Here is a 59,512-nt window from a genome sequence, read left to right as displayed (position 1 = left end):
AAGTCCTGGGACTCTCACCCTAATAACACACCTTGGTGTGTAATTTTTGTATATCTATACCTCCAGTCCAGTGATTCTTCCACAACCTCACACCACCTTCCCCTAGGGTGTTTAGAGTTAATAGGGATAAAGGCTACTTAATCTGTTTTCAGGCTGATGCTATCCTGTGGGGTTAATAAGTCTTGTTGCACAAGTTGCATATATTTATGTTAAAGGAACATTTATCTGTGGAACATTTATGACAATTAAAAGAGTAAGATAATTCAACTGTAGATACCAACAGTTGACACCAATTTCTACAAATCTGTAAAGATCAGAGGTTTATTTTGGGACAGCTGAGAAACAAGGTGGACTTTGCCATCTTCTTCCCATGCAGAGCAGGAACATCAAACAATGGCATTTGCTGTCCGGGCAGTAGAGGAAATCTGCTATCTGTTTGTTTTGCCCCAGGAGCACCAGACTTTGCCCAGCTTCACCAGCCACTGCTCATGGCTCATTTGAAGGTCTTGGGACTTGGCTTCTCTTGGTGAATGAGAATGGGAAGTGAAATCCCTAAATGACTTAGAAAACAGTATGAATAACAACTTTCAAGAAAGCATGTCACAGGCTGGTGGGGATAGCTCAGGATATTGAGTCTAAAGTTCTGGTTTCCGGCTTTGTCTGCCTTGCTGGGTACCCTACCACTTATGTCCTCTGGCTGGGCCTCAGTTTTTCTCTCTATAAAACAAGATCATTGTACTGGATGGTCTTATAGAATATGTTTTGCTGAAGAGTCCATTAACAATGAAAGGTGCCATAAAGAAATTATGTGAAGTCACTTCTTTAATTCACTGAATGTACTGTTAATACCTAGTCTATGTTACAAAGAAGGCAATGGCACCCCACTCCAGTACTCTTGCCTGGAAAATCCCATGGATGGAGGAGCCTGCTAGGCTGCAGTCCATGGGGTCGCAAAGAGTCGGACACAACTGAGCGACTTCACTTTGACTTTTCACTTTCATGCATTGGAGAAGGAAATGGCAACCCACTCCAATGTTCTTGCCTGGAGAATCCCAGGGACGGCAGAGCCTGGTGGGCTGCCGTCTATGGGGCCGCACAGAGTCGGACACGACTGAAGCGACTTACCAGCAGCAGTCTATGCTGAGTGTTCTGTAATAATGATAGCATTGCCATTTATTGGTGACTGCTACATGTCAGGCAGGACTTGTACCTTAAGAGCACTGTAAGTAATCTTCAAAATGACCCAAGAATGTAAGTGATCATATTTTTATTATTAAGGAGAAAACAGATGCTAGGAATAGATAAGTAACCTGTGCAGCATCATGTATTTTCTAAGGGGCCTGTGATTCAAAACCAGGAGTCCCTGACTCCAATTTCATATCCATTTTGTTCCATGGATTGCACATAACACCCAACATCTGTCCTCAATAATGGACAAGTGAATAAAAAGTGTGCATACATAACTAGCATAAGGAGAAAAAGGTTTGCAGCATCTGTTTGCTATATTCTTTATGATACATTGTCTAGGATTTAGTGGTCAGTATTCTTTCAGGGCTCCCTGATGTGGTATGACTTGAGGAGCTGGGGTCACAGCACTGTGCAAACAGAAATTGAAGGGGAAGATATTGGTCATGACAAAAATAAAAATGAGGAAAATAATGTGATGGGTACTGTAGTAGATGATTTACCTCAATTGCTAATTTAGTTCTCATAATAACCCTACAAAAGTGGATATTATTATTCTCATTTTCTAGGTAAGGAACTGAGGCAATGAGAGTTAGATTAACTTGCCCAACTCACTAAACAACTGAAAGTCTGTTCGGTAGAATAGAAGTGAAAGTGCAGAAGCAAATGATCAAACCACACTAGTTAGGGAGAACCAGGGTCTCATTCCCTTCTTGTCCCAATCTTTGCAGTTGTGATCATTTCTCGTGTTGACTTAATCCTACTGCTATCACCATGACATTCTTATTTAGCACTGGGCAGATGATTTCCAAATTCAAATCTGGGAATTAACTCCACTTCTGGGAGCAGATTCTTCTATCTGAAATTCTTCCTTGATTTAAAAATCCAGACTCCTTGATACCCTGGTGTTCTGTCCCACTGTATACTGAACTCTCAGAATTTCCCAGGCTTCCTTTCCCCTCCATATTATCCCACTGAGTGGTCTAGGAGAAGTCAATTGTCGGAGTCACCTCTGGACAGATGTTCCACCCTGGGACAGATCCTGCCTGTTTTACAGTTTTGCCTGAAATCAGCCCTATCATGGAGCTCTAAACTGCATCCTGCCCCTAACGTCTAACTGCTTTCCCATCTTGGCCAAATCTGTCCGAGTTCTCTGCAAAGAGTACACCAGAGAAGACCAACTTTTCCTGCATGCCTGCCTTTGATCAGGGACTTTTGTCCCTTTGCCTATGACCAGAGTCCACTCAGTTCCAGGGTCAGTGGCCTGTGCATCTATTGGCCTAGAGGTCAGATTGGCCAGGTTAGGTTGAACATTATACTGATAAGGAAAAGGTTTTCTTAGGAGATTTTTTGCTTGCAGAATGGATATCTTTGACTTTTGAAGCAAGGAGAAACATCTGCTAAACTCTCCCAATACTCTATAGAAGAATGATTGGGTTGAGGAGAAAGAGTCCAGAGCTTTGTTTAATGGTGAAAAGTGCTGACTATTTCTGTTCAATTATTCCTCATTCCACACATGATCCTTCATTCTGCCCTTCACAGAATACTGTTTAACTATGGAGACAGGTAAAAAGGGTAAAAAGGCTCCTCTTCCTTTTACTTTTCTCTACTTTTCTCTTTCTCTTCTCTTTTTGTTCTTTGTTTTTTTTCAGTTATAAATATTTGTTCTCATTTATTTCATTTCCTTGAGTGTGTCGGGGGGAGTGAAGCCTGAGAGACTGGGTCAAAGAGGCAGTTGGAGGATCAGGAGATTGATAATATATAGGGGAAGGGAACAAGGGCTAGAAATATTGAGAACATTTAGGTCAAGGAGAAGGGAGTTACAAATACGCAGAGGGAGAAAACTAAGACTTGCGGTAGCATCAACTTGAATTGCAGGAATCAGTGTGAACTCATGGTTGGAGAGAGAGAGAGAGAAATGGATGTAGATGTGTGTTCGTATGGAGATCCATATCTATACCTAAGATATATCTATATATGTCTGTTGAAAGGCCCTATTATCAGTTTCTCTCCCGAGCAGTTCCCCTACCTAGCACCCACATTTTGCTTCCTAAATACCATTCTATACTACAATGATAAAGTTTCTTAGAGAAATGAGATGAAACAGAGAGTCTAGAACTGGTATAGGGAAAGTGTGAGATAGGGCTGAATGTCATATTCTGCCAAAAAGTGAAGCGCTTGAAAAATTATAAGGCTTGTAAAAAATACACAGGAGCAAGCTTGAAGGTCCACAACCGTCTGATCATCCAAATAAATGAGGAGTAGAGTTCTGGGAAGATGGCAGAGTATGAAACACCAAAAATCAGTCTTCCTACGCAAACAATGATTGCACTAGTAGAATTGTTTGATTTAAGTATTTTTGGAGGCTTCCAACTTCTAGGGGAAGGTTTAAAGGGTAAATTGTTACTAATTTTGGTCAGTTTCAGTTCTTAGCAATGGCTACCTATCTCCGTCCCCACTGCCCCGCATCAGACAGCTGTGCATGTATTCCAGGAGCAGCTTGCACATAGCTTGTGGAATCAAGGTAGGCAATAAGGATTCTGTTATGAAATATTTAGAATCTAATGTTAGGGTCATTGATAGTTGCTTACGAACATGGAGGGGCAGGTACAGAGGAGGGATGTCATTGTTATTGTATTTTACCTCTTTGTTGCAAGACCCTCCTCCACTGAGTGACTTCCAGAGAATTTCAAGGGCCAATATACATGGCAATCCACTCCAGTACTATTGCCTGGAAAATCCCATGGACAGAGGAGCCTGGTAGGCTACAGTCCATGGGGTCGCAAAAAGTCGGACACGACTGAACGACTTCACGTTCACATTCATAATTTTACCTGGGCTTTCCAGGTGGTTTAGTGGTAAAGAATCCACTAGCAATGCAGGAGACTTGGATTCAATCTCTGGGTTAGGAAAATCCCCTGGAGAAGGAAATGGCAACCCACTCCAGTATTCTTGCCTGGGAAATGCCATGGACAGAGGAGCCTAGTGGGTTATAATCCATGAGGTCACAAAAATGTTGGACATCACTTAGAGACTAAACAACAACAACAATCTTTTTATCACACTTTTTCACTTTTGTCCCTTTCTCCCTTTTGAGAGCGAGGCGTTTAAGACTTAAAAAGCAACTTTATAGTCAGAGGAAATTAAGAAGTCATTGTGCATACACAGGGAAAGATGTGGGATCAAAAATACCTGAAAAGACCTTAACTTTGTACTGCTGATTGATTCTTGGCACAGAGATAGTACACAGCCATTTAAAACCAAAACAAAACAAAACAAAACTGCAAACCCCAATGAAGAAGGAGAATCTGATTTCCAGAGTTAATATATTGTTAAATTCAAACGTCCCATTTTCAACAACAACAAAAACACAAGATGTACAAAGAAACATTCAAAGGGGGAAAAAATTCAACAAAAAAGGTCCCTGAAAAAGACCTGACGGTGGATGTACCAGACAAAAACTTTAAAATGGCTGCTTTAAAAATGCTCAAAGAACTAAAAGGAGATGTTGAGGAAGTTTGTTTGTTTGTTTTTTTAAGATGTATAAACAAAGTGGAAATATCAGGAAAGAGATAGAAAACCTAAAAAGAAACTTAGAATTTCTGAAGTTAAAAGTATAATAACTGAAACAAAATGCACTAGAAGAATTCAAAGCATATTTGAAAAGGGAGAAGAATCAGTGAACTGAAATTGAGTCTGAGGAACAAAGGAAAAAATATAGAGGAAAAGTGAACGAACAATAAGGAAACTGTGGGTCATCATAATGCGGAATAACATATACCTTGTGGGAGTCCCAGAGGAGAAGAGAAAGAAGCAGAGAGAATATTTGAAAACATGGTCAAAAATCTCCCAGATCTGATGAAAGATATGAATATAAACCCAAGAATCTCAAGGAACACCAAGTAGGGTGACCTCAGGACTCACAGTGAGACAACACCAAAGTATCAAAAGCCAGAGACAGTAAGATAATCCTGAATGCAGCAAGAGGGAAGAAGTTCTTGACATACAAGCAATCTTTGACAAGATTATTAACAAATTCCTCCTCAAGAGCTTTGGAGGTCAGAAGGCAGTGGGCTGAAATATTTAAGGTGCTAAAGGGAAAAGTATGATCAACCAAGAATCCTGTATCCAGCAAAATTGTCTTTCAAAAGTGAGGGAGAAATTAAGATAGTCCCAGAGAAACAAAAGCTAGGGACGATTGTTACCACTAGACCTGTTCTATGAAATATAGTAAAGGTGATCCTGCAGGTTGAAATCAAAGGACACCAGACAATAACTTGAAGCCTTATGCAGAAATAAAGGTCACATTTAAAGAAGATACAGAGTGATTATAGAAGCTAGTATTATTGTAACAATGGTGTGCAATCCCCTATTTTGTTTTCTGTATGTATGAGGCCAGGTGGCTTTAGTGGTAAAGAACCTGCCTGCCAGTGTAGGAGACTGAGGAGATGCAAGTTTGATCCCTAAGTCAGCAAGATCCCCTGTAGGAGGGCATGACCACCTACTCCAGTATTCTTGCCTGGAGAATCCCACGGACAGAGGAGCCTGACAGACCTCAGGCCATCACACAGAGCCGGACATAGCTGAAGTGACTTAGCACACATGCAAGGCAAAATCAATTATTAGTCTATGTTTTCAAACACAGTGTATAAAGATGCGATTTTATGAAATAAACTATTGAAAGAGTAGGGAATGGAGCTGTAAAGGAGCAGTGTTTCCATGTTACTTCAGTTCAGTTCAGTTCAGTTCCTCAGTTGTGTCTGACTCTTTGTGACCCCATGAACTGCAGCATGCCAGGCCTCCCTGTCCATCACCAACTCCCAGAGTTCACCCAAACCCATGTCCCTTGGGTCGGTGATGCCATCCAACCATCTCATCCTCTGTTGTCCCCTTTTCCTCCTGCCCTCAATCTTTCCCAGCATCAGGGTCTTTGCAAATGAGTCAGCTCTTCACATCAGGTGGCCAAAGTATTGGAGTTTCAGCTTCAGCATCAGTCCCTCCAATGAACACCCAGGACTGATCTCCTTTAGGATGGACTGATTGGATCTTCTTAAGACAGTATAAATTCAAATTAGAGTGGTATAAGTTTAAATTATATAATCTATAGTAACCACAAGGTAAATAGCTATAGGAAACACACAAAAGGAAATGAGAAGGAAATGAAAATATTTCACTACTAAAAAAAATCAACTAAACACAGGAGAAGACAGTAATGCTGAAAATGAGGAACAAAAAAGCTATATGGTTTACAGCAAACAAGTAGTAATATGACAGAAGTCCCTCCTTATCAGTAATTACTTTCAATAAAAACAGATTAAACTTTCCAACAAAAAGACAGAAATTAGCAGAATGGGGAAAAAAGATCTAATAATACATTGTCTAGAATGGATTTACTTTGATCCAAAGACACAGATAGATTGAATATAAAGTGATGGACATGAGTCTGAGTAAGCTCTGGGAATTGGTGATGGATAGGGAAGCTTGGCGTGCTGCAGTCCATGGGGTTACAAAGAGTCAGAAATGACTGAGCGACTGAACTGAAACTGAACTGAACACATTGGAAAACTACTATCAACAAACCAGAATATTTTAAGTGGTGAGAATGTGGATAAATCAAAACCCTGTTGGTTGGAATGTAAAGTAGTGCAGCCATTGTGGAAAATAGTAAGGAAATTTCTCAAAAATTTCACTTCAGAGTATATACCCATAAGAATTGAAAGCAAGGTCTCATAGAGATATTTATACACTCATGGCTTATACAAGTATTATTTGCAATAGCTAAAGTGTGGAAGAAACCCAACTGTCCATTGCTTGATGAATGGAGAAGCAAATATGATATATACACACAATGGAATATTTTTCAGCCTTAAAAGAAGGAGAGTATTGACATATACTACAGCATGGATGAAGCAAAAAGCAAATATTATATGATTCTGCTTAAATGAAGTATTTAGTGTAGTCAAAATCATGGAGATAGAAAGTAAAGAGGTGGTTGCCAGGGGCTGGAAGTAGGGAAAAATGAGGAATTATTTGGTTACTTGGTATAGTTTTAATTTTGCCAGATGAAGAGTTCTAGAGATGAATGGTGCTGACAGTTTGCACAGCAGTATGGATGTACTTAATACCACTGAATTGTACATTTTAAAATGGCCAAGATGATAAATGTTATGGTACGTGTTTCTTAACCACAATAAAAAATGGGAGAAGGAATGATAGAAATGTATTATAACCCACTGAATATAAAAGAAACCCCTAAGCCCATGCTGATAAAAACAAGCAAATAGAGAAAGAGAAGTACTTGTTTACTTCAGAATGTCAGTCGATAAATGTATAAGGAATGATATATTCAGAAAATCACTATTTGACAATGAATATAGTAATAATTGATTCAGGCAAGAATCATCAATGGATACTAAAACTGGAGGATGAAAGTTTGATGAGGAAGAAAAGTAGTCTCAAAGTATCTCCTCACAAACTGCTCATTAATTACAAAGGAAAATTTACAGTGTAGAAACCAGTGTAGACACCACCTTAACCAAGCAAATACAGTTAACAGAAATGATAATGGGACATATTACCATTGTCTTCCTTCCAGTGCAATACTCTGAGAAGCCAGCATCACTTCTGTGATGTTGCTGCAAAAAATGCACACCCTGAATGAAATCATGAAGCAGTTTCAGACAGACCCAAATTGAGGGACTTTCTGTAAAATGCTGTTAAATGCAAAATAACATGTTAAATCACATAAGCCAAATTCAGAATATTGGAGATACCAAAGAACAAAAGATGCCATTTCTTCAAGTAACTAGCATAAAAGGTAAAAGAAAAGAGTAGAAGAGTTTTAAGATATATAACCAATTCAAACCCTGGGTCTTATTTTAAGTTCTAATTTGAACAAGGTAACTTAAAAATTTTTTGACAACCAGGGAAATTGGCATATTCCCTGGGAATTAGATGATAATATGGAATAATTAATCTTTTGACAGATGTGATAAACATTTTGGTTATATGTTAAAAGTTCTTTAGTTGTTAGAGACACACATTTTGTGGGTGAAATAATGCAATGTCTGCTGTTCTAGTAAAAAGGTGGGACGTGGGAGGATAGATGAAATAATATTGGCAAAATGTTGACAATTGTTGAAGTTGGATAAGGGGTTGTTGTTGTTTAATCGCTCAGACATGTCCAACTCTTGGCGACCCTATAGACTGTAACCCACCAGGCTCCTTTGTCTATGGGATTTCCCAGGCAAGAATACTGGAGTGGGCTACCATTTCCTTCTCCAGGGGATCTTTCCGACCCAGGGATTGAACCTGCATCTCCTGCATTGCCAGAGAATTCTTTACTGCTGAACCACCAAGGAAGCCCCAAGTAGGGTGTGCATGGGAGTTTATTACATCATTTTCTATGTATATTTGAAAATTTCCTATGTCTATGTAAAAGAAGGAGGAGAAAGAGGAGAAGAATCTGAAATACATCCTAAACCATAACTAGTAAAGAGTTTAATTTGCTTCTCTTTTGCCACTTCATTTATTTTTTAATTGAAAGATAATTGCTTAACAGAACTTTGTTGATTTCTGTCAAACATCAACAAGAATCAGTCATAGGTACACCCATGTCCCCTCCCTCCTAAACCTCTCTCCCATCTCTCTCTCCATCGCACCCCTCTAGATTGTCACAGAGTCCCTGTTTGAGTTCCCTGAGTCATACAGCAAATTCCCATTGGCTATCTATTTTACATATGGTATTGAAAGTTTCCATGTTACTCTCTCCATACATCTCATCCTCTCCTCCCTCTCCTTCCCCCACGTCCATAGGTCTGTTCTCCATGTCTGTTTCTCCATTGCTGCCCTGCAAATAAATTTATCAGTACCATCTTTCTAGATTCCAATATATGCATTAGTATATGATATTTATATTTCTCTTTCTGACTTACTTCACTCTGTATAGTAGGCTCTAGGTTCGTCCACCTCATTAGAACTGACTCAAATGCATTCCTTTTTATGACTGAGCAATATTCCATTGTATATATGTACCACAGCTTCTTTACCCAGTCATCTGTCAATGGACATCTAGGTTGCTTCCATCTTCTAGCTATTGTAAGCAGTGCTGAAATGAACACTGGGGTTCAGTTCATTTCATTTGCTCAGTCGTGTCTGACTCTTTGTGACCCCATGTACTGCAGCAGGCCAGGCTTCCCTGTGTTTCACCAACTCCTGGAGCTTGCTCAAACTCATGCCCATTGAGTAGGTGATGCCATCCAACCATCTCATCCTCTGTCATCCCCTTCTCTTCCTGCCTTCAGTCTTTCCCAGAATCAGGGTCTTTTCCATTGAGTCACTTCTTCTCATCAGGCGGCCAAAGTATTGGAGTTTTAACTTCACTGTCAGTCCTTCCAGTGAATATTCAGGGTTGATTTCCTTTAGGATTGACTGGTTTGATCTCCTTGCAGCCCAAGGGAATCTCAAAAATCTTCTCCAACATCACAGTTCAAAAGCATCAATTCTTTGGTGCTCGGCTTTCTTTATAGTCCAACTCTCTCATCCATACGTGACCACTGGAAAAACCATAACTTCAACTAGATGGACCTTTGTCAGCAAAGTAATCTGTCTGCTTTTTAATATGTTGTCTAGGTTGGTCATAGCTTTTCTTCCAAAGAGTAAGCGTCTTTTAATTTCATGGCTGCAGTCACCATCTGCAGTGATTTTGGAGCCTTAAAAAATAGTCTCTCACTGTTTTCATTGTTTCCCCATCTATTTGCCATGAAGTGATGGGACCAGATGCGATGATCTTAGTTTTCTGAATGTTGAGTTTTAAGCTAACTTTTCCACTCTCCTCTTTCACTTTCATCAAGAAAGTTCTTTGCTTTCTGCCATTAGGGTGGTGTCATCTGCATATCTGAGGTTATTGATATTTCTCCTGGCAATCTTGATTTCAGCTTGTGCATCATCCAGTCTGGCATTTCGCATCATGTACTCTGCATATAAGTTAATGTGTCTTTTTTCAATTTTGGTTTCCTCAGGGTATATGCCTAGGAGTGGGATTGCTAGGTCATATGGTGGTTTTATTCATAGTTTTTTTATTCCTAATGTTTTAAGGAATCTCCATACTATCTTCCATAGTGACTGTATCAATTTACATTCCCACCAGCAATGCAAGAGGGTTTCCTTTTCTCCACATCCTCTGCAACACTGATTGTAGACTTTTTGATGATGGCCATTCTGACTGGTGTGAGGTGGTATCTCATTGTAGTTTTGATTTGCATTTTTTAAATAATGAGTGAAGTTGAGCATCTTTTCATTGTTTGTTAGCTGTCTGTATGACTTCTTTGGAGAAATGTCTGTTTAAGTCTTTTTCCCACTCTTTGGTTGGGTTGTTTGTTTTTCTGTTATTGAGTTGTATGACCTGCTTGTATGTTTTGGAAATTAATTCTTTGTCAGTTGTTTCCTTTGCTATTATTTTCTCCCATTCTAATGGTGTCTTTGTAGACAAACTACAAACTACTTGTTTGTAGTTTCTTTGCTGTGCTAAAGCTTTTAAGTTTAATCAGGTCACATTTGTTTAATTTTTGTTTTTATTTCCATTACTATAGGAGGTGGGAAGGAGGTGGGTCACAAACTTTCTTACTTTGATTTATGTCATAGAATGTTCTGCCTGTGTTTTCCTCTAAGAGTTTTATATTTTCTTACATTTAGGTCTTTAATCCATTTTAAGTTTATGTTTGTGTATAGCATTAGGAAGTATTCTACTTTCATTCTTTTGTATGTAGCTGTCCAGTTTTCCCAGCACCACTTATTGAAGAGGCTATTTTTGCCCCATTGTGTATTCTTGCCTCCTTTGTCAAAAATAAAGTGCAAGGGTTTATCTCTGGGCTCTCTGTCTTGTTCCTTTGGTCTATATTTCTTTTTTGTGTGTGGTACTGACCATACTGTCTCGATGGCTGTAGCTTTGTAGTATTGTCTGAAGTCAGTAAGGTTGATTCCACCAGCTCCAGTGTTCTTTCTCGACTCCTTTAACTGTTCAGGGTCTTTGGGGTTTCCATATGAATTGTGATTTTTTTTTGTTCTAGTTCTGTTGAAAATCCATTAGTAATTTGGTAGGGATCACATTGAATCTGTAGATTGCATTTGGTAGTAGAATCATTTTCAAAATATTGATTCTTCCTACCCAGGAACATGGAATATTTCTCCATCTGTTTATGTCATCTTTGATTTCTTTCATCAGTGTCTTATAGTCTTCTGTGTACAGTTCTTTTGCCTCCTTAGATAAGTTTATTCCTAGATATTTTATACTTTTTGTTGCAATGGTAAATGGGATTGATTTCTTAATTTTTCTTTCTTATTTTTCATTGTTAGTATATAGGAATGTAAGTGATTTCTGTGTGTTGACCTTGTATCCCATGACTTTACTGAACTCACTGATTAGCTCTAGTAATTTTTTGATAGCTTCTTTTGCATTTTCTATGGATAGTATCATATGACCTGCAAACAGTGAGAGTTTTACTTCTTGTCCAATTTGGATTCCTTTTATTTGTTTTTCTTCTCTAAATGTCATAGCTAGGACTTTCAAAACTATGCTGAATAACAGTGTGAGAGTGGTCACTCTTGTCTCATTCCTGATCTTAGAGGAAATGCTTTTAATTTTTTACCATTGAGAATAATGTTTGCTGTGGGCTTGTCATATATGGCCTTTACTATGTTGAGGTAGGTTCCTTCTATGTCCTCTTTTTGAAGCATTTATATCATAAATGGGTGCTGAAGGTTTTTGCATCTATTGAGATGATCATATGATTTTTATCTTTCAGTTTAATATGGTCTATCATATTGGTTGATTTGCATATATTGAAAAATCCTTGCATCCCTGGAATAAATCCCACTTGATCATGGTGTGTGACCTTTTTAATGTGTTGTTGAATTCTGTTTCCTAAAATTTTGTTGAGGATTTTTGCATCTATGTTCATCAGTGATATTGACTTGTGATTTTCTTTTTTTGTGTTGTCTTTGCCTGTTTGGTATCACGGTGATTGTGACCTTGTAGAATATGAACTAGTATAGATGTATGTTTACAAATACTTATTTAGTGGACTGTATATATTTTTCACTCATACTACTAGTCCAGTATCATTATAGAAAGCACATAGGCAATTTTATTGATAATGAACACCTGAATTATATAGACATGACAATTATATTTCAGATGTCCGTATTTATAATTGGCAGAAAAATTTAGAAAAATCAAATGCATTCTGTTCTAATTTTGGAATGCTACAACTTGCACAATCAACCAAATGTCTCTTTAAGGTCTTTTGTGTTTCTTTATAAACTTTAGAATTATGTTGTCAATTTCCACCAAAAAGTATAAAAAAACTTCTTGGGAGTTGGGTTGGGAGTGCATTGAACCTAAATATTGTAATTTGAGAAGAACTGAAATCTTTGTAATATTGAGTCACCACTACATTTTCTGGGTATAGCCCTTCATTAACTCAGAGTTTCTTTAATTTTTCTCATCAATATTTTATAGTTTGGTGTATAAAAATTTTAAACATCTTTTGATAGATTTATTCTTGGACATTTGTAGTTCTTATACTTTTTTTTCATATGAATTAAATACTTTATTACCCCTGTTTCACAGAGGTTTAAACTGGGACCCAGAGAGAGTAACTTGTCAGAAATGCACATTTAGTAAATGGTAGTCAGGCCTTCCAGAGAGCAATCTGCGTTTTCGGCCATTACTTTGCACTGCCTCAGAGGTCTCACGTGTAAACATGATGCAGATAAAGTCTCAAAAAATGTATTTTAAAGTTGTCCATTTCTGTGAAGCTCAAGAAAATCCAATGTTTCTCTAAATGCCTAAATTGCTGCTTAAATCATAAGTTCCTTTTGGGGAATAAAGAGCATGCAATTTTTTTAAAAACTAGGCTCCTCTGTCCATGGGATTCTCCAGGCAAGAATACTGGAGTGGGTTGCCATTTCCTTCTCCAGGGGATCTTCCCAACCCAGGGATTGAACCCAGGTCTCCCACATTGGAGGCAGACGCTTTAACCTCTGAGCCACCAGGGAAGCCCAAGAAGAAACCATATTGCAAATTAATTCTCAGATTGGAAGCAGACTCTGCTGGAAACAGAAGTGAGTGGAAGTTGTGTTTCCTTAGTGACCCAGTCACATCCAACTCAGCAGTGATCACGTGACATGTAGCCACAGTGATGTGGCTACATCACTAAAATGAGGCTCAGCAAATGCTTGGTTTGGCTCGAACATCTTTGTAGCCCTGTGAGGTTGATGCCATTAGCAGTTCTTCATCATCATTCCCTGTCTCTACAAGAAGAAACTCAGGTTTACAGAGAGAGTTAATAGATGGTAGAGTAGGCTTCATTATACTATTTTAAATAGCATTTCTTAAATAAATAAATAAATAGCATTTCTTTAAAATTTTTGAATATAGAAATATAGTTGATTTTGCATATTTATCTTGTATCCAGAAACACTGCCTAACTCAATTACATTTCTAATATTTGATCTAGTTTTTTTTAGACTTTTATGTATTTTCAATCATTTCATTTGTGAAAATAACAGTTTTATTTTTTCCTTTTCAATCCTTTTACATACTGTATCTTTTTCATACCTGAGCAGACTGCCAGGTAGGAGTGGAGTAAAAATGTTGAATAGAATGATAATAGTAGACCTTCTGATCTTTTTCTTGACCTCAAAGGGAAAGTTTTTATGCACCATTTCACCACTGAATATGATAATTTCATATATAAGTTTCTTATATATTTTTTATATATTTCTTTTATTCATATTTCACACACACATACATACTCTATCAGATTAAGCATATGTCTTAGAAAAAGTTGCTAAGAGGGTTTTAAAATGAGTGGTTGTTGGATTTTACCAAATGCTGTTCCTCTATCTACTGATGATCATACAATTTTTCTTCTTTATGCTGTTATTGTGATCAGTTACACTGATTGATTTTTTTTTTTTTAAGACAACTGCATTCCTGGAATAAACTCAACTTGGTAATGATTTAGTATCCCTTTTCCCCTGGTGGCTCAGACAGTAAAGCATCTGCCTACAATGCGGGAGACCCGGGTTCAATCCCTTGGTTGGGAAGATCTCCTGGAGAAGGAAATGACAACCCATTCCAGTATTCTTGCCTGGAAAATCCCAAGGACAGAGGAACCTTGTAGGCTATAGTCCATGGGGTTGCAAAGAATTGGACACAACTGAGCAACCTCACTTTTTTAGATGTTGCTGGATTCAATCTGCTAATATTTTCCTTAAGATTTTTGCATCTATGTTCATAAAAAGAACTTTTTAATCTTTCTTATGACATCTTTGATGGTTTTTGCTTTTTGCCATACTTGCCTCAAAGGGGACTTCACTGGTGGAAGGGGACTTCCTTCAGTGATAAAGAATTTGCCTGCAATGCAGGAGACACAGGAGACATGAGATTGATCCCTGGGTCAGGAAGATCCCCTGGAGGAGAAAATGGCAACACACTCCAGTCCTCTTGCCTGGAAAATCCCATGGACAGAGGAGCCTGGAGAGTAAACAGTTGGACACAACTGAGCAACTTAACACATACACACACATTGGCTTCAAAAACTTAGTCAAGGAGTGTTCCTTCTTTTTCTATTACATGGAAAAGTGTGGTAAGAATTCTTCTCCAATATTTGGTAGAATTCATCCATGAAGCTATCTGGCCCTGGACTATTCTTCTTGAAAAGGATATTTTTATAGGTTTCCCCAGGGAAAGAATAGAAAACCTAAGAATCATTCATTGTTCAGGGACTTCTGTGGGGGTAGAAATGAGAGAGAGATGGAAGTAATGGTGTATGGCATTTCAAATTATCTGACATTTTCCTAAAGACACTCTGCTCTTGTTTACCGACTGTCATGACACACATCTCTGAGCTGGCAGACCTGTGGGATAATGAGTCTCTGAGCATAGTTCTCAAGCTGCCTGATCCCATCTTCCCAATGACCAGAGGCAAGTCTCTCAATGGTGTTGGGCAGAGAGCTGTGAGGGGCGGGGGAGGAGTAACGGGTTTAAGCAGACAGAGGCTCTTTGTTTGCTCTGCTTATGTAAATACTTATGTTGGAAATGAGGCAACATTTGGAAACAAATATTGGCTCAGAGGACTAATGCCTTCACGCCATCTCCTTTAGGTCAGCTACCTAACCTCACTGCACGTACACACAAGTTCAGCTCTTTCAACAAGAAGGCTTGTTGAAATTTAAGACTTTTATTCAGCTTATGGTGGAAGATCCGGGTCAAGACTTAGATTCATTCGTAACTGGAAGCTCTCTCTCTCTTCTTCCTCCCTTCCCCCTTTCCTTCCTCCCTTCCTTTCTCTCTTTCTCCTCGCCTTTTCTGGACAAATGAAGAGAAGATCAACAGAGGAAAAAAGGAAAGAAGATCACTATAAAAAGGAGAGGATCAATATTTTTTAAAAAAGGAGAGGGATCAACATCAAGAAGGCAGCTGTGATCTAGAGAAGCCTGGGACTTAGGAGATTTGAGTTCAGGTCCCAGAGCTCTGTGAATGAGGAATTTCATTTTACTATGATGTCCACAGCCAAATGACAACCCACTCCAGTATTCTCGCCTGGAAAATCCCATGGACAGAGGATCCTGGCAGGCTATAGTCCATGGGGTTGCAAAGAGTCGGACACGACTAAGTGACTTCAGTTTCAATTTCAAATCTTATCTCCTTAGGCAGTTGGTCAAGATCATAATGTCTTGCCTCAGGACAGTGCCTGGAATGTGGAACAGTTGAAAATATGATTCTTTCCTTTCATCTGAACATGATAAGCCAACGTGTGCCTGAGATGCTGCAGCTGGGGCACTCAGATTTCTCCCAGAGACAAGCTCTTCTGCAGTAGAAAATGGGTCCGTGTGTCTGTGGAGAAATGGCAGGGCTGGAGGTTCTAGATCTGTCTCTCTCTGAGAGTCACCCCAAACAAACCTCTTGGCCTCTATGTTTGTCCCTGTTAGGTGGCAGAGGCAGTGTCCCTGGTGGATGGGTTCACACACTCTGGAACCAGACAGCCTGATTTTGCACCTGGCTCACCAGCTGACCTTGAACAAGTTATTAACCCCTCAGGACCTCAGTGTCTTCATCTCATCTCTAAAATGGCGAATCTAATGCACCTATCTTACAGAGTTAGGGTGAGGGCCCAGTGAATCTCTCAGCAAGTGTTAGTCATCATCAAACTGTAAGAGGGATGATGAGTTTCATGAGGCCAGAGTGTCTCTAGTAAAGAATTAAACACCAGAAGGGAAAGCAAGTGTCATGGGACAGGGACAATTGTCATGAGACAGGGACAAGTGTCATGGACCACCAAGGACGCAAAACACTGACTCTTTCACCTCTCACCTCCACACACCCCCTTACACATTATAGATGTGGGCATGGCCATACCACCAGGGTCACACACACACGGACCACCACAGGCAGCTTCACCCCTTGCCTCCCAGAAGTGACAGACACAGGCCTCTATCCTGTTCTCTTGAGCAAGAACCCGAGGCCCACGTGAGAAAAGGACATGTGATCCTGTTCTCTGTGTCTTATCTGGCCCTTCTTCAGATTCCATGGGACTGAATGTCTGAGGCTCAGATTCTGAGGGCTCCACTGAGGCAAGGCATGGGCTTGGCTGGCCTGAAGAGAACTCTGCCTGGCCAGAGTGCTCCCTCTGAGGGGCTCAGGCTAGGCGGTGGGGCTGTTCCTGGAGGAACTGAATCAGGAAAGGCTCACTTGTAAGTGTAGAAGGGGCCCGAGGGGAGGATCATGGTCCGTCTATCCTCCACCGAGCTCTCCTGAGTTTGTGAAGCAGCTCAACATTTGACAGCTCTCCTTTCTGCTTCTGGGCAGACTCTGCAAGCTCACTGCAGGACCTGTAGAAGGCGTGAGCTGAGAGGGGCACCCTGACTTGCAGAGTCTCACCCAGCCACCCCTGCCCTTGACTCTCTCCCTGCATCTTTCTCTCTGTACCTCAAGGTGTCCGCATGAAGCCAGACCACCCCCTAATGCCTGATGCAGGGGGCAGCAGGAACACACCTCTCCTGGTAAGATGCTGGCTTTCCCAAGGCTGGAGCAGAGGCCCTGCCACCCTGAGGGCAGGGGCAGAAGAAGAGCAGCAGGGATTTGGAGAGCTGGGCTTGTCTTCGGTCCCCGCTATAAACAGAAAGTTCCTGTTAACACAATGCTCTCTGTACTGGGGTGTGTGTAACCCCTTGCACATCAGACAATCTACTGGGGTGTGGGGAATTCATCTTAGCTTCAGGTAATATTTACACCTCCTGCAAAAGATAAGTTAATATTCACTCCTGCTTCACATGAGGATTAGCACTAGCTCCCATCTGGAGTGCAGGCCAGACAGATGCACAGCATTGAGCGCCTTTGAAGTGTCCTGAGGAAAGAAGTGAAAAGTCTCACAAAGAGTGAGGTGGGGACGGGAATGCTGGAAGCTTGTGATTCCCTGACCTGTTCTTTACTTTTGATTTTTGTGACTCCACATTTTGTGGTTTGCATATGCCCAGTAAAATGGACGTACAGATGAAGTAATATGATTTAACTCATCAGATCTCACAAGATGCACAAGTGCCTTAGAAAGATTTCCACAAAGAAACTAGAAGTAGAAGATGATTCTGAAACCAAAAACATAAGTGGGTTAAAATGGCACTACTGACATATCTTCTAGGCCTGGTGTAAGTTAGCGTAAATAAAATCAATAACAACGACCATCTGATCAAGTTGGATAAGTAGCTTTCTTAAGTAACTTAAGAAAACCCTGAAATTATCTTAATGACCCCATGGAATATGGATTTACAACTAATATCAGGAACCTTGCTCTCCCCCTAACTGTATATTTTGCTTTGAGATATTTTTCATTGTATATAAGGCAAATAGACATTTTTAAATGAATGTTTCATCTTTCCCATAGTTTAAATTTTTTCTATTCCTTTCATGATTGAAATAAACATGATGTTAGTTTTAAGTATATATATGGAATGTACAGCTTCACTATTTTTCCCGATAAGGATGGGTGATCAAAATGGTTTGGAGACCACTTTTTCGGAGGGAGCTAGGGATGAAACAGGACATTGAGATCAGGCCACATCCTCTCCTGGGTCCCTTTCTTTGTGTTCATGAGTCTCTTGTCCTGAGTGTCACCGAGTCTCAACCACATGCCTGGACAGCTTCTTGCGGGAGAGACGTTGTCTTCCCTGTGACTCTGTCCCTAGTCAAGGTGCTCAGCAGTCTGCATGAAGGGAAGGAAGGTTACCTGTCTAGGATCCTGTGCTCAGGAGGGTACACAGGGATGAAAACTCGTCCTTGGGGTTTTAAGGGCCCAGACAGGAGCAGGGTTTCTGGATACACCTGGAAACAAGTGAAAAGGAATGAGCCTGTTGTCTTTGACTTGTGATCAGCTTATTCTTCTCTCACACACTCTCCCAGGAAGGTCTCTGCCTGTCTTCCTCCTATTCTACTCTGCCTTTGGGGCAGTCGGCTTCCCTCTTTTATGGAATGAGCACAGAGGTTGATTCAGGACCAGCTCTGGCTCCCCCGGATTCAGAAGCAGAGCCACCCCCCACACCAGCCGGCTGCGGCTCTGCTCCTGGTACAGAGCAAGCACAGATTAACAACGGGTTGATTTTTCTTTCATTCCCTTCCAATCAGCACTTTTTTGTTGGATTCCACCCACGGGTCTGTTCCAGAGGTCAGGAAATGATGTGATCAGCCTCGGCGAGGAATGAAGGGGGAGGGCTGAGGGGAGATTGGGCAAGCGGGCTGTGCAAACACAAGGGGTCAAGGATTGTGCTCGGCCAGCCCCGCGGGAGATATAGGGGCGCGGGGAGCAGGGAGGCGACGCAGAAGCCGTTCGGTCTGTGCTCTGCACTCCACGTTACAGACCGGGGAGGATGAGGCCCGCTGTCCGCGCTCTGTTAACCTGCGCGGTTCTGGGTGAGTGTGGCCGCTGGGAAGGTCCTCAACGTCGCCTGCCCTGGCCGCCACCACCCCCCCCCCCACCCCTGCATTTCGGAGCCCTCTGCACCCTCCCTGGGCTCCGCGCTGGAGCTGGAAGCCTGGGACCTTTCCTTCGCTTCTCCCCGCCGCACCCTTGCACCTGCTTCCGCACTGCCTCAGGGACAGCTCTGCGCCTGCGCGCACCTTCTGGTCCTGCTGGTGGCTCTGCCACATTTTCACTCTCTCCTTGGTTTCCCCTCGTATCCAGTAAATCTTGTAGCGGAATACAGGAAATTAGAGCGCTCCCGTCCCGGTTTATCAAATCCCTTTGTTGCGGCCTCAAATAAGTCCAAACTGCTTGGGATGGCCAGCAAGGCCTTCCCACAGCTGGTCCCACCTCCACTGACAGTCCGATGTCCCATGAGTGCCCTTGGTACTGACCGTGCCACACTAATGAGACAGGTCTGTTGGAGGGTTCTGAGCATGGGATTTGAAGCCAGACCTTGAAGGGTGGTGCAACTTGGCCGGGGAAGGTCCCATGGAAGTAAGTAAGGCCACAGATCCAGGCACTGGTGGAGGGCACCTTGCTGCACAGATCTGCCTGTCGCTGTTGGGCCCCCTTTGTCCTCTAACTTCTGCTAGCCACTCGTGGTGCGTTTATCTTACCTTTGGAGCCTTCTGTGTTACTTGATTCTCTTGAAAAAGTTAGCCCTTGAGACTCCACCCACCTCACTTACCGTTACCCTCCCCCCTCCCAACCTCAGAGGATCTCACAAGGCTGTGGAAGGGAAATGCATGACTGAGGACAAACGTCTGTCTTTGGGGCCTCGGGAGGGGTGGTTTGGTGAGGGTCTGGAGGAGTGGTTTTGGGGAAGTCTGCCACTGACCCCTCGTTGCCTGGTTTGATATCCCACAGGTGGAGATGGGGTTAAGGGTGATTGGAGGAGTAAATTTCCTGTGGTCCACTCTTTTTCTATCCTGGAGAACCATTCCCTCCCCATCTCCTGCTTTGTGCATCATAGATATTTATCAGCTTTGAGTCAGCCCTGTGTTGTTGGTCCACAGAGTGGAGGTGACAGAGGGCTTTGGGGAGAGTGCCAAATGCTCATATCATGGGGACAACACATCTGCAACCATGGGGATTGATTTTCACAGACAAGGCTGGCTTTAGCTTCTCCTAATGACAGTCCAAAGGCTTAATTGTGCAAATTGAAGGAGTGGTCATTGGAAACAGAGAAACATTGACTATGTGGAGTTTCTAGTTTTTCCTAGAACGGAGGATGATAGATGAGCATCTCATCAATCATTTACCCCTTTCTTCTGGCCAAGCAGATGGAAAACAACTCAGAATGTTATCTTTTTTTGTCACCTGGCAGAGACCAAAGTCTGGAGACCTGATTTCTAGACCACTCAGCTATTGAGAGGCTAGGTAACCTTGGGTAAAGCATCACTCTCTGAAAGATACTAATTAGGAGAAAATGTAATTCCTACCCTGCTGGCTTCCCAGAGTTATAGCATTGAACCAACAGCTTGATGTAACTAAAAATCCCCCATGGATGTGGAAGTTCGTATTCCGTGGCAGGCCACACGTCATGAGGTGAACGAAAGAGGCTCAGAGAACACAGAGAACAGGTTGTTGTCGCCAATTGAGAGCTAACAATCAAGCCAGCATCCCTCTGATCAGCACATGCTGGTCAGTGGGAAACTAAGAGGCCATTCGAATACCTGTCACTTGTCCCCAGACTCAGAAAGCAGTGGAACCTCTGCCCTTGTTGTTCATGGACAGGAGTGGGGTGAAGAGCAGAGAACGGAGAGGAAGTGGCCTCCATGACCCTCCAGAGGCTGCTGCTGTCCTTCCCACTGACACAGGGACCTGTGGCCTCTCTCCCCTAGGGCTGTGTCTGGCAGACCCCGAGAAAACTGTGAGATGGTGCACCATTTCAACTCATGAGGCCAATAAGTGTGCCAGTTTTCGTGAAAATATGCTTCGTATCTTTGAGAATGGGCCTTTTGTCTCCTGTGTGAAGAAAACCTCACACATGGATTGCATCAAGGCTATTTCGGTAAGTCACTGCCACCTAAAAGAGAGTGGAAGAAAATCCATACTTTCTCTTCCCTGTCATTTGAAATGATTCTGTACTCACAGGTAGGAGACTGATGGGTGGAACAGTCAGCCCCTAGTGCTAGTAAAATCATTTTAGACCTGAAAATAGAAGCAGTCATCTTTAATGGCTTAATGCAACATATAACATACTCTAAAAGAGGACTGTTTTTGACCCACTAAGTTCTCTGAACTCAGAGAAGAAATGCATGCTGTCAAAATGACCATGTAACACTATTTTGGGGGTTCTTGATGCATCACAAAAAGTAGACGAATGATACACACAAGGAAGAGGAATACATTGTCATGGTTGGAGATGATAGCTGATCCTTTTGTTCTAGGTTTTCCAAAATACTTGTTCAGCATTGTTCCTGCTCATCTGAACTTGGGTCAGACCCTGTGCTGGGCAATGGGGCTGCAGTGGTGACTTTAAGCACACATGGTCCTGATTCTTGAGTAGCTTACAGTCCAGTCAGGAGAGAAGAAAAACATGCAAACTAGTAGACATGAAATTTCAAATTGTGTGATGTACAGTGAAGGAAAAGAAACAGAACTTCCAGAGGAAACTTGCTCTGGTCTGGGTGTCAATGATAATCTCCCTGAAAGGGAGCAGTGAATCTGAGACCCCAGGGATAAGTATGGGTAAGCCTGCCAAAAGCTACAGGTTGAGTATGTCGGGCAGTGAACCATAGCATCTGCAAAGGGCCTGAGACAGGGGAGAGCAGGGCTTGTTTGATTTTCTGTAGGGAAGCTAGGGTGACTGGAGCAGAGCAAGCAGGAGACTGGAAGGAGTGAGGGGCAGACGTAGACTCGGTCAGATGGAGCGTGATTAACTGAAGAAATCAGTGCTTTGGTATGAATAACTGGTCTGTTGTGTGTGTGTGTACTGAACCTCAGTTACCATCCAGTTACCATCCAGAGTTAATTATAACTCTTGATTTATGACTCACTTTCAGATTTGGTATATACATACCCCTCTTTGTGTTAAAATTCATTAATAATATGAAACAATACTATCCACAAACCTACCAGAGTTTCTTAAAACTTCACCACTGCCAGTAGCTGAGTTCTAGGGCTACTGTGTGGCAGCAGGGATTCTACAGGAACTTCATCACTTGGGGCACCCTCTGACCCTGCTTAGAACTATCCATGTGTTTCCCTATCCAGAGCAAACAGAATCCCAAAACTTTCTTGCTTTTTATTTAAAGACTTGTATAGGTATATATTGGGCTTCCCTGGTAGCTCTGAGGTTAAAGCGCCTTTCTCCAATGTGGGAGACCCTGGTTCAATCCCTGGGTTGGGAAGATCCCCTGGAGAATGAAATGGCAACCCACTTCAGTATTCTTGCCTGGAGAATCCCATGGACGGAGGAGCCTGGTAGGCTACAGTCCACGGGGTCGCAAAGAGTTGGACACGACTGAGTGACTTCACTTTCACTTTCATAGGTATATATGGATGATTGCATAGTATTTCTTCTTAAAATATTTTATAAACATGTCATTACTATGTGTTGTCTTCTCATACTTGCTTTTTCCTCCTCAACGTTATACTAGGATTTCACCCATGTTGTTGAATACAGCTATTGTTCATTCATTTTCAGAGCTCTGCAAAAGTCCATTGTGTTAGTATACCACAATTTATTTTTTCTTTTCTGCTCATTACGCATTTGAATTGTTTCCAGTTTTCTGTTATTCTAATCAGGGTTAGAGGAATATTTTTATACAGATCTCCTGGTACACAAGTATTACTAGTTTCTCTGTAATATATATGTACAAACATATTTTCTGTGCCATGGGATGTGTGAGTATTTGACTTCAAAAACAGTGCCAAATGTATTTGGGTTTTTAAGCAAATGCAATGTGGTTATTCAAATTTCCACTGTCACCAGCCGAATATGAAAGAATAATTCATATAATTCCTGGTGATTTTGATATTTTATCATTACAAATTAATCACTGTCTCTGGCAGTGCTTTTTAACTAAAGTTTATTTCTCTGATATTAACATATTACATTAACTTTCTTTCAACTAGGATTGTCCTTCTATGTCTCTTTCCATTCCTTTATTTTCAAATTCCTGCGTGATTATCCTTCAGGTGTGTCTTATGAAAATGGTATGTTGCTGGGGATTTTGTTTATTAATTAAATCTGGTAATCTCATTTATTTTCTGTGGTAAATTTAAACCATTAATAAATTATTGCTTTCATTAATGATAAATTTGTACTTATTTCTGCCATATTACTTTTTGATTTCTCATACTCCTCCTTTCCCTCAGATTTCTTATTTTTAAAAATTGAGTTTGCACATGTGTGTGTTCATTTGGATTGTGTTCCCTTTATTCCATCTTTCCCCCGTTGGAAGTAAATTTAAACAATTTGTTGATATTCTTTAATGACTTCCCTTAAATTTTCACTGTATAATTTTAGCTTAACAAAGTGTTAACGGTAAAATAATCTTAACCGCCCCCCCCCACCTCTTTCTGAAACAGAAGGAGAACTCTGGATTATATTGATATTTTATGTCTGTCTTTTCTTAACTAGCCCTGAAATGTAGATACTTCATGTATTTCTTGATAGTATACATACATATTATATAACCAAGTATGTGTGTGTATCCATGTATAAGTTTGTTCAGTTCAGTTCAGTCACTCAGTCGTGTCTGACTCCGACCCCATGGAGTGCAGTATGCCAGGCCTCCCTGTCCATCATCAACTCCCGGAGTTTACCCAAATGCATGTCCATTGAGTCGGTGATGCCATCCAGCCTCTGTCATCCCCTTCTCTTCTCGCCTTCAATCTTTCCCAGCATCAGGGTCTTTTCCAAGGAGTCAGTTCTTCACATCAGGTGGCCAAAGTATTGGAGTTTCAGCTTCAACATCAGTCCTCCCAGTGAACACTCAGGACTGATCTTTAGGATGGACTGGTTGGATCTCCTTGCAGTCCAAGGGACTCTCAAGAGTCTTCTCCAACACCACAGTTCAAAAGCATCAATTCTTCAGTGCTCGGTTTTCTTTATAGTCCAACTCTCACATCCATACATGACCACAGGAAAAACCATAGCCTTGACTAGACGGACCTTTGTTAGCAAAGTAATGTCTCTCCTTTTTAACATGCTGTCTATGTTGGTCATAACTTTCCTTCCAAAGAGTAAGCGTCTTTTAATTTCATGGCTGCACTCACCATCTGCAGTGATTTGGAAGCCCAAAAATATAAAGTCTGCCACTATTTCCACTGTTTCCCCATCTATTTGCCATGGAGTGATGGGACCGGATGCCATGATCTTCGTTTTCTGAATGTTGAGCTTTAAGCCAACTTTTTCACCCTCCTCTTTCACTTTCATCAAGAGGCTTTTTAGTTCCTCTTCACTTTCTGCCATAAGGGTGGTGTCATCTGCATATCTGAGGTTATTGATATTTCTGCTGGCAATCTTGATTCTAGCTTGTGCTTCTTCCAGCCCAGCGTTTCTCATGATGTACTCTGCATAGAAGTTAAATTAGCAGGATGACAATATACAGCCTTGACATACTCCTTTCCTTATTTGGAACCAGTCTGTTGTTCCATGTCCAGTTCTAACTGTTGCTTCCTGACCTGCATACAGGTTTCTCAACAGGCAGATCAGGTGGTCAGGTATTCCCATCTCTTTCAGAATTTTCCACAGTTTATTGTGATCCACACACAAAGGCTTTGGCATGGTCAATAAACCAGAAATAGAAGTTTTTCTGGAACTCTCTTGCTTTTTTGATGATCCAACAGATGTTGACAATTTGATCTCTGGTTCCTCTGCCTTCTCTAAATCCAGCTTGAACATCTGGAAGTTCATGGTTCACGTACTGTTGAGCATTAGTTTACTAGCGTGTGAGATGAGTGCAATTGTGCAGTAGTTTGAACATTCTTTGGCATTGTCTTTCTTTGGGACTGGAGTGAAAGCTGAGCTTTTCCAGTCCTGTGGCCACTGCTGAATTTTCCAAATTTGCTGGCATATTGAGTGCAACACTTTCACAGCATCATCAGTGGAGATTTGTGTATGTGCCCAAAAGTTCAGATAGAGGGAGAAAGACACACAGAGAGAGAAATTTGGATTTATCTGCATTTTTGCCATTTAATCCATTTACCATTTCTTCTTCTTTTTTTTTAAGCTTTAAAAAAAATTTTGGCCATGGTGTGTGACTTGTGGTATCTCAGTTCCCCAACCAGGGACTGGGGCTTCCCTAGTGGCTCAGTGGTAAAGAATCTGCCTGCCAATTTAGGAGATGCGAGTTTGTTCTCTGAGTGGGGAAGATCCCCTGGAAAAGGAAATAGCAATCCATTCCAGTATTCTTTCCTGGAAAATTCCATGTACAGAGGAGCCTGGCAGGCTACAGTTCATGGGGTTGAAAAGAGTCGAACATGATTCAGCAATGAAAACAACTACAAAACCAGAGATGGAGCTCAGGCCATGGCGGTGAAAGGGCCAAATCCTAACCACCAGACCACCAGGGAGCTTGCTAGTATTCCTTCTTATATTTCCAACCATCCTTCTGGGATGTTTGCTTTTGAAATGTGTTCTTTTGGGGATACTTTAGAGTCAATTTCTTGGTATTAAACTCTGTCCGTTGCTTGCTTGTTTTCTCTGCAAATGCTGGTCTCCCCTTTATTCTTGAATGGTAATTTTGCTGAATGTGTAGTTTTAGTTTGATGCTTTTACACTATTTAAAAATATTTCCGCTGTTTCCTGACTTCCACTGTAGTCACTGAGAAGTCTGGTATCATCCTGTTGGTCCTTTAGTCATCTCACTGGATAACCTCGTGCCCTCGGTTGATGATGCTCCCTAGATTCGCCATGATGTTTCCAGTTGTGGGAATCTTGGTGCTTATCTTGCTTAGAGTATGTTGGATCTGTGGAATCATGCTTTTCAGGAGGTCTGGAAAAAGTGCTGCCTTCCTTCTGTTTCTTTCTTTTTTTAATTCTAAGATTCCAAGAAGACACATGTCAGGCTTTCTTTAATCTAGCTTCCATATCTTTTGATCCCTCTTTCATAGCTTCTGTCTCTGCACCTCTTTTTGGTACAGATGGGCATCAAATTCATCCAGGATGAATTATTCAGATATAACTTTCAGTTCCCTAATTCTCAATTTTAATCTGTCTTATCAACTTGTTGCCTATTCATTCACTTTTCACATTTCAATGATTACACTTTTTGCTTCTAGAAGCATGAGTTAATTTTTCTTTTTATTCCTGGTAATCTCCTTTTCTATGCTTATCTCTGTGATTATGGCCTTCACTTTGTACATAAAGCCCATATATAGCTCTTCTCCATTGCTTCTGGCCATTCCAAACTCCGCAGTCCTTGAGGGCCTAAGTCTGCTGCCCCTGTGGATGCCCATGCATCGTGGCTTCCCTTCTTCTGCATTTGGTTATCTGCACTTGGGAAGTCATGCTTGATTTTAATCCTCCACCTTCCTGGGGGTTCAGGTTCCCTTCAGAATCCCTGTGGCCCTCGTGGAGTTAGGGCCACATGAGTTAGACCTTGGCTTCTTGATTTCTGAGCGCCTGAGGTCCCAGTGATTCCTGCCCAAGATACTGGTGTCTGACCCAAGAAAGCCCCAACCTCACTGCTTTAAGAAAAGCTCTGTTTTTTTACTCATTTATTTTTATTCTGTGGTGGGTGGGGTGGGTGAGGAAAGTCTCTGGAGGTTTCACCTACCTTTGGGATACCAAGAAAGCCATAAAGATTGCTTCATATAAGGAGTCTAGTTGTGGAATAAAAGAGTCTTTCACCAACATGCATGTTGCCATACGGGCATGTTCAGTTGCCATACACGGCACTGAAATGTACATGTAAAAATGCTTAAATGATAAACTTTATGTTACATTATCTTATTACAATAAAACAACAAAAAGAACTCCAACCATTGAAAAAAAGTTTCAGCTAGACAAATATATATTTGGCTTACATTATTATTATATTTCATTTGTAAATACTATTTTCTTGTTATTTACCTATAACATGATGCAGATTGTGGAGTTATAGTTTCTCCTTTGTAATTTAATTCATAAGAACTGTTTATTTAGGGAGTACTAGCAAGGGATTCAAGAAAAGTCATTTTGATTAAAGATGTTTGAAGCAAGAAGAAAAGCAATCAAAATATGTTACGAAGTGTCTATATAAAGGTGGTGCATCTCATTTCGAGAGAAAATAAATTCTAGACCTAGTGGGAAGGTATTTATAATACTTCAAATGAAATGTTGGTTTAAAGAAGAGAATTAGTAAAAGCAAAAACTAAAAACAAAACAAAGCGAAACAAAACCCAGAAAGTAACAGTGTAATGGAAGAAATAAACCCACACTGCGTGGATTCAAATCCCAGCGATATGACTTACTATTTATGTGGGCTGGGGAGGTGATTTAAACTTTCTCTGTCTCTATTTTTTAATGTGTAAGATGGAGCTGAGTTGAACAATGATGTCTGAGTAGTTGATTAAATGAACAGTCAGCCATAATGAAACTAAACACTCATTAATGCTCAGTTGGTTTAGAGTATAAGCATGAAGTTAAAGCCAGAGAAAGCTCCAGTCCCTAAACAAATGACTCCTGTGGTTATATGGACCCAGGACAGGAAGGAAATGCACTGAGTACTGAATTGCAGTGGAGAAGGATGTCTTCAAGTCTCCTCCTCCCCATTGAGAGTTCTCCACAGAGACATCTGAGGACGATCTCAGCCGAAGGCCCAAGATAAAGAGGTTGGACCTGAACTTGAAATATAAATATGTGTAAAAGCATGGCTAGGCAGAGAGACTGCAGTCCTTGACTGCAGCTCCTTCAGAGCCTGTAGTGAATGGACTGTGCACCCAGTCTGGTGTTGGAACTTCCCCCAGGAGGCCAGTTGGAAAAGCCTCTGTAAGTTAGGTCAACTTTGCAAATCACAATAGTTTTCTGGGCCAGTAGCTAGACTCCTCCCCAGGGAAAAGAGAAAAATGATTCATTCCATCTCTGCAGGAATAAGGGAAATGGTGGCCAAAACCCGTCACCAGGGAAGCTGAGTTAACTAAAGCCCATGGTGTTACGTGAGGTCTGGGCAAGCTGAGGGTTTGTCTGGCCTCAGATCTGAGAAGCACTACCAGTCACTTCCACACACCCAAGTGTAGGTGGGCCTTTCTTGGAAGTAAGGGCTTCACTGAACTCTGGTTTGTTCTCTTTCAGAGTAACGAAGCAGATGCTGTGACATTGGATGGAGGTTTGGTGTATGAGGCAGGCCTGAAGCCCAACAACCTGAAGCCTGTAGTGGCAGAGTTCCACGGGACAAAAGACAGTAAGCTCTCCCTCGGACCCAAAAAGTAATCTGTAGCCCTTGTTCTCTCCTGGTAGATACTGGGTCTTGTCTCATTCAGGCAGGTAATAGAGATTAGCTACTTATGAGCTTTCCCCATTGGGGAGTGAGTGGGGAATGAGGGGCCCTGTCAGCCACCATAGATACAACTCAAGGTCTCTGGGAGCTTTGGGCTGGTTGAGGACTGGTGGCTCATGACACTGACCTCCTAGGCAGGCTGTGTGCAATGAACTGAACCACTGGGGTTTAGAATAAAGAGGAGTTCTCCAAGAACCACATGCAGGGGAGAGACCACACAGGAGCATGTACCTGGAGCCCCCACAGCCTTGGATCTCATCTGAGAGCAACTCAACTGTTCCTGGGTCTGTGTGAGGAGCAAAAATACTTAGAGAAAGTTAGGAATGTGGCCTCTGTTGCCACAGTTCCAGTTTCCAGGGTACAGGCAGACACTCCCTGCAAGGCCAGGGTAGGCAAGGGCATTGGGGCACGCGTGCACATAGCTTCCTTGCTCCTGGGTGTGCCTGGAGGATTATTACAAACGTCTCTCTGTGGTCCGTCCTTTCCCCTGTAAGCCTAGGAAGGCTTTTTCCGGTCCTCTTTAGGACCCAATCCATCATTAATGTTACCTCTGGGTACCCCTTCCCTGCTCAGGAGCCCAGTAGTAATGAACAATGCTTCTCTGGTGGGTGGCTTGAGAGTCTTTCATCCACACTGTCCCTTCGCAGACCCGCAGACTCACTATTACGCTGTGGCGGTGGCGAAGAAGGGCACTGACTTCAAGCTGAATGAGCTCAAAGGCAAGAAGTCCTGCCACACAGGCCTCGGCAGGTCCGCTGGGTGGAACATCCCCATGGGAAGACTTTATAAGGAATTGCCTGATCCACAGGAATCCATTCAGAGAGGTAAGTGGCCAGGAGGGTGAGCGCCCTCAGCAGGAATCTCTTCAGAAGCCCACACGGGCCACACTGGCACCACTCAGACATGGTCAGGTGATGACGTGTGATGGCTCTGGGATTGGAGGTGGGAGATCAACCTGCTTTAAACGGGCAAATCTGCTGCATTAGCAGCTAATGGGGGCTGTCAAGAGTCCTTTTTACCTCGAAGCCCCTGATACCCCACCAGAGGCTGTCCTGTGGAACTGGCGGAAGGGAACAGAGGGCTTCATTCAGGGCCAAGGCTCCTGGGCCCTTTTGTCCACTTCCCTGGGGTGCTTTCATGTCATGGCTGATGATTTCCCCATTCTTCTGGAGCTTTCCTAATGGCCATCTGCTGGCTATGAACTTGGCCTACACCTCTCTGAGTGGGTCCTCCATCTGGTCTTGGAGGCCAAATTCAACGGGACACATAGGCCTATGCCAGTCTGGTTCTTGGGGAGGAGTTAGAGGGAAGGGGTTAAATGTGTCCCTTTTTGAAACCCTTTAGTCTTGAAGAGAGGCTTCTCAGGTGGCCCTATTGGTAAAGAACCTGCCTGATAATGCAGGAGACTCAAGAGACATGGGTTGAATCCCTGGGTCGGGAAGATCCCCTGGAGGACATGGCAACCCATTCCACTACTCTTGCCTGGGAAATCCCATGAAGAGAGGAGCCTGGTGGGTTACAGTCCATGGGATTGTAAAGAGTTGGACACGGCTGAGTGCAAACACACATTCATAAAGGCAAGCTGTAACTGTGGGGGTGCTGGTTTTGTTTGGATCTCTTTTGTGAGCCTGGACTGGGAGCTGTAGTTGCCTCTGGCCAGGCTGGCTCATGCCCTGTTTTTCTGTGTCTCTGTGTTGAGCAGCTGCGGCCAACTTCTTCTCTGCCAGCTGTGTCCCCTGTGCAGATCAGTCATCATTTCCCAAACTGTGTCAACTGTGTGCGGGGAAAGGGACAGACAAGTGTGCCTGCTCCAACCACGAACCATACTTCGGCTACGCAGGGGCCTTTAAGTGAGTGAGACTGGCTGCTTCTCCATCCCGGCTCCTAAGTGTCCAGTGTCTTCAGGTTGGGGGGCTTCCCTGACCTGTAGCAGAGCCCAGCCTGCAAAGGGGCATCCAGGGTACCTAATCCCCTCCCAGGAACTCAGTGACACAGCTGGGACTCTCCAGGCCAGGCCAGTGCATACGCTCTTCATGTGATGTTGACAAGGAAGTCCCCTCCTGGGACCCTTTCTGTCTCCCCAGAGTTTCTCACTGGGCTACGCAGAACCGGAAGTGACAGGCACTGCCCTGGCACCCAGGGTGCTCTGTGATGACGGCCCTCTGCTCTCCGTGGCATCTGTGTCAGCTGCTCAGTGCCCTGACCTCTCTCCTGCCTCCTCTCTCTGTTCCTGTACAGGCAGCTCATGGCTGATTTCTTGCTCCCTCTTCTCGCTTGGTTATACCCTAAAGTTTTAGAGCCAGCAAAGAGTCCCTCAAGAAACACTATGCCTTTATCCTTCACCAGAAGTTTGAAAGCACTTTTCACTATTGAAGTATCTTCAATACCTTTTTGATGCTTTGGGGCACATGGTGATAGCCCTCCAGCTTCTGTGAACTCACCCCACATCTCCATGGTGCCCTGGGGATCAGCTCCCCCATGGTGCTTGCTCAGCTGTGGGTCTCCACGGAGGCCTCCCCCAGGCCCTATCCTTGTCCCAAGGCTGGACGGTGTGGTCAGACACTGGAGCCTGAGGAGAAGGGCCTGCCCTGCAAGAACTCCCTAATGTGTCTCCTCTCCACAGGTGTCTGGCGGAGGGCAGTGGGGACGTGGCCTTTGTCAAGCACTCAACAGTATTCGGTAGGTGATCGGAGAAGAATCTGTGGACCCTTCAAGCAGAGGGCCTTCCTTTTCTTTGTCGTCATGCTCAGGTGTCAGACGTGAGCATAATGTGTTCTCCTTTCTCACTGCTGGGATGTTCAACTGTGAGGTGTGTGCCCATAGGGTCCCCACCTGGACTCCTGGGCCTCATCCTACCATTCAGCTTACTGAATACCAGGCCAGTGTTGCAGTAGCAAAGGATCAGGAACAGGTCTGGCTGACCTTGGCCTGTAGTCGGCCTGCTGAGATGAAATTTCCTATGGGATGTGGGCAGTCACCCCTGCACTGGGCATCAGAAGCTTCTCGACCTGTAACTGGCTATGGGATCATGAGCAAGTCAGTTTCCTTCTGGCCTTCACTGTTTGCTCTTGGCTTCTCAGCTCACACAGTTCTTGATTCAGTGAGGTTGCAAGGGAGAGGAGGGGACACCTGCCATCGACTCATATGGGCTTCCCTCCCCAGACAACCTGCCTAACCCAGATGACAGGAAAGACTATGAGCTGCTCTGCGGGGACAACACCCGGAAGTCTGTAGATGATTACCATGAGTGCCACTTGGCAAAAGTCCCTTCCCATGCGGTTGTGGCTCGAACTGTAGGCGGCAAGGAGGATGTGATCTGGGAACTTCTCAACCACGCCCAGGTATCAAATCCCCTATCCTCTCTCCTGCTTAGCAGTCCCTGCTTGGATCTGGGCATTTCCTTCACTCCCTCTCAGCCACTGTGGAAGTCATTCTGTGTTCAGGACATAGCAGGCACCACGCTACACACCACCCACTTGCATGAAGACACCCCCCCCCCCCCCAGTAAAGCCCTCTTGGAGTCGCACATAGCCTAGTCCTGCGTTGTCTTCTGCCAGACCCGTACATTCTGGGTCAGTGATATGAAGCTGCTCCTTCTTGCTCTCTTTCCTTTCTCTCCCATTGGAAAGGAAATGGTCTCTTTTCCAAGGTCCCTCAGCCTGACAGAAAGGGAGTTGCACGCACAGCCAGCCTTCCTTTCCCAGAGTAGCAGAATGCCAGACCCGAGCCAGTTTCTCTTGTCCAGCCCTCCCATCTGTCCATCAAGGCAACCCCACAGCCTCTGAAGTTGAGTTTCTTACACCCAGTGAGCTATCATCCAACCAGGGAGACAGGCATAGAAAAAAGTTCAGGGTATCAGGTATTTGTTACACGGCCCGAAAGGGCTGTGAATGGAGAAGGTGCTGGGTGGGAAAGAGCAGGTCTGACTGCCCTCTCTCCTGGCATCTTGAAAATTTCACAGATTTAATCTTTCTTTGGGCCCATTTTGCAGCATCCCTTGTTGCTGTAGCCATTCAGACCTGTGTTTTACTACAAACAGGAACATTTTGGCAAAGATAAACCAGACAATTTCCAGCTCTTCCAGTCCCCTCATGGGAAGGACCTGCTGTTTAAGGACTCTGCTGATGGGTTTTTAAAGATTCCTTCTAAGATGGATTTCGAGCTGTACTTGGGATATGAATATGTCACTGCTCTTCAGAATCTAAGAGAAAGTAAACGTAAGTATTTGGAAAGGACCATGTGGCTCTAGGAGTCTGGAAATCTGGTGAGGGTGGGGATTGGAGAGTAGAGTCTTTCTAGGTACTGAACACCTGTCCCAACAATCCTTCCTCTGCCCTGCCTGTCCAGCCCAGTGTTAGATGGATACTAAATAACTTTGGCCATCATGAGATGGACCTGAGCATCACCAAAGGACATTAAAGGAAATTCACACTTAAAATGATTCGTATTGGAAACTCTCTGGAGACCAAGTAGTTAAGACTCTCTGCTTTCACTACAGAGAGCCCAAGCTCGATTCCTGGTCGGGGAACTAAGATCCCACAAGCCACAAGGCAGGCCCCCCACCCAAAAAGAAGAAAATTTGTATTGATGCCAGTATTGCTTCCCTTGTATAAGCCAGGACTCCCCTACCCACTTCATGAAGCCAATTAGCCTGGTACAAAGTAAGTCAAATAGGATGAAACTGCTACAAATAAGCACATCTCCAGCCAGTGCTGTGATAACCATGTGCCATAGTGAAGCTGGAGCTTTAGACGGGTCAGTCCTTCTCCTGAATCTCCTTGGGTCATTAGAGATGTGTTTGAACACTCATTTATTCAACAGACATGTATTGACCATCTACTATTAATAGCTATAAACTGTGTAACATGCTGGGCATATAATGGTGAGGCAAAGATGTATTAGATTCTGTTGTCATAGAACTTTCAGACCAGTGGGGAAGACAAATGTTGAAGGAATAGTCACGCCACTGAATGTTCAATTGAAATGAGAGATTTCCTCAGCAGAAAGAAAACAAAACTCCAGAAAAAAATATCACGGCTCTACAAGAGTGCAAAAACAAAGACAAACAGGTCCAAGGATTGAGGTAAAGCTTCCCTGAGGAAACGCCTCTTGAGCCGCTCTGAAAGCTGCGTAGGTGTTTGTTTATTCAGCAAACATTTATGGTACTGACCGTGAACCTGGCATTAAGGGTGCCATGGAGAACAAGACAGGCATGACCCTCGCCCTGGCCAAGCTTATGTTCTCCTGCAGGGAACAGACAGTAAGCAATGAATAAATATACATCTGCTCGGATGGTTAAGTGCTATTTCTAAATGAGGGAAAAATAGCCCCAGCCTGAAGTGATAGAGTGCCTTGGAGTTGGGAGGAGAGTGGACTTCTCAGAAGAAGTAATTTTAAGTTAAATATAAATGATAAGAAGCCAGCCAAGGGACTGTTATTGCCTTTAATTTCTAAGAGATTAATTCCTTGAATGGAATCTGTTTGTGTATTGCTAAAAAAATAATATCCCAGAGTCTTCCTGAAGACAGCAGCAAAATCAGCAAGCCACATCTGAGCCTCTTCTCATCGCTGGTTTTCTTGCTTATGTCCTAGCCCCAGACACCTCAAAGGATGAGTGCAAGGTGAAGTGGTGTGCAATCGGTCACCAGGAGAGAACAAAGTGTGATCGGTGGAGTGGGTTCAGTGACGGGGCGATAGAGTGTGAGACGGCAGAGAACACCGAAGAATGCATCGCCAAGATCATGGTGCGTCCCTCCTGCCTCCGCAGGGCAGCGCGCCTGCCGCTGCCGCCGCCCTGTCCTCAAGGCTGAGCGAGCGCTCCTGGGAAGTACACGAAAGCAGGGCTCCCGGGAACCTCGCCCACACCGTGGGAGCCCAGCCCCACAGGAGCCTCGGAACCTTTGAGCTTGTGAACCTGAAGGGCTCCTGCGGGCTTGTTTCTTCCTAGTGTCAGAACTCTGTGGAGGGCAATCTGAGCTGTGTCTACTTAGGGAGGCCGGACCTCAGCGTGAGTGTGCCTGAGACCCACGGTGTGCCATGCCAAGTGTGACAAGGTCATGTTACTGTGCAAGCTTTGTTGCTCACGAGGGCATTCTACATTTGCTTTTAGAAGTGCTGAAAAACCGCAGGATATAAATAGGAAAATACATAAAAAGTAACTGTAACCTTATAAATCAGAGAAAATCCTGTTAACTGGGCTCATATCATACATGAAATTTATTACCCTTTTCTCCCCTAAGGTTATCTAGGGAGCCTTTTTCTTGTTTTCAGAGAATGACTTGCTCCCATGTTCCCAAAGAAAAAAATCACTTTTTGAAAACATGACTTTTTAAAATGTATTTTATTTTTTAAAGAATATACACTATCCTGTTTACAGTGGTTTGTCTGGGGACCAAGTTTATGAGGAACTATCTCATTTCTTTTTTTCTCTTTTTTTAATTCAAATTTTATTTTTCTTTTCCATTATGGTTTATTATAGGATACTGAATACAGTTCTCTGTGCTATACAATGGGACTTGCTGCTTCTCTAGTCTATGTATAAATATAATAGTTTGCATCCGCTAATCCCAAACTGCCAGCCCATCCCTCCTCCATCCCTCTCTACCTTGGCAACCACAAGTCTGCCCTCTCTGTCTGTGAGTCTGTCTCTGTTTTGTAGATAAATCCATTTGTGTCATATTTTAGATTCCACATATAAGTGATATCATACGGTATTTGTCTTTCTCTGAGTGACTTCACATAGTATGATAATGTCTCGATCCGTCCATGTTGCTGCAAATGGCATTATTTCATTCTGTTTTTATAGCTGAGTAGTATCCCACTGTATATATGCACCACATCTTCTTCATCCATTCGTCTGTCGATGGACGTTTAGGTTGTTTCCATGAAAACATGATGTTCTAATGTTGATAGTTATTCCAGAGTGTGGGTGTGCTGCAATTTATTGAGCCATTTCCTTGCTATTGAGTATTAAGTCTGGTCCTGTCTCATTGCTATTATGAATCATACATGCATGTTTTTGCCTACTTACACATTTTGCCCAAATAGTTTCCCACATATCTGATTGTTCCTTTAGGGTATATTCCTCAAAAGTATATTTCTAGGCCTAATGGGAAGCTTGGCAGTCTTATTGAATTAAGCATCTCTGAAATTTGGGGCTTATTAGCTCTATTCAGTTCAGCTCAGTTCAGTCGCTCAGTTGTGTCCAATTCTTTGAGACCCCATGGACTGCAGCATGCCAGGCAGAATTCCTAGTCTATCACCAACCCTCGGAGCTTGTTCAAACTCATGTCCATCAAGTCCAACCATCTCATCCTCTGTCATCCTCTCCTCCTCCTGCCTTCAATCTTTCCCAGCATCAGGGTCTTTTCAAATGAGTCAGTTATTCGCATCAGATGGCCAAAGGATCAGAATTTCAGCTTCAGCCTCAGTTCTTCTAATGAATATTCAGAACTGATTTCCTGTAGGATGGACTGGTTGGATCTCCTTGCAGTCCAAGGGACTCTCAAGAGTCTTCTTCAACATTGCAGTTCAGTTTATTTGACTCCTTTGAGATTATTTTACTCATTCATTAAAGATCTTTTATTGAAGATCTTTAGGTCTGAAATAAAATCAGAAATAAAATAAGATCTTTAGCACTGAAATAGCACTCAGCTAACGATGTCAAGATTCAGGGCGAGGCACTCCATGCTGCAGACACAGCCCTATGTCTCTGACTCCATTTGTTTGTCTTACAAATGAGAATTCTTGGTGTCAGAAAGGTATTGTGAGTGTATCTGGAACAGTGTGTCCTATGAGAGGCCAAGGGGACTGAATGTGGGTCTTTGCTCCTGAAGAAACAAAGCAAATCATCCAGAGCTGATCATCAGTCCACCATGGTTTGGGTGACAATGGGAGTACCTTTTATTTTCTATGTCAGGTCTGCCTGACTGATCCTTTGAGGGTCCATTACCAGCACCTTCTGTCTCTTCGCAAACCTGTGCTGGCAAGGTTGCTTCAAGGAAACAACCAGATGGGCACGTGGGACTGGAGAGGATCTCTTTTTACCTGCTGTGATGTGTTGTGTCTTTGCAGAAAGGAGAAGCTGATGCCATGAGCTTGGATGGAGGCTATCTCTACATAGCAGGCAAATGTGGCCTGGTGCCTGTCCTGGCAGAGAACTACAGTAAGTGGGAGGGGCAGAGGTTCATTTCCTCTGTTAAAAAAAAACAACCTGAGACAGGAGACAAAATTACAGGCTGATTCAGCCACAGGGAGCATAAAGCTCTTGCTTATTGAGCACCTCCTACTTCCTAGGCTCTGGGCTCCCTCATTATCTTGAAGGATGAGAATCTTCTACCATACCTTGTACTGTACTCCAACAAGGGAGTTGGAGACTGCACTGGGAAGTTCTAGCTGAAAGGGACCCCTCTGCAGAGGACAGCTAGGTTCTCAGCTGGGATTCCTGGCAGATCTTGCTTCCAAAGTCCGCACTTTGCCTGTTGCCCTGGTGCAGGGATTCAAGTATAGTTAGCTTGGTCACAGGATAGATAGAGTGGGAAACTTGAAATTTAAATTTTGGGGCTAAATTCCAGAGGCCAGGGAGCTAAAATGAGTTTGCATAATCCAGAGCCTGAACTTTTTGGGAATTGGTAATATGTAGATAGTTTTCCTGGCTCTTATAATTCTGAGCTGCATATGGGGAAGACAATTTTCAATCTATACATGAGTGTTTAATGACTTTGTTTTTTCCTCTGCAGAAAATGAGGGTGAAGATTGTAGGAACACAGCAGAAAAAGGTGAGTTGGTATTGGTAACCTCATGAGTTTATGACAAATTCCCATTGCTTTTGGGAAAGCATAGGCAAGTTTAAATTCACATCAAAAGTAGATAAGAGACCAATTTTCAGAATCAAAAGAACCATGGGAGGAAAATAGTTGGCAAGATAATTACACTTGCCACGACACACACATGGGAATTCTCATTTAATCCTATAAGATGTGTCTTGTCATCTTCTAAGGACGCATAGAGGAACAACAGCTTAGAGAGATTACAAGTTGTCTAGACTCTGACATCCAACAAGAAAATACAGACCCTCCCACTACTGCTTTGCATTTCGTGAGGCCTGCAAAGTTATAAACAAGAGTTAGCACCAGCCCAGAAACCTTGCTGACATGTGCCTCGTAGGCCTGAGGGGAGAGGCTCACAAAGGAAGGTGTCTAGAGACATGAAATTGCCCAGCCTCCCAGCCAGGGCTAAGCCTAGAAACCCAGGCCAACCTGGCTCTCACCCAGGACTCTGGCTTGGGACGGATCTGGAAAGATGTGGCAAGAGCAAGACAGGAAATCTTACCAAGGATTTGGGCTCTGAGTCCCATGCTTAAGTCCCTGCAAGTCATTTCCAGCCATTAGTGTACAAGTCTGTTCTCATCACTTTTTCTAGTTACAGCATCCCAGCCTCTCCCCATCATACTAGGAAGCAAGCTCTTTAGCCAAAAATAGAACCATTCTTAGTCCATGAGCAAAAAGATTTGTATCTTTTCTATTGGTAACAATTTCATGAATTAATTAAATTGGAGAACTGAAATCATGAGTTTCTATTCTATTCTCAGTTTTAAAGATCAGCATGTTTTTACTGCCAATGATTGCAGCTAACTTGATTATGATAGTTTCACTTTGCATATTTATTTTGGTGCAAACCTTTGTTCTCCTTATCGTAAAACATCTGACCAGAATAATAAACCGACAGTTTATTGCACATTTACTACTCTTTTCTAATAAAATTGTTAATGTTTAGAATGTTGGAGTTACATGTACCCTTCAGTATCCATTCCTCTGCTATTCCACAGTGGAGGGTGAGTTGCTAGTTTATGTCAGTAGCTTCAGGCATTTGGGGAAGTGTTGTCCATCATCATCCATTGCTCCAGTGATTAAGTATTCTTGCTGTCTTGTTTTTTTAAGTTCAGATTAATCTCCACCTCAGTTATTAGGAAGACCCTTTCAAAGAGAGAAGGAATGATTTGGGATACTTTGATTCCATAGGATGATGGCTGGGTTTGACTGTAGACAGACATTCCGGAGGGTCCAGAGGTGTTAATACTCCCTTTTGGGCTGTCTTTCTTGTAGGGTATCTTGCTGTGGCTGTGGTTAAAGCATCAGATGCTGATCTCAACTGGAACAATCTGAAAGGCAAGAAGTCCTGCCACACTGCAGTAGACAGAACCGCTGGCTGGAACATCCCCATGGGTTTGCTCTACAACAGGATTAATAACTGTAAATTTGGTGAGTGAGCTCTGGGAGGGTACTGTTGTCAGGGTTGAGTGGAAAGAGGTGCACTGGCAAGAGGAGTATGGTACAAGAGGCCCTTGTTCTATGATAATACAATCTGGTTCAGTGAATTTCAAGGAAATAAAAGGAACGGTAGGGCTGGGAGGTGGATCAGAATGACTCTTCTCAGTTGCACATAATGGCTTAAGTGAACATATGCTTACTATTATCTCTCATGAAAAAGACCAGAGACAGGAGTCCATGTTGGTATTGTCATTAGAAACCCAGGCTTCTCTGTCTTCCTGCTTCCCCATTCTTAGCATGAGGCCTCCATCTTCAAGGTTACCCGTGGTTGCCATTACATCCATGATCCAGGCAACCTTAAGGAACAAGGAGCCTTGTTAGGAGGTAAAGGAGCCAATTAGGAGGTCTAACTCAATTACTGCAGCTAACTTCTCATTGCCCCTAACTTAGGTACATAGTCACAATTACCTGTAAAAGGGGCTGGAAAATGTCATCTTTTATTTAGATTTTTATTCAAAAATTAAAAATAGAATTACTGTATGATCCAACAATTTCACTTCTGGGTATTTACTAGAAAAAAAAACAAAAATGCTAGCTCAAAAAGATACATGCACCCACATGCTCATGGCAGCATTATTTACATAACAACACATAATATGGGAAGAACCTGTGTCCATCACGAATGAATGAACAAAGAAACTGTGGTTTATATGTATAGATAGAATATCACTCAGCCATAAGAGGGAAAGAAATCTTGCCACTTCCAACAACATGGATGGACCTTGAGAATACTATGTGAAATAAGTGAAATAAAACAGGTAGAGAAAGACAAATGCCATTTGCTCTCATTTATACATGAAATCTAAACAAAACAACCTGAGCTCACAGACACAGAGGGAACATTGGTGGTTGCCAGAGGCAGGGGTTGGGGATGGGCAAATTGAATGAAGGTAGTCAAAAGGTATGAACTTTGGTTGCAAAATAAGTTATAGGGATGTAACGTATATCCTGGTGACTATAGTTAATGCCATACTGCGTGTTTGAAAGTTGCCAGGAGAGTAGCTGTTAAAAGTTCTCATCACAAGAAAAAAATTTTTTAATGTGATATACCATATTAAAAAATTAAATAATAAAAATCATATGAGCATCTCAATAGATGCAAAAAAAGCTTTTGATAAAATTCATCATCTGTGCATAAATGCAGAAAGGCAAAATGGTTGTCTGAGGAGGCCTTACAAATAACTGAGAAAAGAAGAGAAGCAAAAGGCAAAGAAGAAAAGGAAAGATATACCCAACTTAATGCAAATTCCAAAGAATAACAAGGAAAGATATAAGAAAGCCTTCCTAAGTGAGCAATGCAAAGAAATAGAGGAAAACAACAGAATGGGAAAGACTAAAGATCTCTTCAAGAAAACTAGAGACACTAAGGGAACATTTCATGCAAAGATGGGCACAATAAAGGACAGAAACAGTATGGACCTAACAGAAGCAGAAGATATTAAGAAGAAGTGGCAAGAACACACAGAAGAACTGTACAAAAAAGATCTACATGACCCAAATAACCACAATGGTGTGATCTGTCACCAAAAGCCAAACATCTTGGAGTGTGAAGTCAAATGGGCCTTAGGAAGGATCACTATGAACAAAGTCAGTGAAGGTAAAGGAATTCCATCTGAGCTATTTCAAATCCTAAAAGGTGATGCTGTTAAAGTACTGCACTCAATATGCCAGCAAATATGGAAAGCTCAGCAGTGGCCACAGGAATGGAAAAGGTCAGTTTTCATTCCAATCCCAAAGAAAGGCAATGCCAAAGAATGTTCAAACGACTGCACAATTGCACTCATTTCACATGCTAACAAGATAATGGTCAAAATTCTCCAAGCGAGGCTTCAACAGTACATGAACCAAGAACTTCCAGATGTTCATGCTGGATTTAGAAAAGGCAGAGGAGCCAGAGATCAAATGGCCAACATCTGTTGTACCATAGAAAAAGCAAGAGAAGTCCAGAAAAACATCTACTTCTGCTTTATAGACTATGCTAAGGCCTTTAACTGTGTGGATCATGACAAACTGTTGAAAATTCTTAAAGAGACAGGAATACCAGACCACCTGACCTGCCTCCTAGAAAACCTGTATGCAGGTCAAGAAGCAACAGTTAGAACTGGACATGGAACAATGGACTGGTTCCAAATTGGGAAAGGAGTATGTCAAGGCTGTATATAGTCACCTTGCTTATTTAACTTATATGCAGAGTACAACATGGGAAATGCCAGGCTGGATGAAGCACCAGCTGGAATCCAGATTGCCAGGAGAAATATCAATAACCTCAGATATACAGATGACACCACCCTTATGGCAGAAAGTGAAGGGGAACTAAAGAACTTCTTGATGAAGGTGAAAGGGGACCGTGAAAACGTTGGTGTAAAGCTCAACATACAAGAAACAAAGATCATGGCATCCAGTCCCATCACTTCATGGCAAATAAATGGGGAAACAATGGAAACATTGAAAGACTTTATTTGCAGGGGCTGTAAAATCACTGCATATGGTGACTGCAGCCACAAAATCAAAAGATGCTTGCTCCTTGGAAGAAAAGTTATAACAAACCTAAACAGTGTATTAAAAATCAGAGACATACTTTGCCAATAAGGGTTCATATAGTCAAAGATATGGTTTATCCAGTAGTCATGTATGGATATGAGAATTGAACCATAAAGAAGGCTGAACAACTGAAGAATCGATGCTTTTGAGATGTGGTGTTGGAAAACACTCTTGAGAGTCCCTTGGACTGCAAGGAGAATCAAAACAGTCAATCCTAGAGGAAATCAGTCCTGAATATTCCTTAGAAGGACCGATGTTGAAGCTGAAGCTGAATCGCCAATACTTCGGGCAACTGATGTGAAGAGTCAATTCTTTAAAAAAGACCCTGATGCTGGGAAAGACTGAAGGCAAAAGGAAAAGGAGATGACAGAGAATGGGATGGTTGGATGACATCACTGATTCAATGGACATGAGTTTGAGTACGCTCCAGGAGATGGTGAAAGACAGGGAAGCCTGGAGTGCTGTAGTCCATGGGGTTGCAAAAATCTGGACACAAATGAGCGACCAAACACTGAACAACAACAACAATCATCTATTTAAGATAAAGACTCTTCAGAAAGTGGGCATGAAGGGAACGTACCTCAACATAACAAAGACCATATATGACAAGCGTACAGCTAAAATCATACTCGACAATGAAAAGCTAAAAGCATTCCCCAAGACAAGGATGTCTACTCTTCCCACTTTTATTCAACATAGCTTTGAGAGTCCTAGCCAAAAGGAAAAGAAATGTAACCCTGTATGCTGATAGATATTAACTAGACCTATCGTGGTGATCATTTCACAATATAGCCACAATAGTGAATCACGTTGTACATCTGAAATTAATATAATGTGCTTGGCACACTGCAGTCCAGGGGTCGCAAAGAGTTGGACACGACTGAGCAGCTAACACACATACATCAATTATATCTCAATATAAAATTAATGGAGAAAAAAATTAAGAGAAAAAAACCCAACTTGATCTTTATTACAGAGAAACAAGAGGAAATGGCCATTTGGTGGATGGCTACAAGCCGTGCCATGGAGCTTTCTAGGCAATATGGTGTAAGGGATTCTCAGGTCTCTTTAAGATCTTGGCAGATTTAGCTCTTAGGCCCGTTTGAAGGGGTGGAAATCAGTTTGTTCTCTGTGTCCTCTGAATATCTTCAGGTGGGGCCTTAGTTCTACCTCCTAAAATCTGTGCATAAGTTTACCATGGATATGTTTCCTTGTGGTTCTTATTTACTTTAACTTCCTGAGTACTTTCCCCCTCTCACCTCCAAATATGTGTAGCAACTTTAAAAGGAGAGGCCTCTAAAGACAGTTAGAGCCAGGCAAGTCCTGTGTGTATTGGAGAGGAGGTTCAGATTCAGAGATGCAATCACATCTTTGCACTAACATGTTCTGTGACATCAGTTTGCCAGGAAGGTAGCTGGGGCGACTTTCAGGAGTTCTGTTCCCCACCAGCAAGGGCACCACATCTGCTCTCCTGAGCCTCCTGGCAGTTATACAGCCATGGGAGAGCTGCTGAGCTGTGAGTGAGATTTCCCCAGAATTTTCTTGGGTTTGGAGTCCTAAGTTCTTCTCTTAAATATAAATAAATATATAAATATTTATAAATAAATGTAAATAAAAGCTCTTCTAATAAATATCAGAGAAAAAAAAAAAAACACCTGAAAACAAATGGCACAACTCAGGGAATGAGACCTTCAATTTTACACCTGCTTCAGTCACCTTTCACATAATCTCCATCTCATCTCTCTTTAGGTGAGTAATGACACTATTGGGAGGCTGATGGAGTCCCCTCCACCTGAATTGTAATGGTTACTTACCATTTCCAGCCTCAGTGAAGTTTTCTTTCAGAGCCTGCTGCTGCTGCTGCTGCTGCTAAGTCGCTTCAGTCGTGTCTGACTCTGTGCGACCCCATAGATGGCAGCCCACTAGGCTCCGCTGTCCCTGGGATTCCCCAGGAAAGAACACTGGAATGGGTTGCCATTGCCTTCTCCACTTTCAGAGCCTACCACCTGGCAACTCTTGAGTTGATGGCAGGTTACATAATAAGCATTCTACCTAACCTGGGCCACACACACCTGTGATGTGTTAGATAAAGTCCACTCATACTGACTCAGGAAGAGCTGACTTTCTCTTGTCCTTCTGCACAGATGAATATTTCAGCGCAGGCTGTGCACCTGGATCTCAGCGAAATTCCAGTCTCTGTGCTCTGTGCATCGGCTCAGAGAAGGGTTCAGGAAAGGAGTGTGTTCCCAACAGCAATGAAAGATACTATGGCTATACAGGGGCTTTCAGGTGAGTCTTATGATCCTCATACAAAAATAATAATAATCCCAGCCCTGACAAGAGTTCCTTTTAGGAGCTCAGGTGAGATTCTTATATTCCTAGCCCATTAGTCCTGCATGTTAGGGTGGCATGTTTACAAACATATGTAGAAACCTGTGTGAAGAGGCATCCAGGCCCCTCCAGGACACCATCTCTGGAACTGGCTGTCATAGACAGCAAAGACTGGCGGTATAGTGCAGGTCAGGAGTTCTCCATGGCAGTTCTCAATGGCAGGGAGTAGCAGGGGAGGGATTTGCCCCTCAGGGGACATTTGGCGGTGTCTGGAGATGTTTTTGATTATCAGCAGGGTTGAGGGGGTGCAACTGGCAGCTGGTCGGGAGAGGCTGATGAACATCCTCCATGCGCAGGGCAGCAACTTACAACAAAGAATTATCTGGCCCCTAATGTCACTAGTGCCAGGTGAGGAAACCCTGCCGTAATTGAATAAACACAGGAGTTAAGCATCTGGCGCACACTCTTCCAATCACCCCTGGGGGGACCTGGGACCACGGAAATACACAAAAGCAAAGCCCATGATTTCTGCATCTTTGCTTACATCTCTGTTTCATGGAATTTCAACCATTTTTAAAGAGACACCTATGCACTTTACGACCTTATTAGTTTTTAACTATCCTGTCTGACTTGGGCCTTTGCTACCCTGGTAGTTCATGAATCCATCAACTTCACAGTGATGGTGGTATTCATAACTAAACTGCTCACTAGCAAAGGAAAAACAAAGATTATCTCAATTTTCTAGTTAGAACCACCTTGTGAGTTAGAATAAGAACAATTCACAGTCCGCAAGTTTCCAGTTTCACAAGCAGACTGTCCATAAGGAATCAGCTTGGTGGAAAACTGCTCCTCTAATGTCTGTATTGACGCTTGGCAAAGGATGTAGACCTGTTGGAGAAAATGTGCCAGAGTTTAGAATTTAATATAGAGAACTGCAATTGTATAACTACAAAGCGTATCAGAGGTTTTGTTTTCTTTTTATTACTTATATTAGTAATATATAAGATTAGTGATCAAATGGGGGTCACAGTTGCTGATATCAGATGGCCAGCCCTGGCTCTCTAAAGTGGCATAATACTCAGCCATAAAAAGGAATGAATTGGGTCATCTGTAGTGATGTGGATGAACCTAGTCTGTTATAGAGAGTGAAGTAAGTCAGAATGACAGAAACATGTTGTTTTTTAACAATATTGTAAAAATTGTATATTGTATATTAATGCATATATATGGAATCCAGAAAAACAGTACCGATGAACCTATTTGCAGGAGAAGAATAGAGATGCAGACATAGAGAACAGACTTGTGGGCACAGGGAGGTAAGGAGAGGGTGAAACAAATTGGGATAATCTTATTGACATATATATGTATATACTACCATATATGAAAATAGATAACTAGTGGGAAGTTGCTGTATAACCCAGGAGCTCAGCTTGGTGCTTGGTGATGACCTAGAGGAGTGAGATGGGGGGTGAGAAGGAGGCTCAAGAGGGAGGAGATATATGTATATGTATAGCTGACTCATCATTGTATGGCAGAAACAAGTGCAACATTGTAAAGCAATTATCATCTAATTAAAAATTAAAAAAAAACTTCGGATTATACGATGGCCCTTCTGAATGACAGATGTAACTCTGACCTCTTTTCTTCTCTCTCCCTGTCTGGGACTCCACAGGTGTCTGGTGGAGAGGGGAGATGTGGCCTTTGTGAAGGACCAGACTGTCATGCAGAACACTAATGGTATGTGCACAACCCTTTGTCCCCGTAAATCAGGGTCGCTGGTTCCCTCGTGTTCAGGATGTCTTTGTAGAAGTGTTAGGGGCTCTTGTCAGGGTCCAGAGCTGTGATTTTCAACTTGTTTGTTCACCGATGAGAGACGCATCCACTTGCGTAGGCAGAATGGTGAGGACCGTGAGCTTCCCAGTGACTCTGAAATCTCTCCTAGAAGCCTTCTCACAGGTGTAGGCACTGTGCCTTCTTTCCCCTAAATACTCCTAAGAACAAGGACTTTTACATACTTACATTATAATCAGCAAGATCAGGAAATTTATACTAACGTGGTTTAATACTCATCACATCCACAGTCCCTATTCAAAATTAGTGAACTTATCCCCCAAAGGCCCTTTATAACTATTTCTCATATTTCTAGGTCCAATATATATATTTAACCATATTATAAATCCACTCGGAGAAACATACAGACAGTAGCACCCCTGTAGGAATAAGCACCAGGACTTTGGCTTCTAAAACCATTCTCCAAGAGGAGGAACCATGGCCCCTCAGAAAAACAGCTGATTCTGGGGCTGGGGCAGGAAAAGTGTAAGGTGAACCGAAGAGCATCTTGCTGAAGTGCTCAGAGAGATGGAACATGTCAGAGCACATTGGAACTATTGTGAAAGCCCTCCACTGGCCATATCTGACATTTTGAGCATTACAAGAAATAATAACAGTAGTAAGACTGAACAACCCATTGAATAAAATAAGAACACGAGTCCATCCTGATTAAATGAATGAGTATAAGGGAAACATCTTCTTTATTGTAGAATGCTAATTACAGATGTAGAAAAAATCATGAAGTTAAACAACTATCATTTGGCAACCAATATAGCAATAATCGATTCAAGCAAGGACCATCAATCAATGGGTACTAAAACTAGTGGGTGGATATTAGATGGCTATGACATTAAAAACAAGACAGCTGTTTCTTAAATGTTGGTAAGAATGAGCATTCCAGCTGCCCATGCTGTATCACTAACAGCTTACACCACCCCCTAGAGTCCAGGCAGTATTACGTCCCTCCCTCCCTCATAACCCTTTGTGTGTGTGTGTGTGTGTGTGTGTGTGTGTAGTCACTAAGTTGTGTCCAATTTTTTTCTGACCCTTTGGACTGTAGCCCATCAGGCTCCTCTGTCCATGGGATTCTCTGGGAAAGAATACTGGAGTGGGTTGCCATGCCCTCCTCCAGCGAATCTTCTGGACCCAGGAATTGAACTTGTGTCTCTTATATCTCCTGCATTGGCAGGTTGATTTTTTACCACTAACCCACTTGGGAAGCCCTCCTCCCTTTACCCAACTTCACATTTTTCTTCTAGTGCAGGACCAACTCCTCTAAGAAGCCTTCCCCAATGGCACACCTCCATCCCACAACAGAATCCTCTGTCCACGATGCTATTATTATTACATTCATCACATTCTGTAATAAAATATGGTCACAGGGAGCTCTACTTTTTTCTTACATCTCAACACCAATCACAGTGTCAGTTACGCAGAAGTTACTAAGTACTTACTTGAAGGAATATTGGTTTGGCTAATTTTTCTTTCACCCCTCGTGTAACTTTTGCTTTTCCCTTTAAGGGCTGTCCTTTTCCTGCTCCCTGAGTGTTACCCTAGGCTGGTTCTTTGCCACCCCTTGATTTCTCTTTGTATCCTTCCAATAGGGCTCTCCTCTCTAGACCTCAGTTCTCTTTGCCAAGACTCCCAAAGCTGTAACCTTCTGAGGGGAATTTATAGAGGAGGCCTACTTCCCTATACACTCCCTACCTAAACACCATCCTAGGATCTCTGTTTGCCCTGTGGTCATGTTTATGTACGAAGTACACTGATACTGCAACCTGAACCAAAATTAATCCAAACTCCTTACACTTCTCTCTTCACACAGCCTCGTCCCTATGGAGGACTTTGTTATAGGTCCTGTCAGTCAAGCCTAGATTAATCATGTTGAAAGTGAATGCTGTGGAATTATACTGGGTTTCAAAGTCTTATTCCTTAAAACTATGTAGTGTTTTACAAATTAGCCACAGTAAACAAGCATTATTTTTACTGGAAAGAAAATTTTTTATCATGCCCTTCTAGATGCCCACTGCCCCTAACCCAGACCAAATCACCTCCCTTCTCATTTTCCCTAATGTGTGTGTCCTATTTGGAGCTCACACATTAACATTGATTTCCATTCATTAAGTTCTCATAGACCAACCTTTCTTGTTACCTAAGTGCCCCACTAGGGCTTCCCGTAGTTGCTCAGCAGTGAAGAATCCACCTGCAATGCAGCACACCTGAGTTCGATCCCTGGGTCAGGAAGATCCCCTGGAGGAGGAAATGGCAACCCACTCCAGTATTCTTACCTGGGAAATCCCACAGAGAGGAGCCTGGTGGGCTACAGTCCATGGGGTCACAAAGAATTGGACATGACTTAGCAACCAAACAATAATAACAACAAAGTGCCATACTCTATCCCACATCCATCTTGAGGGCGTTTTTAGCCTGACTGCCCAAGGCTCTGTTCCAGCGGGGCTGTTCTCCTCCACCCACTAGAAACACCAGGCATGTAGCTGTCCCTGAATCTTGCCAGACCATTCCATCCCCCTTCAGAGAAGCAGTCCTTTCTCCTCTCAGTCCTACACATGTTACAGGACACTGCTGAATCCTTGCCCTCTCCAACTAGGCTTCCTGAGTTAACACACTCTCACTGTGCTGTTTGCCTTGCTCACACAGCATCTAGAGAGTGTTACACAAAATATAAAATGATATTATCTGTGCCCTGCACTTTTGTTTTTGGTTTGTGCGCTATTTCCCACTTTTAATAAGATTGTGTCCTACAGAGGGATGGGAACATAGTATTGAATAAATGCATAAATTACTAACTAGAACAGAATGGGTTTGGAGAGAAGGAGGATGGACTTCATTTGGAAGGTATTGAATTGGAGGGAGTGGTAAGAAAAGAAAGGCGAAAAGTTAAAAGGTGAGCAAGATAAGTGCAGATACTGGTGGGAGAAGAGGCAGGCAATTTGGAGTTTTCTATCAAAATCTAAAGTGTACATTTGGAGAGTGTAGGAAAAGGGGTATTTTTACTTTGTTGTTCAATTAAATGATAAAATTAGATTAAGAAAAAGACTGCAATCCTGTATTTTAGGAGAGAAGCAAAAACCAGGAAAGCTGATTTGAGAATTGCCTCAGGAGGAAGGAACTTAAGCCATGGGAATGGGTGAGATGTTCTTTTCTCAGAGAGAATACAGAAAAGATGAAGCAAGGGGCTGAGAACAGGATATGGGCCTTCATGTACAGAGGCGTCTGTGCATTTTACGTAGAACTAGTGTGAATGAGCCAGATTTCAAGCACTGGGCTGCCTGCCAAAAGAGCCTCTGGGGAATATTCTTTTGCTTGCTAGTGCCAGATGGTATGGGGCTTCCCAGGTGGCTCAGCAGTAAAGAATCCGCCTGCCATTGCAGAAGACCCAAGAGTTGCAAGTTTGATCCCTGGGTCAGGAAGATTTCCCTGGAGGAGGAAATGGCAACCCGCTCCAGTATTCTTGCCTGGAGAATCATGGACAGAGAAGCCTGGTGGGCTACGGTCCCATGGGGTTGCAAAGAGTTGGACACAAGTGAGCGACTATACACACACACACAGCCAGATGGTATAGCACAGAGATTGTCGATCTGCTTAGAGCGTCATGTGCTTCCTACATTGGAGTCTAAATGGAATTTGGAACTTAGCAGAAATCAAGATCCTTTTGAACATCATCCACAGAACGTGGTTCACTCTCCCTTGTGTGGCTGGGAAGACTGAAAGGAATGGCCCCAGGGAATTCCTGGTAACTCTCTTCCTCTCCACATCAGTGAAACCTCTGCTGGCCACTGGGTCCAGGCCCCCCACATGCTAGTGGAGGGTGGTCACATCTCCCAGTGAGGGTGTTTTGATCAAATCTTTAGCTGATGCACCTTTTCTGAACCTAGGAAATAATGATGAAGCATGGGCAAAAGATCTGAAGAAGGAAAATTTTGAACTACTATGCAAGGATGGCACCAGGAAACCTGTGAAAGATGCGGAGAACTGCTACCTGGCTCGAGCCCCGAATCATGCTGTGGTCTCACGGAAAGATAAGGCGACTTGTGTGGAGCAAATATTAAACAAACAGCAGGTATGGACCAGCCAGGGACTCCATACTGTTCTTCTTGTCTGGGTATGGATTATTGAGGGATTTCACAGGCGAGGAGAAGCCCACACTCCTGCATTCTTTTCCTGGAAGTTAGAACTGTAAAGGTATGGAGGGTGGACTGGATCTCCCAGACCTGGCTCTACTCATATCTTCTGCTTGCTGGAAATCAGACCTCAACTGACGCATGTGTTCCAGGGTCCAAGCATCTACCTTCTAGCTAGACCCTGACCTTGCTCTGTGGTACCCTCATTTTACCCACTTCTGCCTTTTTTTAAAAAATGAAGGCAATTAATCCTGTTTCCCAACTCTTTCTGGGTAGAAGTCATAAAATGTGGACTGTGTTTCTTTTGCTTAGACAGACTGAGAACCATTCCAAAAGGCGGAAAAACCCAGGAACCCTACCCTCAGGGAGCTTGTCCTCTGGTGAAAACAACCAACCCAGGGCTGGCCCTGTGGGGAGAGGGGCTGTCTGAATATTTTAATCCTAAAGACCCTTCCACCCCTTAAGACCAACCTCCCCTCAGTGACAGCTTCCTGCCTGTTGATCCATCATTAGTTTTCTCCTTTTAAAAATGAAGATAGCACACCTTTGTGAGTCCTCTTAAGGTAAATGACACTAATAATGAACATTTAATGAACATTTCCTAAGTGCTAGATAGAATGCTAAACTTTTTGTAATCATTACTTCATTTATAATCTTAGAAGATGTGGATGAGTCCAGCCTCTTATCAATTTAGGATCAAAGATGCAGCTAACAGCTCCCTGTACCACCCCTCACTGGGTGGCTCTTATTTAATACCTTCTTGATAATAATACTTAAAAGGGACATGTTTCTGTCCTCTCATTTCCTGGAAGTCATCCCCAAGGCCATGGCCAATGACGTGGGGAAGAGAGATCAGAGAAGTTAGCAGTGGGTGGGTGGGAGGGAGGGACTTCCCCAAGGAGATGGGACTAGGCTGGATCCTACAAACGATTTTGGGGCCTCATGGAAGCCTAGATTTGGGGCCCATATTTGTGTGAATGCCAAGGGATGGATGTGGAAAGATCCCGAGGCATCCCCTGCAGCTTCCCTTTCTTCCCAGGGCTGGTTCCCAGATTCCAGTTTCCTCCATCCTATGCATGTGTTCCCAGCGGCTCTTTTCCACAGATCCTCATGTACTTTCTGTCCATTTGACAGACTGATTTCGGAAAAGCTGTAACCGACTGCACGAGCAATTTTTGTTTATTCCAATCAACTTCCAAGGACCTTCTGTTCAGGGATGACACTAAATGTTTGGCTTCAATTGCGAAGAAAACGTATGACTCCTACTTAGGGGATGACTACGTCAGAGCTATGACTAACCTGAGACAATGCTCAACCTCAAGTGAGTAAGAGGAACAGCATGGGGAACCTGCAGAGTGAATATGGTTGGGTTCTGGGTGCTGGATTAAAAAGGAGGGGTGGACTGTAGTCACCAGGAGATGATCCGTTGACTAGATGAAATGATGAGGGAACAGTGCAGCCTAGCAGGAGTGAAAGGCTACTTGTATGGGCAGATGGTAAGGGGACATGGGCTGATGGCACTGGACATGCAGAATTCCATGCAATTACTTAGAAGAGAGCTATGTGCCCATGCCCAGTGCTCTGCTCTGAACACCTTTTTTATACCGTGCTGCCTTGTTCAAAATGGTAGCCTCTAGCTACCCGTGGATATTTAAATTTATATTCATATCAAACAAAATTTGAAATCAGTCACACCAGCCATAATTCAAGTGCTCAGTAGATACCTATGTCTCCACATAGATGACGAAAGAGAACGTTTCCAGCATTGCAGAGAGTTCTTTTACATGGCGCTGTTCTTGAGAGCTTGAATGGTGATAAGTACCAGTAACTCTAAAGTTGCTATACACACCACAGGCATACTTCAGAGATACTGCAGGTTCAGTTTCAGACCATTGCAATAAAAGAATATTGCAACAAAGCAACTCATATGAAGTTTTTGGTTTCCCAGCGCATATAAAAGTTACCTTTATACTACACTATAAAGTGTGCAATAGCATTGTCTAAAAAATGTCTAACAATGTATGTATCTTAATTAAAGATACTTTATTGCTAACTCTCATCTGAGCCTTCATAATCTCTTTGCTGGTGGAGGGCTGCTGACAGATCAACTGTGGCAGTTCCTTAAAAAAAGACAACAATTCAGTTTGCCCCATCAATCGACTCGTTTTTTTTTTTTTAATCCTTGATGACTGGGTTTTAACCTTTATTTTCACAAATTACAAAAACTTTCTCTTGATTCTTTAGAGAATCAGAGACACATTAAAAAATTTTACAGTTTAATTTAGATATTATAAATACCATTGGAAAAAATTTTAAAGGATACTATTATTGAAATATTTTTATTATGTATTTATTTTTATCCAACACACAACCTATTTACTTTATTTTGCTTGCTACATATCTATTTTTTTAAAATTAGAATTCTAACATGCTTTTCATATTAAATCAAACAAGTAGAATCAAAATGTCATAAATTTTGTAGATAGGCCAAAGGTTCATAATCACAATAGAAAAAGATGTTTACTAGTTTTCACAATGAATAGCCAGACCCCCCAAAAATAAAAAGATAATTACAATTGCAAGTCATAATGGGAACATGATTAGCCTAACAATATATAATAATTACATACAATCTGATGGGTCAAGCAGAGTCATGTGGTAAATGGGAGTGCGTGCATGCACAAGTTTTCATCTGCCCAGCCAGTCTATGTCTTTGGGTTGGTTTAATCAATTTACAGTTAAGGTAATTTTTGATATGTATGGTTCTATTAACATTTTCTTAATTGTTTGGGGTTTATTTTGTGTAGGTCTTTTCCTTCTCTTGTGTTTCCTGCCTAGAGAAGTTCCTTTAGCATTCATTATAAAGCTGGTTTGGTGGTGCTGAATTCTCTTAACTTTTGCTTGTTTGGAAAGCTTTTGATCTCTCCATCCGATCTGAAAAAGAGTCTTACTGGCTAGAGTATCTTGGTGGTAGGTTCTTCCCTTTCATCACTTTAAATATATCATGCCATTCCCTTCTGGCTTGTAGAGTTTCTCTTGAGAAATCAGCTGATAGCTTGATGAGAGTTCCCTTGCTTGTTATTTGTCATTTTTTCCTTGTTGCTTTTAGTATTTTATCTCTGTCTTTAATTTTTGTCAGTTTGATTGCTGTGTGTCTCAGTGTGTTCCTCCTTGGGTTTATCCTGCCTGGGACTCTCTGTGCTTCCTGGTCTTGGTTAACTATTTCCTTTCCCATGTTTGGGAAGTTTTCGGGTATTATCTCTTCAAATATTTTCTCAAGTCCTTTCTCTCTTCTCCTTCTGGGACCCCTATAATGCAAATGTTGGTGCATTTAATGTTGTCCCAGAGGTCTCTTCAGCTGTCTTCTTCCATTCTTTTTTCTATATTCTGTTCTTTGGCAGTAATGTCCACCATTCTGTCCTCCAGGTCATTTATTCATTCTTCTGCCTCAGTTATTCTGTTATTGATTCCTTCTAGTGTATTATTCATCTTGGTTTGCTTGTTCTCTAGTTCTTCCAGGTCTTTGGTAAACATTTCTTGCATCTTCTCCATTGTTTTCCCAAGATCCTGGATCATCTTCACTATCATTATTCTGAATTCTTTTTCTGGAAGGTGGCCTATCTCCACTTCATTTAGTTGTTTTTCTGGGGTTTTATCTTGTTCCTTCATCTGGGACATAACTTTCTGCTTCTTCATACTGATTTACTTTCTGTAATGTGGTTTTTGTTCTAGCTGCTGTGGGATTGTGGTTCTGCTTGCTTCTTCTGTCTGCCCTCTGATGGAGGAGGCCAAGAGGCTTGTGTAAGCTTCCTGATGGGAGGGGCTGGCAGTGGGAAAAACTGGGTCCTGCTGTGGTGGGCAGGATTTTGCTCAGTAAAGCTTTAATCCAATTATTTGCTGATGGGTGCGGATGCACTCCCTCCCTGATTTTTTGGCCTGAGGTGATCCAGCCTTGGGGTATATGGGCTCTATGGTAGAGTTAATGGTGACCTCCAAGAGGGCTTACACCAAGGGGGACTTTCCAGAACTGCTGCCAGTGCCCCTGTTCCTGTTATGAGCCCCTGCCCTCCTACACCTCCACAGGAGACCTTCCAACACTAGCAGGTAGTTTGGGTTCAGTCTTCTGTGGGGTCATTCTTTCTTCTGGGTCTTGGTGTGTGCAAGATTTTGTTTGTGCCCTCTAAGACTAGAGTCTCTGTTTCCCTCAGTCCTGTGGAAATTCTATAATCAAATCCTGCGGGCCTTCAAGATCAGATTCCCTGGGGATTCCCAGTGCCTTTGTCAGATCCCCAGACCAAGAAGCCTAACATGGGGTTTAGAACCTTCACAACAGTGGGAGAACTTCTTTGGTATTATTGTTCTCCAGTTTGTGGATCACCCACCTGGAGGGTATGGGACTTGATTTTATCATGATTGTGCCCCTCCTACCATCTTTCTGTGGCTTCTTCTGTGTCTCTGGATGTAGGGTATCTTTTTTTGGTGGGTTCCAGCATTCTCCTGTCAATGGTTGTTCAACAGCTAGTTGTGATCTTGGTACTCTCACAGGAGGAGATGAGTACACATCCTTCTAGTCTGCCATCTTCAACTGGAAGCCTGAAATTGATGGATCAACTTTTTTTTCATGACTGATTCCTCTGTAGCATCCAATGCTATTTGATAGCATTTTACCTACAGTAGAACTTCTTTCAAAATAGGAATCAACCCTCTCAAGTCCTGCCATTGCTTTATCAATGAAGTTTACATAATGTTATAAATCTTTTTGTCATTTCAACAATCTTCACAGCATCTTCACTAGGAGTAGATTTCATCCCAAGAAACCACTCTCTTTGCTCATGCATAAGAAGCAGCTCCTCATCTCTTAAAGTTTTATCATGAGATTTGCAGCAATTCAGTCATATCTTCAGGCTTCACTTCTAATTCTAGATCTTTTAATATTTCCATCACATCTGCAGTTACTTCCTCCACTGAAATCTTGAATCCCTTATAGTCACTTATGCGGGTTGAAATAAACTTCTTTCAAATTCTTGTTCATGCTGATATTTTGACCTTACTCCATGAATCACAAATGTTCTTAATGGCATCTGGAATCAGGAATATTTTCCAGGTTTTCAGTTGACTTTGCCCAGATCCAGCAGAAGACTCACTGTCTATGGCAGTTATGAAACGTATTTCTTTAATAATAAAACTTGAGAGTTGCAATGATTCCTTGATCCATGGGCTGTAGAATGGATGTTGTGTTAGCAAGCATGAAGTGAAGTTGCTCAGTCGTGTCCAACTCTTTGTGACCCCATGGACTGTAGCCTACCAGGTTCCTCGGTCTATGGGATTTTCCAGGCATGAATACTGGAGTGGGTTGCCATTTCCTTCTCCAGGGGACCTTCCTGACCCAGGGATTGAACCCCGGTCTCCCACATTGTAGGCAGACACTTTACCATCTGAGCTACCAGGAAGCAAGCATGAAAGCAACTTTAATCTTGTACATCACCATCCAAGCTCTTGGGTGACAAGGTATGCACTCAGTGAGCAGTCGTATTTTAAAAGGAATGTTTCTTTCTGAGCAGTAGGCTTCAATCAGTTCAGTTCAGTTCAGTTCAGTCGCTCAGTAGTGTCCGACTCTTTGCGACCCCATGAATCGCAGCATGCCAGGCCTCCCAGTCCATCACTATCTCCTGGAGTTCACTCAGACTCATGTCCATCGAGTCCGTGATGCCATCCAGCCATCTCATCCTCGGTCGTCCCCTTCTCCTCCTGCCCCCAATCCCTCCCAGCATCAGAGTCTTTTCCAGTGAGTCAACTCTTCTCATGAGGTGGCCAAAGTACTGGAGCTTCAGCTTTAGCATCATTCCTTCCAAAGAAATCCCAGGGTTGATCTCCTTCAGAATGGACTGGTTGGATCTCCTTGCAGTCCAAGGGACTCTCAAGAGTCTTCAACAACACCACAGTTCAAAAGCATCAATTCTTCGGCACTCAGCCTTCTTCACAGTCCAACTCTCACATCCATACATGACCACAGGGAAAACCATAGCCTTGACTAGACTGACCTTAGTTGGCAAAGTAATGTCTCTGCTTTTCAATATGCCATCTAGGTTGGTCATAACTTTTCTTCCAAGGAGTAAGCATCTTTTAATTTCATGGCTGCAGTCACCATCTGCAGTGATTTTGGAGCCCAAAAAAATAAAGTCTGACACTGATTCCACTGTTTCCCCATCTTATTTGCCATGAAGTGATGGGACCTGATGCCATGATCTTCGTTTTCTGAATGTTGAGCTTTAAGCCAACTTTTTCACTCTCCTCTTTCACTTTCATCAAGAGGCTTTTTAGTTCCTCTTCACTTTCTGCCATAAGGGTGGTGTCATCTGCATATCTGAGGTTATTGATATTTCTCCCGGCAATCTTGATTCCAGCTTGTGCCTCTTCTAGCCCAGCGTTTCTCATGATGTACTCTGCATATAAGTTAAATAAGCAGGATATGCCCCAGCCAGTAACGCTGAAGATACTGAAGTTGAACGATTTTATGAAGACCTACAAGACCTTTTAGAACTAACACCCAAAAAAGATGTCCTTTTCATTATAGGGGACTGGAATGCAAAAGTAGGTTTCAGTAGCAGGCTTAAAATATGCAGTAAACCCTCTTATAAACAGATGTGCTGTCATCCAGGCTTTGCTGTTCCACTTACAGAGCACATGCAGAGCAGACTGAGAATGATTCTTAAGGGCTCTAAGTTTTTTAAGAATGGTAAATGAGCACTAGCTTCAGCTTCAAGTCACCAGCTGCATTAGCCCCTAATAGGAGAGTCAGTCTATCATTTGATAATGAAGACAGGCACTGACTTCTCCCCTCCAGCTACGAAAGTCCTAGATGGTATCTTCTTCCAATTGAAAGCTGTTTCATCTACATTGGAAATCTTGTTTAGTATAGCCACCTTTATGAACTATCTTGGGTAGGTCTTCTGTGTAACTTACTATAGCTTCTATACCAGCACTTGCTGCTTCAAGTTCACCTTGCACTTTTATTTTCTTTTTTAGAAATCTTATTTATTTATTTTATTAATGGCTTCACTGGGCCTTTGTTGCTGTGTGTGGGCTTTCTTTAGTTGTGGTGAGCAGGGGCTACTCTGCTATGGTGCTCTGACTTCTCACTGGGGTGGCTTCTTTTGTTGCAGAGCACGGGCTCTAGAGGCACAGGCTTCAAGTAGTTGCATGGCACAGGTTTAGTTGCCCCACAGCATGTGGGATCTTCCTGGACCAGGGACTGAACCTGTGTCTCCTGCATTGGCAGGCAGATTCTTTACCACTGAGCCACCTGGCAAGCCTCCGCCTTGACTGTAACGTTACGGAGACAACTTCTTTCCTCCTCATGAACCAACTTGTACTCACTTGAAGCATTTCTCCTGAAGCTTCCTCACCTCTCTCAGCCTTCACAGAACTGAAGAGAGTTAGGGTCTTGCTGCAGCTGAGGCTCTGGCTTAAGGGAATGTTGTGACTGGTTTGATCTTTTATCTAGGCCACTAAAACTTTCTCTGTAACAGGAATAAGGCTGTTGCTTATCATTTCTGTGTTCACCGAAGTAGCACTTTTAATTTCCTTCCATAACTTTCCCTTTTCATTCACAGTTCGGCTAACTCTTTGGCACAAGAGGCCCATCTTTGCTTTTGACATGCCTTCCTCACTAAGCTTAATCACATTTAGCTTTTGTTTTAAAGAGAGAGATGTGCAATTCTTCCTTCCACGTGAACATTTAGAGTCAATGTAGGGCTATTAATTGGCCTAATTTCAACATTGTTGTGCTAGTGGAGCAGCAGGAACACACATAATATTTATCAATTAAGTTTGCCATAGTAATGGGCATGGTTTGTGGTGCCCCAAAACAATTAACAGTAGTAACATCAAAGATCACTGAACACAGATCACCATGACAAAGATGATAACAGTAATGAAGGAGTCTGAAACATTTCAAGAGTTACTAAACTGTGATGCAGAGACAGGAAGTGAGCAAACACTATTGGAAAAATAGCACCAGGAGACTTGCTTGACACAGGGCTGCCACAAACCTTCCATTTGGAAAAAAACAGTATCTCCAAAGTGCAATAAAGAACAGCACAACAAAAGAAGGTATCCTTATACTTATCTAGAATACCAGTTTGTGCTATAGCTATGTTGGACATCATTTAATGACTTGGAATCATTTGGAAGATTTGGGAGAATACCATGTAGCTCAAGGGAGGTTATTCTTCAACTGCAGAGTACAGGTCCATGAGCCACAGTCCTTAAGATATTGATTCCCAGGCCCTGGGATACTGATTCAGCAAGTCTGTGCCACGTTCGGGATTTCTGTATTTTAACAGCTGCCCACATAATTCTGGTTTAAGGAACCTTGGCTACTGTTCTGTTGGGGGGTGGAGACTAGCCCCCAGCAGGGGAACTAGCCAGGCCTGGTACTTAGTGCATCTCATTATGTTAGTTCCTTGCCTGGATCTGAGAGGATAATTCTCTTAGGCTCATTCCAGCCACATGGACTCAGGTGTGGGAGCCCTGCCCATAGGACATAAGGGAGAGGATGATGCAGGGCAGGGAAATCCTGTTACTGACCTTGGTGTGGGGCACTGCCCAGTATGCAGGCAGGAGGAGGAGGCATTGGGAGGAGGGTCAGGTTCACCCACTAGAGGAGCAGGGTAACTGGTCTGAGTACTTTTGTATTGGGCTTAATTGTTGATTCACTTAACAGGAACTAAATATAGGAAGATTTTTAACTGTCCAACCCCTCTGTTCCGCCCCCACAGAACTCCTGGAAGCATGCACTTTCCACAAACCTTAAAATCCAAGAGTGGAGCCAACACCTGATGGAGATGGGAGCTCATGGGACCCATAAGTTTCATCTGGTTTCACTGGTCTGAGTGATTTGGTTGCCCTCACAATTTGGTGGCAGCGCCTCTGCAGGATAAAATAAAAATAAACATTATTATTGGTTTTATCTTTTAAAAAAAACTTCATTCCCCCCCGCCCCTTAATGCTTGGTCTATAACTAGCCTTTCCTTCAGAGCTCAAGATTCATTTGCTCTTTCCCACAGCCACAGTTCCTGGGTACAGTCCAAGTAGGAATTCTTTCTAAAAGGGGTCTGCATGGTCATTTTAATAAAATCAAGTGTAAAAGGCTTGATTGAATCAGGTGTGTACCTCTGTGTGTGTGTGTGTGTGTGTGTGTGTGTGTGTGTGTGTTGTTGGGGAAAGGGCAGGAAGGAGGATGCAGAGTAAATATTGACACAGAGTGCTCAAGGCAGTACAGAAAAATAATATAGATGATTTACATAGTTTAAAATATTTTTAATACATTTCATCAGGTATGCTTGAGGTCCCAAGTCTTACCGTTTGCAAAAGTGAGTCACTGGAAACTCATCTTGCTAAAAATCGTTCCTTGACCCCAACTCTCATGGCAGTCGCTGCCCTGTCTCCTCCCACTCTTAGTGGAGCTCCTGAAAGGTGGATTCTCATTAATGACTGAACACAGAGAAATCAGTCTTCTGTTCCACACATGTCCCTGAAGCTACTCTGGTCAAGGTCACTACCCACCTGCCAGCTGTGAAAACCAATTAGTTCTTTTATTTTTGAGTCTGTTTACTAACTTGATACGGATGACCACTCACCCTTCCTTGGAACCCTTTCCTAGCTTCTCTGATATGGGAGCCCTCTGCTTTGGTTCCCAC

General features: G+C 42.7%; 1 protein-coding gene across 1 annotated transcript; it reads left to right on the top strand.

Annotated features, from left to right (window-relative positions):
- Positions 1-19,016: 19,016 nt before the first annotated feature.
- Positions 19,017-58,968, top strand: LOC138072577 (serotransferrin). The gene is made up of 17 exons (XM_068963587.1): positions 19,017-19,153; positions 21,050-21,219; positions 28,435-28,543; positions 29,287-29,463; positions 30,342-30,489; positions 31,263-31,318; positions 31,802-31,980; positions 32,679-32,856; positions 34,232-34,383; positions 36,713-36,803; positions 37,378-37,416; positions 38,743-38,898; positions 43,653-43,797; positions 45,512-45,576; positions 49,566-49,750; positions 50,946-51,132; positions 58,592-58,968. Exons 1-17 carry the CDS (start codon positions 19,111-19,113, stop codon positions 58,624-58,626), a joined length of 2,115 nt encoding a protein of 704 aa, XP_068819688.1. The 5' UTR covers positions 19,017-19,110; the 3' UTR covers positions 58,627-58,968.
- Positions 58,969-59,512: the final 544 nt, after the last annotated feature.

This window comes from Capricornis sumatraensis, chromosome 1, assembly GCF_032405125.1.
Source record: "Capricornis sumatraensis isolate serow.1 chromosome 1, serow.2, whole genome shotgun sequence".
NCBI lineage: Eukaryota > Metazoa > Chordata > Mammalia > Artiodactyla > Bovidae > Capricornis > Capricornis sumatraensis.
This window is presented reverse-complemented; position numbering and strand designations above follow the sequence as displayed.

Excerpts from the sequence above, each read along its gene's own strand:
- LOC138072577 (XM_068963587.1), top strand. The coding sequence starts at position 19,111 with ATGAGGCCCGCTGTCCGCGCTCTGTTAACCTGCGCGGTTCTGG. Across the intron at positions 19,154-21,049 it reads GTTAACCTGCGCGGTTCTGG|GGCTGTGTCTGGCAGACCCC; the intron begins GTGAGTGTGGCC and ends TCTCTCCCCTAG. Across the intron at positions 45,577-49,565 it reads TGTCATGCAGAACACTAATG|GAAATAATGATGAAGCATGG; the intron begins GTATGTGCACAA and ends TTCTGAACCTAG.